General features: G+C 37.8%; 1 protein-coding gene, 2 non-coding genes and 5 pseudogenes across 5 annotated transcripts in view; 4 read left to right on the top strand and 4 right to left on the bottom strand.

Annotated features, from left to right (window-relative positions):
• The window catches only part of LOC147474459 (uncharacterized), a 2016-nt gene extending 1364 nt beyond the window's left edge, over positions 1 to 652 (bottom strand). Inside the window, exon 1 of the mRNA XM_086585088.1 lies at positions 452 to 652. Within this exon, the coding sequence (XP_086441214.1) occupies positions 452 to 652 (201 nt within the window). The remainder of the gene's footprint in view (positions 1 to 451) is intronic.
• Positions 653 to 27247: 26595 nt separating this feature from the next.
• On the bottom strand, positions 27248 to 29412 carry LOC147474458 (uncharacterized; annotated as a pseudogene).
• A 144-nt stretch (positions 29413 to 29556) lies between these two features.
• TRNAW-CCA (transfer RNA tryptophan (anticodon CCA)) lies at positions 29557 to 29628 on the top strand. The gene has a single exon. It is a non-coding gene; the product is annotated as a tRNA-Trp (tRNA).
• Positions 29560 to 31962, top strand: LOC147474456 (uncharacterized; annotated as a pseudogene). Its single transcript, XR_015207487.1, has 2 exons — positions 29560 to 30076; positions 30583 to 31962. The product of XR_015207487.1 is annotated as an uncharacterized LOC147474456 (transcript).
• A 928-nt stretch (positions 31963 to 32890) lies between these two features.
• LOC147474454 (nicotinamide/nicotinic acid mononucleotide adenylyltransferase-like) lies at positions 32891 to 43292 on the top strand (annotated as a pseudogene). The gene is made up of 12 exons (XR_015207486.1): positions 32891 to 34372; positions 34654 to 34763; positions 35358 to 35391; positions 36566 to 36650; positions 36756 to 36829; positions 38412 to 38497; positions 39130 to 39213; positions 41594 to 41678; positions 42293 to 42372; positions 42599 to 42700; positions 42917 to 42977; positions 43056 to 43292. The product of XR_015207486.1 is annotated as a nicotinamide/nicotinic acid mononucleotide adenylyltransferase-like (transcript).
• TRNAT-CGU (transfer RNA threonine (anticodon CGU)) lies at positions 36391 to 36462 on the top strand. The gene has a single exon. It is a non-coding gene; the product is annotated as a tRNA-Thr (tRNA).
• Positions 43293 to 48472: 5180 nt separating the features above from the next.
• On the bottom strand, positions 48473 to 50084 carry LOC147474453 (heat shock 70 kDa protein 14 pseudogene; annotated as a pseudogene).
• Positions 50085 to 70678: 20594 nt separating this feature from the next.
• The window catches only part of LOC147474452 (pentatricopeptide repeat-containing protein At1g08070, chloroplastic pseudogene), a 1764-nt pseudogene continuing 353 nt past the window's right edge, over positions 70679 to 72089 (bottom strand).

Here is a 72089-nt window from a genome sequence, read left to right as displayed (position 1 = left end):
AAGAATCATAATGATATGCATCATCTAGGTCACCTTTGTCATTCGAAACACCTATATTTATAAATGAATGTCTTTGCTATGAACTGTGCTGAGTGGCTTTCAGGGGCAATAATTAGGGATCATCTTCACCAAAATCAGCCTGAGTGGTCTATGACTTTGGTGAATTTCACGTCCAGCAGTTTCCTTTGTATGTGACATTAGAGTTGTATCATATGGCCTTGGCATTAAATAGATGGACATTAGGCCTATGATGACACTTCCAACTACTAAGCCTCCATAGAGGGGAGGCAGCTAAATGTCTTTCTAACATTTCCATGAGTTCAAAGCTACTATTGATTTTGATGATTAAACCAAAAATGGTACTTACACAAGTTCAATCAAAATGTCAAATCTAGTATAGTCTAATAAACAAACCCCATATCAATCAAAATGTGAAAAAAAAAAAACAAACCTCGAGGCATTGAAGCCACTTATCTCTCTTCCCAAGTTCTTCAAACAAATGAAAACAATGTTCGGTTCTAACCAACTTAACATACTTATCCAATACATTAACCAAAGGTTTCTTATCATTAAAATTCCTTAAAAGAGTCTTAACCAAAGAAATTGTCCTTGCAGTGAATATAAGTATCTGCCTAAGTATATCTTCACACATATTCCTAAGTCATTTTAATTGGATGGGTACTGTAATTCTGTATACGTTCTATGAAGTTTGTACTTTATATATATATATATATATATATATATATATATATATATATATATATATTTGTCTAGAGTGCCACTCTAATATTGCCACTCTTATCTCACACTTCTCCTCAGCCGTCCGATCTCGCCTCAAGATCTGATGATCTAACACTCCAAATTTCAAATAACAAAGTGGGGGTAAAAACGTCTTTTCCTAGCTCAAATTAGAAATCCACACTTTGGATCTCTCTCTCCCCCATCTCGACAGCAAGAGAAACTATGATTTCTCTGTGTTTTCTCCATGATCGTGGTTGGAACACACACACACACACACACACACACACACTCTCTCTCTCTCTCTCTCTCTCTCTCTCTCTCTCTCTCTCTCTGCTAAGAATCAAGTTGATATGAACCCAATCAGCACTGTCTATGGTAAGATCTAATGTTTTATTATTATTATTATTATTATTATTATTATTATTATTTATTTAGATCTGTTGTATTTTCTCCAAATGAGTTAACCCTTGTTAGTGCTCTTGGTGCATGCGCTAATCTGTTGACATTAGAACAAGGAAAGTGGATTCATGTTCCCTCTTTTTTCTGAATATTCCTATGTATCAGCTCATGAAATCGTTGTAAGTTTGCCATTTTTTGCGCCCTGTACTAATTCGACTTGTATATTATGGTTCACGGCATTTAAGACAAAAACTGTAATTGTTAATAGGAAGTAGAACCGAAACATGCACATTGGTATGTCTTTTTATTTTGGGTAAATCAGTATCTTATTGATTAGGAGAGAAAAAGGTGAGGGGGAGACTCATGCATACTGATAAGCACCCAAAAGTGTATTATGAAACCCCATTGAGACATATAAATTTGGTTAATTATGTGTTTAATAATCATGAAATAAATATATTTTCATACTTTTGCGGTATTTGCGATAAAACATGGAAATATTAGTTAAACCTCAAGATAAAGCACGAGGGCAGTATATATGAATTCTTCCAAATCCGCCTGAAGCATCAAACTTCCAAAGCTCCTACCTCTCGAACCCGGGACTCGAATCGACAAGAGAGTCACTCGGACAATCGGGGGCAATGAACTCTACGCGATAGGCGGGAAGTTGTAAAATGCCCAAAATACCGGACCGCCATGGGTACATGGACCCACTATGCGGGGCCACAAGATTGGATGAGTCATCGATCATGGAGCATGTCAAGACAAAAATAATAAATTATTGGTGCAAAGTTGACACCTTGCATGTAATAAATTAGATTAGGTGTTAATAGTGAAAAAAAGGCAAGGTGTCACTTTGTTTTAATGTGGTGGATAAAAATAAAGTAAATATAGTTTGATGTTTCACGTGGGAGGAAATGAGATTTCTCTCAAATGGAGAAGGAAATAGACAAGGGTGGGGGACACTCCATTTAATCCCTTGACTTATTTTCCTTACATGGTATTATTTTAGTTCCTTAGTCATGGGGATTATTTAGTTTTTAGTTTTGGTAAGAAGCTTGTAATAGTTTTAATGGAGGAAACATTTATTTTCTTCTAGAAAATAAAAAGCAAGTGAGTTTGATTGTTTATCTTCTTCCTCTTTATTTTTATTTTTTTTGTTTTTCTAGTTGTAATTTCCTTGTCCCAAGGATCATGAGCTAACTTCCCTTTTGGGGAGTTAATCCAACTCATATGAGGGAAAAACAATTGTTGTTGGTTTGGTAGGTTGTTAGGAAGAACAACTAGCTCTACATCCTATCCCAAAATGATAGTTGGTATAGTGTCTAGTTAGGAAACAAAGCAATGAGCTTAGAGATAAGCCATTGCTTTGTTCCACTTGCTAGCATGTATGAGCTCTTAAGTGAGCCATACATGCTAGGGATCAAGTTTTCTTCCATTAGGGGCTTGTCTATGAGTCTAGGAAGAATCAATAAACTTTTCAAATCAACAACTAAATGTTAGTTTCATATGAGGAGGATTAGCTCTCCATTTTTTTCTTTAGTAATTTGTCTTTTTTGTATTAAGTGCATGATTTCAAACTTTAATGTTTTTCTTAATGTTGTGTAGGAAAGAAACCTAACATTAGTAATATAACCTTACTCATTAGTTCCCTAAGAGTAACAAACAATTTGTAGTTGTCCTAGACTTTAGGTTGGTTCGAATCCTTACTTTAGCTCTACAAAAACGAAAATCGTGAGTAAGGAACTTTGAGTTGCTTTTGTATCAATTTAGAGAGTTCAAACTCTAAAGACGTAGAAAAGAGCAATATCAAAATGGCACCGCTGCCGGGGAAAAGCCATAGAACGTGTTCTACAGATCGGACGTTGCATCAAGGGGGAACCCCCATTCTCTTATTTTCTTTCTTTCTCGTTCGCTATTACGTTTTTGTTATTTTTTCGGATTTTTGCCTCGCAATAGACCTGTTCGCTCACAAATTTTTCGTTGCACTTCCAGGTACTAAAAGTTAGGACTGGGAGAGTACACTGCAGGAAATTATAAGAGTTCTGGAAAAATTTGAACTCATTCTGAATTACTTGACATGCGTGCGCGTGTGTGGAGTCGCGTCCGCAGTACTGACCCGCGTCCGCGGGTGAATTTCTTCCTTTGCCTCTCCTGTTCAACCGCCACCATCCACTGATCCACCCTGATCCATAGCCAGGCCTAATTCTCTGGACCTGTACCTGAAAATTCGATAATCCTTTGGGATTAATCGCGTCGACGGATTGAAACGTCTGTTTCAGTTCAAAGGCGAACTAGCGGGAAGCTACATGTTTCAAATTTTCAGTGTTATTTTTATTTTTCGTTTTGTCTGCATGAATGCCATGTACGTAGTTATTATAAATTAGTTTATGGATTATTATTTACGTCTTAGGCTCGAAATATGCATGAATCATATTAATACGCCAGTAAATATTTATATGCGATTAAGTGGGTATGAATTGCATATTAATGTATATGTACATACCAATGATACTGTTTTGCATGGTTATCTATATTTATATGTATAAGTGTCTATTATTGCATGTTTAGTATTCTCTACGTATACGTACATGATATTGTCTAATAAGTCGATTTTGTCAAGAAAGAGGAGAACATTCCAACGAGGGTTAAAATCTGAGTTGGGTAAGTTGTTTCTAAACCCTACGGGGTAAAGCTGCTCTCTATATGACATTCGCAATCTCAATGAGTATTGTCGAAATCGAATTATTATGCAATACAAGAGTCGTATGTTAGTTTATATATAATACCTTGCATGTTTAGTTTTGTCGTATTTATCTGTGTATGTATACTATCTCCGCATGCTAATGTATTTAGATACGTATGAGTGATTCAAATTTGCACATATCTCTTGTTGATATCGTTTTTAATATCGATTTACAAATTAGCGTACATATATGTATTACTGATGTATATTTGCCTGTACGTATGGAAGTATTTATCGATGACATAAGCTTGCCTATTCGTATAGCTATACGTATGAGTAGAGTATCTTCACATGCTACTGCACCTAGTATTGTATGAGTAGATCGTATTTGCATGTTTGTATTTTAACCCTTGCATAAATCTTTAAAAAATAAAAATAAATTAATTAATTAAATTAAAATTGATACCGCCTTTGCATAAATTTTAATTCTATAAATCTTAATCATATTCCAATGGTGTCTAGGAAACTTGAAAGATTGAGGTTACTTAATTAGAACCGTGCTTGCACGGAAATCCTCCCTCATATCTCTTTTGTGACCTGGCTGTTGGTTTATGCACACGTATTCCTAGCTTCACTGCTACGTTAGCAGCAGTTTAGGCATATGTTGTTCAACTCTAATGCTTAAGATAATAATAAAATTCAAGTCCTACTAAATTCCTTCTGTAAGTTAGATCTAATTTTATGCTTGCATGAGATTAAGGTCTGGTTCCACTAAAGAAATTGAACATACCTATCGTCGAAAAAAAAATATAAAGCAATTGCGTAAGTTCTCACCTAAAAATTGTTCTTCTTACGCTAATTACCTTCATCCGCGATCCTTCATCGCCATCAACTTCTGTCATTATGGCCGATGATCCTCCACCAACAGAGAGAAGCCCTCTCGGACTTCTATCTTTGCATTCACAGGGAAGGACCTTCTTCTGCATCAAACTTGAGGACATTGTCGGTGATTTTCGTATCCCACCAAACGTTTTCAGTTTGGAGCCGCGAAAAACCTTACAATCATCTTCGTAGGCTTCAACAAGTGGCAACAACATTTCACCATCCAGTGATCTCTAAGGAACAACTCTTTCCCATTTGTTTCCATTCACTTTAAGCGGAAAAAGCGTCAATTTGGCTAGCGGGACAACAGCCACGATCCATAGACACATGGAATAAACTAGTTCAAGATTTCATGCCTCAATTTTACACTCGAGAAAAACAACCGAAATGCTTGAGAAAATTCAGTTCTTCCGTCAAAAATCTCATGAATCCTTTTTACGGAAGCATGGAGTCGTTTCTTGATCTTCGTTAGAATGTCCTCACCACCAACTAGACAAAGCCGCCCTTGTTCGTTCATTGTTTAATGGTGCATTGCGATCATCAAAAGAAACTCTTGATATAATGAGCGGAGGTTGCTTCATGGACAAAGAGCTCTTGAAGCTTATACTTTTCTTGAAAAACAAAAGCGAAAAAGGTACACAGGGGTAACACCGAAGTCGTTTAGATCATCAAAGGATCTTGTTACAAAAACTACATCTATTTTTGAGGTTAAACCCGATCCCGAACTAAAAATTTAATAGAATCCCTAACTAAAAAGTAGATGCCCTTGCGGTTCAAGTAAATGATCAACTACCAAAACCCGGTTATGAGCGTGAACACATCCCCATGTGTCCTTTGTCTCGATCCACGACCATCCCGATGCCTATTGTCCCTTGTTATATGCTTCCCCTACTCAACAAGCGGAGGAGGCATGTGCATTCAACATTCCAAATGCACCGTGGAGACAACATCAAATTTAAACTTGGCCAAAATAACCAACGGATGGAGGCCCTCCGGGTTTTGCTAATCCACTGTTAAGCCCAAAACAACACCTTTATTCCATACCGCCAAGGAAATAATCAATAGTACCAACAAGGTCAATTTCAAAATAATTCCAATCACGAATTATCAAACCAACCGCAGACCTTGTTCGGCTAATCCGGATCCAACCTATAATCACCAACTTCTAAGCAATAATCGAGAACTACTACGCATTGCCTGACTGCGCTAACCATTCGGGGATAGGACAAATGAGACTTTCTTGGCTTACATGAACCAACAGTCTCAAATTTTAACGTCTATCCAACAATCACTTCAGCAATTGGGCAAGAAAAGAGTCGAGAAAAGTGTTTCCTGCCTGAAGTAGTTCCAAACCCTAAACCAGCAAACACAGCCTTTGAACTCACCAATGCCCCTGGTACAACCACCCCCAACCAAGGTGAGGTGCATGCAATCACTACTCTACGATCTGGAAAAACTGTAGACAATCGGATCACATTATGCGGATGATCACCCAAAGGAAAAAGAGGGTTCCAAGGAATCTATTTCTAATAATGAACCTACGGAAGATTCCCCAGATCCAACAAAGTCAACACCTCTGAATGTAGGAAACAAGCAAGTGTCCCTTTGCCAAATTCTGCCCTAAGGCACCGTTTCTGCGGCGGCAAAGAATAAATCGATGAGAATTTTTTGAAAATTCGAGGAGACTTTTCAAAATTTAACAATTAACTTACCTTTTCTCGATGCCTTAAAACTATTACCAAAACATGCAAAATTTCGAAGATATGTGCACCACAAAAGGAGAACTAATGTTCCTCGACAAAGCGTTCCTCATTTGAACGGTTTCCCTCCATCACCGAACACAATGGTATAGTAAAATACAAAGACCACTGGTAGACCAATCGGTTCCATGCACCTTAGGTGACAAATACACGGTTACTGCACTACTAGACCTAGGAGCTAGTGTGAACCTACTTCCATATTATTTATTTAAACAACTAGGTCTTCATGAGCTCAAACCTACCACCATGACTTTACAATTAGCGGATCGTTCCATAAAAGTATCCAAAAGGAATTGTGGAAAACGTCCTTGTAAAAGTCCAAGATTTCTTCTATCCCGTAGACTTTGTTATTTTGGATCTGAAGTTGCATGTGATTCCATTCCTATCATCTTAGGGCGTCCGTTCCTCGCCATGCTTTGCTAATGCTCTTATTAAGCTGTAGAGATGGTTCCATGACCATGTCCTTCGAAAATCTTTCGGTCGAGGTGAATGTGTTCAAGTTGATGAAACAACTTCGAGCGACATTGATGGTGAGGTCAATGGGGTTGACAACATTCCGCAAAGAGTATTTCACAAACTCTTTTCCTGAAGATGAAGTGTACCAATTTCTTTCCTTTAAGCGAATCTGAGTTTGAGGGCGATGATTATACACAAAGTAAATGAGTTATTAGAGTCGGTTACCATTATTTGACCCTACAAACGGTGATGTCAAGTAACTTGGATGATCATCAATCTGTTTTACTACATGGATGATGACCTTCCTCAAGAATCTTTAATACCCACTCCGCCCCCCCTGATTTAAAACCTCTTCCTTCGAATTAAAATCGTGACACGTCTGCGGCTTGATGCGATGGTCGTCACCCGGTTATTATTTCTTCATAATTGGTGACGATCGGGGAAGCTCGTTTAATTAATGTCATTCAACAACATCGTTATGCTATTGGATGGTCCCTCGATGACATTAAAGGCATTGAACCTAATGTGTGCACCCATCCATCATACACCTAGAAGAAAATGCTAAGGCGTCTGCGTGAACCCGCGTTGCCTTGCCTAAACAACCATGAAAGATGTGGTCCGAGAGAAAGTGTTAAAATTACTAGATCGCGGGTATTATTTACCCTATCTCGATAGTGTTTGGGTGAGTCCACATACCGTGGTTCCAAAGAAATCTGGCATTACGGTTGTGCGAAAATGATAAAGATGAATGCATTTCATTTCGTATCCCATAAAATGGCGAATATGCATTGACTATTGCAAACTTAATGCCGTCACTCGTAAGGATCACTTTCCACTTCCATTCATCGATCAGATGCTCGAACGTTTAGCCGGTCATGCCTATTACTGTTTTCTTGATGGTTATTCAAGTTATTTTCAGATAGTCATAGACCCTGCTGATCAAGAAAAGACAACATTCACCTGTCAATTTGGTACATTTGCATATAGACGAATGCCATTTGGCCTTTGCAATACACCGTACTTTCAATCTTTGCATGCTTCATATTTTCGATGATATGGTTGAACGGTTTATGGAAGTATTCATGGACGACTTCTCAATATATGGAGATTCTTTTCGATAGTTGTCTATCAAATCTTGAAAAGGTCTTTACGTTGTGAAGAGAAAACCTTGTTCTTAATTGGGAAAAATGTCATTTCATGGTTACTAAAGGAATAGTTTTAGGACACATCGTTTCAAAGGACGGAATCGAAGTCGACAAAGCTAAGATAGAAAAAAATTGCTTCACTTCCTATACCAAAAACAATTCGAAACATTCATGCATTCTTAGGACACGCAGGTTTCTATAGGAGATTTATTCAAGATTTCTCAAAGGTTGCTAGACCTTTAACCAATCTCCTGCTTAAAGATGCCATTTTTTATTTCAGTTTCAGTTGCAAACAAGCCTTTGAGATATTAAAAACCGCATTAACTACCACTCCCATAATTCAACCACCTGATTGGTCTAAACCTTTTGAATTAATGTGTGACGCGAGCGACTATGTTATAGGAGCTGTACTAGGGCAACGCCGAGAAGATAAGCCAGTTGTCATTTACTATCGCGAGTAAAACCCTTAATGAAGCTCAACGTAACTATACCACCACCGAGAAAGAGTTTCGCCAGCGTTGTATATCGTTGGATAAGTGTCGTCCTTACCTAGTGGGTTCTCCAACTATTGTCTACATCGACCATGCGGCGCCGTTATCTATTAGCGAAAAAAAAGATGCAAAACAAAGGTTGATCGATGGATTCTCCTTTTGCAAAAGTTTACTCTCGAAATTAGAGATAAAAAAAGGTAGCGAAAATGTGGTTGCAGACCAGTTATCAAGACTTGTCGGTGATGTTGATAATCGATATGCGAACCTATCGTGATTCCTTTCGGATGAACACTTGTACTCTATTTTTTCGTCCCCCTTGGTACGCCCATACATAGTAAATTACTTAGTTACCGAGGAAGTCCCTTTATCTTGGTCTCAGTAATGACCGGAAAAAGTTTTTATCCACGTGAAATTCTATTTCGGGATGATCCCTACCTCTTCAAGTATTGTTCGGACCAACTAATCCGCCCAGTTGCATTCCGGTAGGAACACAACGATGTGTTATCCTTCTACCATGAACAATCTTGTGGTGGTCATTTTAGTGGTAAGAAAACTGCGGCCAAGGTTCTACAATGTGGTTTTATTGGCCAACACTGTTTTAGAGATGCACATGAGCATTGCAAAGCATGCAATCGCGCCGCCAGATTAGGTCGCATTACTCAACGCAATATGATGCCCTTAAATCCCATTCTAATTATGGAAATCTTTGATGTATGGGGCATCGACTTCATGGGTCCATTTCCAAATTCTCATGGCTTCCTATACATACTTGTAGCGATTGACTATGTGTCAAAATGGATTGAGGCATTGGCATGTCGTGCTAACGATCATAAAGCGGTCGTTTTGTTCCTAAAAGAAAATATTTTCTCTCGATTTGGTGTTCCAAAAGCTATAATTAGTGAATGCGGGAAAACATTTACGCAATAAAATTTTTGAATCATTAGTAAAGAAATATGGAGTCACGCACAAAGTGGCAACTCCATTATCATCCTCGGACCGATGGTCAAGTAGAAGTCTCTAATCGAAAATCAAATCCATTTTGGAAAAAGCGTCAATCCATCTAGGAAAGACTGGTCTCTACGATTATCGATGCCTTGTGGGCATCTGAGCGACTTTTAAGACACCTATAGGGATGTCTCCGTGTCGCCTCGTTTTTGGAAAACCTTGTCATCTGCCGTTTGAACTTGAGCACCGTGCTCTATGGGCCATCAAAAGCCTCAATTATAACAACGTGGCGGTGAAAAGAAAAAATTGTAGTTAAATGAGCTTGAGGAAATTCGGAGTGATGCCTATGATATCTCGAAAATCTATAAAGCCAACATGAAAAAAGTGCATGACAAGCACATATTGAGAAAAAGAATTTAAAGTCGGTCAAAAAGTTTGATGTACAACTCAAGATTACACATTTTTCTAGGAAAATTAAAAACTTCGATGGTCCGTCCTTCCTTTCATCTCTGCTGTGTCACCCCTTATGGGGCTATCTTTGTGAAAAGCGTAAATGATGGTAGCGAATTTCAAGTAAATGGCCAGCGCGCTTTAAACATTATCATGAGTTAAGCTCTCCGGATGTCGAAGAGACTATTCTCAATGATCCGGTCTACGCAGACTAATAGATTCATTTGGTGTACTTCTTTCCATGTATTTAAACGGGGAAAAGTATGCCATTAGGGTGGCGGGCCCTCTTCTATTTTCTTTTCTACAAATCCCTAAAGTGTGTGGTTGCAAGCACGGAACCTTAGTCCACAAAACTCTACTTCAAGCCGAGTATAAATGTCTTCGATAATCGAACAAAACGTGCCTCTGGAAAACAATGGGTACCAAAATTTCAAATCCTTCTTTCTCTTCCCTTTTCTATTCTCTTCCTCGCGAACTCCAACTCATCATTTGGTGTAAATCTCACCCATCTCGAATTGGTAATGGTCGTAGTACTTTTGCTTTCAGCGGCGTCTTGCTGAAGGATGGGGTGGTGTATGAAATGTCAACAACGCTTCGTCGGGTCTTGATCTATTATCCGAGATGAGCGGTATAAGGTATATTATTGTCGACACTGCGGCAGCGGGATAAACCGTCGTCATGCGTTATTCCCCACGGGTTGGGAATCGTCTTGAAATCGGCGTTAAAAGACTCACATTAGTCTTGAGGATCGGCGTTAAAAGACTCACATTCGTCTTGAGGATCGGCGTAAAAGACTCAACATGTATATACTCGTTTTTTATTATTAGCACCCGGCGATGGTGCTCAAAGAGAGTCGTGATATGCACCATCGGACATTTCCTGGATTAGGTGGGGCAATGGATTCCACCGGCCAACCCCGATCGGTTTTCTATGTGGACTGTTTTGAGGCGTTTTGAGGCTATACCATATGTACTAAGGGTAATATTATTATTAGACCATTGCACATTGGTCGGGGATGGTGCCGATCACGAACCCTAGGCCCCAAAACATAAAGGTTAAGCCCGCGATCTGGCGGATTGGGTTAAGCCAGAGCCGACATGAAAGTTGCCTGAGTTAAGCTGTTGTGATGTGTTGTTTTATTTGGACTTCCGGTGTTGTTGACACGTTCCTCTCGACTTGTACATTTGTATATAAATGTGTACATAAATAAACACCACAAAAAAAAAATGTTTGAATGTGATTTTTTTCATATTCTAGTGGATGGCATTTTTAATGCCGATCGTTTTGATATCTCATCCGTTCAATTTGGAGTTGAAACGAATCGAATTTCCACATTTGAAATTTCAGAACATTTCGGGACATAAGGGGAATTTCTGATATTCATTTGGGCTTGGGCCAAAATTTTGACCCGACCCAAAAATAAAAAATTCGGGTACAAAGCCCACGCGCGAGGTACCCACGCGTCCACCCCTCTCATTTCTTCTCCCACAAAAATCGGATCTTGGTCCCCCCCACACATCACTCGCGCGCGTGACTAGGCAGAGGTGAATTCGACCCGCGCACGCAGCGAGCCAAAGTCCACCAAACTCAACCCCCTTCCTCCAGCACCATCTCCTCCACCTCCTCTTGCTATTTGCACCCTCAAAATATCCTCTACACCGCGCTATGGCAGCACGAAGGCGAATTACAGTTGAGAGGAATTTCGCAAATCTTTACAATTCCGGGATGTTTCACCCATTTTTCGATGAAGAAATTGCTAGTAGAGAGTGGGAATATCTATTGCATCGAATTCCAGCTCAGTACTCTGAAGATTTAGTGTTGAAATTTTACAACAATGGAGGTTTCGGTGGCAATTTTGGATTCTGGGGGGGATGGGTTGGAACGTGAACTCACTGGCTGGAGTTGATTTGAAATACGCCGGTCCGAGATAAACTCGATAGTTCGACCCTCTTATTGTCGAGTATCCGACCACGAGGGATTTGATGTTTGACATGCTTCTCGAGGGAGAGTACAACAACTCGAATCTCAAGTGTACCAAAGCATTAAACTTCGGGCGTAACCAATTAGCCATCACTATGGGCGGGCGCATAACAACGTCATTGGAACTTCAAAGGCGTCGGCGTGAACAAGACTTTCTTGCACCTCCGTGGATCCTACGGGGAGAGAATAACACTTTCGTATGGTCCATTTCCTGGGCCATATTCTTCGACCGCGTCAAATAGGTCACTCCTCTTCTTTGTACTTGTTACTCGGCTTATGCTTAACTTAAGGTTCGATCCGCTACTCCTTTCATTGAAACAAGGTCTTTTCGAGAATTTTGGAATTTTTGAGACTTGTGTTTTAGACCACCGGGACCCAATAGCTAGAGATGACATTGAGCATGATAACGTTACCTCCTCCTCCTCCTTCACCACCCGATTTGTTTTAATGAAGATACCATCGCGCGAATCAATACTCCTATGGAAGCCTTGAGGCACATGAATACTAGTATGTGCGGGATGTTTCTTCGCCAGAAGAGATGATTACTTCCCGAATGACTTCCAAAGAAAGAAATGAGAAATCGCCAAGGCGTTTCAGAGAATGATGATGGCAAATCAGCGGCAATTCCAAGATCGGTTGTTACGATCTCTATAGGCCACATTCGGACCGGTCGATTTCGGCTGAAGTTAAATCGTGGCGAAGGCGTAGAAACCCTAAGGTTCATCTTCTGCTAACCCGGAGGATTCACAGTAGCTGTTTATTTTCTTTGGCTTAGCAATGACTATGTCATTTATTTCCCTTATGCATTGCATTTTTTTTTTATTTTTCTAGTGATAAAAAAAAAAATTATATATCGGTTGATTTCTCATAATTTTGTATCTCCAGATGGTTTGAATGAGAAATTATTTATGTTATGCACGTAGTGTACTTCCTCATATATTCCTTGATGCATGGGCCTACTCTCAAAGCCCAACGGTCAGACACCAACGGCCTGATCTAAACGGTCAGATGCCCAACGGTCAGAAATCTACTTATAAATACAACTCTCCTTTTCCACTTTCCCTCAAACCCTTTCTCTCATTCTTCACAAATTCTTCTTCACAAATCCTAAATTTCTTGAACATAATGAATCTAATAGAGCGATGGGAAAAAGAGCAACGCGAATGGGCTATCACAATATTAAATTGAGTAGCGTGTTTATCATTATTCTGCTGTCACTCATGCATAACATGATCCAGAACATCTAGATCTATGTAACCATCTCTTTGTCTTTTGTTTTGTATATTAGTATGGTGTGTTAAATAATTCTCACACATTTGTACGGGTTACGTATTAAATGGAGAAGTTCCGTATTAAAAATTTGTGTATTTTAGTTGTCTTTTCCTCTTTAAAATAAAAAATAAAAATAAAAATAAATAAATAAATAAATAAAATAAAATAAAATAAAATAAAATAATAGTAAATAAGTAAATAAATAAACAAACCATAACAAAGAAAGGCCATCCAAAACTCACCAAAATAATTAATGGATACACATAGTGTTCAGAGAAAATCATCGCGACGCTTCTAAGGTACGCGTAACACTTGTCACACATGCATTTCGATTATTCTATCCATATTCTATTCTTGAGTTATGATCATCATTTCTGAAATTACGTGTAAGTCTAACTACCCTGTAAAACTTTCCTCCGTAATTTCTAACATTCAACCATCTCATTAATTGTATTTGGATATCGACATGACAAATACTTACTATGGATCCCCATTGATCTTTGCTCATAATCACATGGGTCATTAACTACACTTGGATTCAGTTGGTACAAACTCATAGATTGGCTATAAATCTCTTCTTTTTTTCAGCCATTCTTATTCAAACAATTTTCACTATCCTTCCCTCGGATAATGGCTCAACCAAGAAAAATAACGGCGAGAAAAGACTACGAAAACTTTCGAAGATGGCGGTTTTCTCCTTATTTTGACACGAAATCATATCGTCGCGGATGGGCGCCTCTTCTATATCATTCATTTTTGTTATTCGAGAATTGGTTTTGATGTTCTACCAATTTAGCGGATCGAAGATGGAAAATTCTACTTCAATGCCTATGGACAACGATTGAATTGACTAAGGAAATGATCTCCGACATACTTCAAATCCCAATAAATACCGGGGAGTCCCTTTTCAAGAGTCATCATTTGATTCCGCAAAAAACTTTACTCACGAAGCTACCGTATCTCATGGCGAAGTCGAAAATACACATCACATTGTTCTTCAACGCTCTTTGAAACGGAATCAACGTGTTGTGCTCCAATCGTTGGGACATAATGTGGTAGGTACATCACACCAATCGAAAGTCACAAAGCCTCAACTTCACCTACTTTGGATTTTGCAAACTCAAAGAGATGACTTTTGTCTAATCCAACACCTCTGGAACGTAATCACCAAGAAAACAAGAAGGTCAGCACCCCTACCCAGTTTAGTAACGCAGATTATGATGCGTTGTGGTTATTCAATAATTTCTCCAGAGACACCCCTTCAAAGAGCACATATAAAAGTACTCCAAACAGACTACTCCGTTGGTTTTTGGACCCCTGATACTCTGATAGATGAGTAGAACGACCCAAGCTCAAATTCTGACCATTTATTTGATGAAAATGCCATGCTGAACATTATTAATCCCATGGAAGGCATTAAACTTCTTCATCAGGGTTTGAGGGAACTACACGCTCGTCAGAATATCATCATCACAACTCTTTAGGATTTCCAAGATCGTCAAGCAACGCGTGATGTTGAAGCGAGGAGATCTTGGAAAATCATTCTCAATCCTTGCAAAATCACGCTATCCTAATGGAAAATCAAAGCTGTACTCTCTCACCAAAGAAGGGACATTCGGATGCAAACTTCGGCCAACAAATAGAAGACCTAAATGCAGTGCAAAATATGCATCTCCAAGATCAACATAAGAATCCATGATATTACTAAGTCAATAAGTATATCATCATATATGTTATTACGTTTTTCCGTCGTACTATGTATTTTGTCTTATCTTTTTGTCTTCTTTTGTATGCAATGCTTAGTAGGATTGTCATCATTTCCGTTGTGACTAATATAATTTTAACATGTGCTACAGGAGGGTCTATTTTCTTACATACTCATTTTTCCATCCAGTTGCCGGTATTGTTACCCATTTCTTTACTTCATCCACCATGGCATCTTCATCATCCATGGTACCTCCCAAACTCATTCCTGAGCAATCCTTTCAGTCTATGATGGATTCCAATGCCTATGGCCATCTCTTCCATGATTACATCACAAACATTGGGTGGTCTTCCCTAATTCTTCAACCTGACCAAACTTATTCTCCGAGTTTGGCTGCATACTTTTATGCTAATATGGAAGACACACCAAGATTCAACCATACGCATGGTTTCTACTTAGACGGGTTCACAATCCGAGTTGGTGACACACCTCATATCTTTTCTGAACAACAACTTGCCCTAACTTTGGACCTTCCATACCACAAACCTGCTGCATCTTGGCATTACATCTATCATAATTCTTACCGTTCCTTTCAGTGGCAAATGTTTCGCGACTCTTATGGTGATGGTCTTGAGATCAAATGAGAAGGAGATGGCCATGTGCCATGGCGCAACATCACCATTCCATTAGCAAGCATGACCATGAACATGGGGACTGCAATGTTATTTGTACTCCTAAACATTATGGGAGATTGGCATTTTTCTACTGCCAATGAGGCTGCTTGCGTCGTATTCAGTGCACTAGCTCAGGGTCATGCATTATTTAACATTTTAGGTTGTGTGGTCTCCAACCTGAAACGAGCTCGCACTTTTCAGGATCAGTATATACTTTTACCAGTCACCGCTTGCCGGATCATGAAGACACATTTCCCACAGTTTGCAGCTACTTTTCATGACTGGGTCAAGGTGGATTCCATGTGCCTAGCAAACAGAATCATTCGCTCATTGAGGTTTCGTCAATGGAAGCGTCCCGCTCGATACCTGAGGCATGTTCGATGTTACCCAAAGGACAAAAAGATGAAGACCAATTTGAGGGAATCCGGAGACAAAGAATGGGCAGAAATTTGGCAGACTATTATCTATTGGCGCGATGCTAAGAAAATGCATTTCCTTAAAGAGGACGCCAGACCTTCACATCCTGCTGGATGGTAAACTTGCACTTGCCATTGTACATATATCTAGATAAACCTCATGTTTGGTGTGCTATTTGGTTGTCATGTTTAGGTATGCTATTGTTTTCATTATTTTGTGTGCTATGTATGGGTGTGCTATGTTTAGTGTGCTATTGAACATTTTATTGTTCTTCTGAATAAATATATTATGATTTCCAACCTCTCTGTTCCAGCAATCTAGCCCTAATTTTGCTCATGGCTCTCAGGTACTTTCTCTCTTTAATTATTGATCCTTCGAGGACTAAGCATCATTCTGTTTGGGGGTGCTTTAAACCTGTAGCAAAAATTAGGCATCTTGTAGCCTGTATATAGTATTTATTTTCATATTAATAATTGTACTTAGTGACAAAGTCTTGTTTCCTTTTCAATGATGAAAATTGTCTAGAAATCTCACATTAGTATCCGAATTAGGATTTGTTTTTAAGAAACTTTAGATAATACGTATGCAATAGTTTATACATCTTTTCATGAATATTCATGTACTGAGTATCATCGATTGTACATAGCAGTAAGTTTCTGGAACCCACGGTTAGTTACTTAAACTATAAATCCTGTGAGAATATAACCAAAAACCTTGACATGAGTGATTTGTGTGTGATGACACAGAGGAGTAGTTTTTCCGATTAGAGAAATCACGCGTCTACTTACTTGATCACCACCCGAACCCTAGGCGAGAATTTAGGCCTTCTTTGGATCGACATAGCTAAAAATTCTTACATGTTACAAATTTTACCGCTAGTCACTCCACTGAACCGTTCATCAAACATTTCACTTTCACCAAAAATTCCTTACCCATTTATTAAACCAAATAAAAGAACCTACCTAAGTGATGAGTATGAGAAATAGGATGAAATGTGGAAAGAATAAAGAGAAAGACTTGTCCCAAATAAAAGTCAGTTACTTGCTTCAGGAAAGAAAAATAGAATCATGTTTTTAAGCCATCTAAATATATATATATATATATATATATATATATATATATATATATATATATATATATATATAATAAAAATCCATTAGAGGCTTAAGAACAAGGTTATAAAACTCAGTTAGAAGAAGGAAAGAAAACAAGGATTTCTCTAGTGTAAATATATGAAGACCCTATTCTCTCATACTAAAGTAAATTTTGATTATCCATTTCCATTTTCTTGTACACTATCCACCTAAGCCCCACAATACCTAATAAAGACCTCTAGCTCAATTAGGAGTAGAGTGGTGTGATAATATCGTAGTAGGCGTGATTGATCGACATCGGCTCCTCATTTGTCATTGAGATGTAAGGAAACGTGTGCCCACTGTACACTGGAGTTAACAAAACGTGAGTGGAAAAATTTTGAGTGAATTTGTATTTCAACACATACCTGTGAGAACCCATCTAGGTATGCTCTCCAAAGGATCCAGAAACAACCCTGCTAGTACATTTCAATGAAAAGTTCACTGCACGAATAATCATATGTATATGTTTTAATTATTGAATACATATTAACTTGAGTTTCAAAGAAATCAATCCTCGTTCCCTGCTAAGGAGATGTATGGATATCTGAGATTAATTTAGGAAACGAGTTTCTGTCACTGAGTCGTTGTAGTATAAATGAAGTTTGTGAGTATCTTTTCTGGAAAACTCTCACGAGGCTATAACTCGTCCACTAGGGAATTCCTAGTGGTTTAAGGCCTTGTTGCATATGGTCAATGCAACCGCACTCTGCGAAACGAGAATTAGCTTAGGACTACACATTTTTTGGCCACTTATCTATTTTAGTCTCTTCTTTGCTTGAGGACAAGCAAAGTGTTGTTTGGGGGTAGTGTGATAAGCACCCAAAAGTGTATTATGAAACCCCATTGAGACATATAAATTTGGTTAATTATGTGTTTAATAATCATGAAATAAATATGTTTTCATACTTTTGCGGTATTTGCGGTAAACATGGAAATATTGGTTAAACTGCGATAAAGCACGAGGAACGGCGATATATGAATTCTTCCAAATCCATTTAAAGCATCAAACTTCCAAAGCTCCTACCTCTCGAACCGGGACTCGAATCGACAAGAGAGTCTTTCGGACAATCAGGGCGATGAACTCTACACATAGGCGGAAGTTGTAAAATGCCCAAAATACCGGACCCGCCATCGATTGCACATGGACCCACTATCTTGGGGCCACAAGATTGGATGAGTCATCAATCATGGAGCATGTCAAGACAAAAATAACAAATTATTGGTGCAAAGTTGACACATTGCATGTAATAAATTAGATTAGGTGTTAATAGTGAAAAAAAGGCAAGGTGTCACTTTGTTTTAATGTGGTGGATAAAAATGAAGTAAATGTGGTTTGATGTTTCACGTGGGAGGAAATGAGATTTCTCTCAAATGGAGAAGAAAATAGACAAGGGTGGGGGACACTCCATTTACTCCCTTGACTTATTTTCCTTACATGATATTATTTTAGTTCCTTAGTCATGGGGATTATTTAGTTTTTAGTTTTGGTAAGAAGCTTGTAATAGTTTTAATGGAGGAAACATTTGTTTTCTTCTAGAAAATAAAAAGCAAGTGAGTTTGATTGTTTATCTTCTTCCTCTTTCTTTTTTTTTTTGTTTTTCTAGTTGTAATTTCCTTGTCCCAAGGATCATGAGCTAACTTCCCTTTTGGGGAGTTAATCCAACTCATGTGAGGGAAAAACAATTGTTGTTGGTTTGGTAGGTTGTTAGAAAGAACAACTAGCTCTACATCCTATCCCAAAATGATAGTTGGTGTAGTGTCTAGTTAGGAAACAAAGCAATGAGCTTAGAGATAAGTCATTGCTTGGTTCCACTTGCTAGCATGTATGAGCTCTTAAGTGAGCCATACATGCTAGGGATCAAGTTTTCTTCCATTAGGGGCTTGTCTATGAGTCTAGGAAGAATCAATAAACTTTTCAAATCAACAACTAAATGTTAGTTTCACATGAGGAGGATTAGCTCTCCATTTTGTTCTTTAGTAATTTGTCTTTTGTATTAAGTGCATGATTTCAAACTTTAATGTTTTTCTTAATGTTGTGTAGGAAAAAAACCTAGCATTAGTAATATAACCTTACTTATTAGTTCCCTAAGAGTAACAAACAATTTGTAGTTGTCCTAGACTTTAGGTTGGTTCGAATCCTTACTTTAGCTCTACGAAAACGAAAATCGTGAGTAAGGAACTTTGAGTTGCTTTTGTATCAATTTAGAGAGTTCAAACTCTAAAGACGTAGAAAAGAGCAATATCACATACAAGAAGAGGGGGCAGAAAATACGAAAAAAAAGAAAGAAAAAGGCACTCAGTATCGTAATTTCTCTGTTCAACTGAATCCTGTTAAAATATCATGTAGTCAGAACTTTCGTTGAATTGAGCGAGACATCCTCCTACTATGATAACCAAAATACAAGACTTACAATACCGGATATTGCTAGCTGCCTCGAAGAATTCCTTGTAGTGAATCCCTTTTCACCGGGGAATCTTTTAGGCGAAGGAGAAGGGTGTCGTGTCATGATGATGTTGTAGCCAATAGCCACAAATCTATATTGCGTAAAAAATTCCTATTTTCATTCCAAATGCTTCAAGAAGTTGATCTCTAAGGGTTCTCCATATTTTTCTTTTTTCAATGTATAAAACCATCGAGAAGTGGGACGCGAATCTTGAGGCAATCTACAATCGATAGAAAAAGTCGATCGAAGTGGATTCGACTTTCTTACATATATAAATACCCCGTAGAAGTTTGAATTTTGAAATCGGAAGGTTTCTTCTAGACATTTGCTTTTTTACTATACTATTAGTTCAAATTGCTTTGTTTGTCGGTTTGGTAACCGATAGAGATAGAGGTCTCTATTTGTCACGTGTGATTCTTTGTTTTAGATATAAATTTAGCATCATGTGAAATGTATGAAGGAAAAAATTGTCACCATATATGAAAAAAACTTCGCTTTAGCTTGTCAAGCATTACCGTCGGTGTCACCGAGGATTTGTTCATTGATTTTATATATCCTCTACCCATGTGATTTCTGCTTTGTTCTTGTGATTCACTCTTCCGATGAGATCTTTTACTCTTCCAATAGTAATTAAAGTTTTTCTTCTCGCCTAAAAGAAGAGAGTTGCGGTATTCATTGTGCGGCTTCAAAACTTACGTGATAAACTAAAAATCGCTTCGGGGGTTTTGTAGAAGCTTGGCCATATTGATCTTTGATGGTGTTGGGTTGTCCAGTTAAAGGGCCATGCCGCATGCTTGATAGACACAGAGACGTACTTCTTGTTATGGAACTGATGTTCAACGGTGAGCTTATGAGTTATGACTCAAATGGCTTCTTTTGTTGCTATTTCCTTCTTTCTTCAAGATTAACTATTCATCTGCCTTGCTAATTTGGGCAAGTGTTTCTTTAGGGCACGCGTTTAACGATCTTGATCCTCACCAAGTTGCAGAATGCATGTAGGGGTTCTTAGATGGAGAGCTATATCGCAATATTATTTTCCAAATGTTTGAACTACTGGATGTATGAAGCTTTTGAGAATCCGGGAAGGACGAATAAATTCTCAAGAGACTAAGACTTTAAGTAAACCTACTTGATGTCTGGGACGGACCAATGCAAGACTTCGATCACAAAGCCGTGGAATCGGAAGATGCAAATTTGGTGATCTATTTAATGAGAAGAAGTAATTTTACACCAATGAATCTGTTATGTAATTTGGCTTTGTAGTTTGACCATCTCTCACACTACTAAACAAAGTGATTTGGTATACGGAGTCCTGTAATTGCTTGTAGTTTGAGTGTTTGACCATCTGCTTGTAATTTAGCTTGGACTTATATAATATTTGCTGCAAGTATTGGAAAATTAGCATCAAAATTCAGAATACAATGACCATAAACAGAACATTGAGTTCTTCTTAACTGATCAACAAAGCATATGCTTGCCCTGCGGCTGCAGCAAGTTGCAGAAATGCTGGTGTACGTTCTACCTATTGCATTGTTATTTCTAAAACGCCTCATTAGAATAGTAAATCATGAAATGTTCCTTCCCTCAACAATAATAGTGAATCGTAAGATGATCCTCCCACTAAAAGAAAAATTCATTGATGTCCCTCATAGGCTATTTCCATCTACTGAACTTCCAAACCAGACCTATCAACTACTAATGACCTAAGTACCTCGTCGTAACAAAACACTGATTTTTGTAAGTATCCATTTTAATTAGGAAAAATGACATCTTCTTTAAAAAAAACCCAGTACACTTGTTTGATAAAAAAACGCAAATGAAGGAACACATGCAGAAGTCACAATTCTCTTGAGAAGATGACTCATGCAAGGTTACAGGCTTCTCTATACTTCAAATACTAAAATATTTCAGATCACAGACTCTCGAGGCCCTGATTATTGATGGATTATGGAAGTGATTAAAGAGGAAGATGAGCTTATTTACCCTTGAAACAAATTCAAACGCAAATCTTGTTCAGGAAAGACATACATAAGCCCCGACAGTGTTGATTGGGTTCATATCAACTTGATTCTTAGCAGGAGAGAGAGAGAGAGAGTTCCAACCACGATCATGGAGAAAACACAGAGAAATCATGGTTTCTCTTGCTGTCGAGATAGGGGAGAGAGAGATCCAAAGTGTGGATTTCTAATTTGAGCTAGGAAAAGACGTTTTTACCCCCACTTTGTTGTTTGAAATTTGGAGTGTTAGATCATCAGATCTTGAGGCGAGATCGGACGGCTGAGGAGAAGTGTGAGATAAGAGTGGCAATATTAGAGTGGCACTCTAGACAAACCGTATATATATATATATATATATATATATATATATATATATATATATATATATATATATATATATATATATATATATCGGTTTGTCTAGGGTGCCACTCTTAGAGTGCCACTCTTATCTCACTCTTCATTTGAGCCGTCGATCTCTCCTCTAGATCTGAAGATCTAATTCACCCAATTTACCGATATTTACCGATATTTCAAAATTTTGGTTTATTTCAAAATCAAAAAATACGAAAATACCAAAAACACGAAATTGGGTTGGGTTCTCTCTCTCTCTCGGCTTCTTCTTCTCCAATTTGAACCAAGCTTCTGGATTAAGGTATTTTCGAACATTTAATTCGTTTGATTTGTTGTTTAATTAGTAAACAACAAATTGGGTATATTGTTGGATGTTGTTTAAACGGTTGAACCTAGTAAACTTTATTCTTGGCAATTGTTTAAAACGCGAAATTGGGTGAATACTGTAACAAGTAAACAAGCTTAAAACGCTTGGTTCAACCGTTTATTGGGTATGAAATTGTTTATATTGTTGTTTGGAACAAGAAACTTGGAAGTAAACAAGTTTCTGTATTTGAAGAAAACATTAGACAACCGCGTGTATGAACTTTATTCAAATTGGGTAACCTTCTGTGTAGTGAATTTATTCGAATTGGGTAACCTTTATTCAAATTGGGTACATGTAATAATTTTGCAAATTTAATTAGCTTTGAATGGTATTTAATTTAATTAGCTTTAATGGTATTTTTTAGTTGCCGTATTCTTCATGCTTTAATGGTATTTTCGTTGAAGTTTGAATGTTATTTAATTAGCTTGAACTCGTCAGATTATTCTTCATGTCGTGATTCGGCAGAGTTTTGAACTCTGTCGAGTTCGGTGAACTCTGTCGAGTTTTAAATTCTGTCGAGTTTTGAACTTTGTCGAGTTTTAAATTACATGTCGAGTTCGTGAACTAGCATATTCGTGAGTTTTAAATTGCATGCCGAGTTCGGTGAATTTCGCCGAGTTTTGAACTCTGTCGAGTTTTAAATTCATCGAGGAGTTCGGTGAATTTCGTCGAGTTTTGAACTCTGTCGAGTTCTAAATTCTGTCGAGTTAATTGAACTCTGTCGAGTTTTAAATTCTGTCGAGTTTTGAATTCTGTCGAGTTCGGTGAATTTCGCCGAGTTTTGAACTTTGTCGAGTTCGGTGAATTCTGTCGAGTTTTTGAATTTGTCGAGTTTTGAACTCTGTCGAGTTCTAAATTCTGTAGATTTCGTGAATTATGTCGAGTTTTGAACTCTGTCGAGTTTTAAATTCGTCGAGTTCTAAATTATCGAGTTCGATGAATTATGTCGAGTTCGTGAAGTAGCATATTCGTGAACTCTGCCGAGTTTTGAACTCTATCGAGTTCGGTGAACTAGCATATTCGGTGAACTCTGTCAGAGTTTCGAATTCTGTCAGAGTTCGGTGAACTCTGTCAGAGTTCGGTGAAGTAGCATATTCGGTGAACTCTGTCAGAGTTTTAACTAGCATATTCGGTGAACTCTGTCAGAGTTTTGAACTCTGTCAGAATTCGGTGAACTAGCATATTCGGTGAACTCCGTCAGAGTTTTGAACTCTGTCAGAGTTCGGTGAAGTAGCATATTCGGTGAACTCTGTCAGAGTTTTAACTAGCATATTCGGTGAACTCTGTCAGAGTTTTGAATTCTGTCAGAGTTTTGATGTTTAAGTTATCTACACTGTTTATGTACATTGGGATTTTTGTCCGTTTAAGTTATTTATATTTTTAATTTTTTCGATTTATTGAAATGGAGACAGAGACATCAATCAATATCGAAGAAGACGTAGTTGGGTCTTCGCCTACTAAAGCCCCTTCGCTCAAGGCACGCAAACATTAGTCGCTCCTTATATAGAAAATGAGGTTTTGTTGAGTTACTTTTACGGGTAGAATAATTGTTGCATACTTGGAGATTTCACATTATTTCACATGCCCATTTGTTACTTTGTAGAAAAAAAAATTGTGTTTTGAAGAACGGTCATTTGTTGTAGGTACTTGAATTGGCTAGGAATGCGGCTAGAGATAATAAGAAGAATAGGATTATTCCAAGGCATGTGTTGTTGGCAGTTAGGAATGATGATGAATTGGGGAAATTGCTTGCTGATGCTGCTGATGGGGTGTTGCCTAATATTCATAATGTTTTACTTCATGCCGTATTCTTCATGCCGTATTCTGCCGTATTCTTCATGTCGTATTCTATCAGAGTTTTGAACTCTGTCAGAGTTTTAACTAGCATATTCGGTGAACTCTGTCAGAGTTTTGAATTCTGTCAGAGTTCGGCGAACTCTGTCAGAGTTCGTTGAACTAGCATATTCGGTGAACTCTGTTAAAGTTTTGAACTAGCATATTCTGTTTAACTTTTGTTTGTTCATTTGTTTTTTAATGTTATTGGTTTAGGGTTCCATAGTTATTACATATTCAGGTGATTTTACATTTGCATATTTTGATATTTTTAATTTTTAAATTTTTCCTTCTACAAATGAAATTCGATCTATAAATGAGGTGCCCTTATTGTGGAAGCTCAGTTCTTAATAGAGTCTCGAATACCCAAATGAATCCTGGACGATCTTTCTGTGTTTGCGAAAAAAATGACAAACGTTTGCCTAAGGATAAGAAATGTAGGTATTTTAAGTGGGTGGATGAAGAAAATAATTGTGGAAGCTCGTCGTCGTTGAATATAAATGAGAGTCGAGCTCCCACATTTTCCCCAACCGAGTCGAGCTTCTATTTGCACAAGGAGGATAACGACCGATTCGGAAATTCACTCAATCGAATGTTAATATTTAAGTTGTTGTTGGTCCGTCTTCTCTTAGCGGTTTTGTATTATCAAGTGGTCGGTTAAGGTGTTATTGGCTTAAGTTGCTTTGGATGTCGTGGTGGCGTTGTCGATGATGAGTTATCCTAAGTTGCTTTGGATGTAGCTTCACAATAATTGCTTTGGATTACATTATGTGCAAAATTCTGATTATGTTTCATTAGGAAGGTCTTCTTGCATTGGTACAATGGCGAAGGAATGAATGAGATGGAATTTCTTGAGGGTTGAAGTATCAACAATATCAAGATCGATTGTTGAAGAAGAAGTAGATTATGAAGACGATGTGCTAAAGTTTTTCATGAAAAATTGTGCTCAAATTCCAATTGTGCTTGATTATAAATAAGGTTGATGAGCTGAAGTTTTTCATGTATTTGTCTTGTGGTCTGTACTTATTTATACTCGGGGTGAAAATAGAAATTTCATATATTATGAATTTCATGTATCAACTGTGCCTTTCAAGATAAAACTATAAAAAGCACCGAACTATAAGTGGCTTATTTAGTTATTTTCACTCTTTTGGCTTGTCTTGGTGTATTTGTGAGGCAACTCAATTTTTAAGGGCAAAGTTGTGAGGCAAAAGGAATCAAAGAGTGTATAAATTGGTTCTAGCTATTGCTATCGCACCTTGAATCCTACCCTCGCTATTAATTACACTCCCTTCCACAAGACTTGGCATCCCCCGGAATAAATCGTTCAACATGATCGAAAAACAAAGTTCTCTTAACTATTTTAACTAACAAAATGCAAATAACAATCACAGCTAAGTCAAATATTTTGCAAAATGGAAAGAAACCGAAAAACTAATCGACCTTGGGGATAACTTATTTTCCCCTTGGAATGGATTCCAATAATTTGATTGCTCAATGTATGTTACAAAACTATCAAACACCTAACAATCAAATGTGTCTGTTTGGACTTTGTCCCAAACGGTGTGGCCATGCCGTTTGGCCTTAGTACCAAACGGTGTGGCCATGCAGAGTTTGGGACTAAGTCCAAACGCGGTGTGGCCATGCAGTTTGGGACTAAGTCCAAACGGTAATGGCCATGCCGCTTGGCCTTAGTACCAAACGGTGTGGCCATGCAGTTTGGGACTAAGTCCAAACGGTGTGGCCATGCCGTTTGGGACAAAGTCCAAACAGAACCGCCATTTTTTGCAAGTTCAAATCCAAGCGATATGGCCACACCGTTTGGACTTAGTCCTAAGCGGCATGGCCACACCGTTTGGCCTTAGTACCAAAGCGGTATGGCCATGCCGTTTGGGACTAAATCAAACGGTGTGGCCATGCCATGCCGTTGGGACAAAGTCAAACAGAACCGCCATATTTTTGCAAGTTCAAAGTCAAGCGGCATGGCCACACCGTTTGGACTTAGTTCAAACGGCATGGCCATACCGTTTGGTACTAAGGCCAAACGGTGTGGCCATGCCGTTAAGACTAAGTCCAAACGGTGTGGCCATGCCGTTTGGACTTTGAACTTGCAAAAAATATGGCGTCTGTTTGAACTTTGTCCCCAAACGGCATGCCACACCGTTTGGACTTAGTCCCAAACGGCATGGCCATACCGTTTTGGTACTAAACCAAACAATGGCCATGCCGTTTGGGACTAAGTCCAACGGTGGCCATGCCGCTTTGGCCTTAGTACCAAACAAGTATGGCCATGCCGTTTGGGACTAAGTCCAAATGGTGTGGAAAAGGACCAACGGGTAAAGAAAACTGAAGGGGAAGTGAAGAAATTGTACAATTTGTGAATATCCAAGATAAATAACATTGTCAACTAAGTTGGTCTCAAACGAAGTGTGCATATGGATTGTAAAAATATCGTGTTTTCAACGGTCGAACTTGGCAAAATGCAATTTTTGAGCATGGTTTCTCTCGTCTGTATCTCTCGAAGTTTCTGAATCAAACGAAACATATAAAATGGCGGTTCCCCACGGAACTATATTCCTACAAATCAAACACATCCTAAGATTATTCAATTCGGACTTGGCTCAATGGGCATTCATGTACATCCTTCAAATTTTATTACACGCACTATTTGGTAGTTCTTGAAGTGTACACTGGAATCACAATCCTCTCGGAGAACGTAAGTGGCCATCAATGACATTATATCGGCTATATCGTCGGCGGTCAAAGCAGTTCAATTTGTATTTGCTTGGCTTAATGCGAACCGAAGAGCTTTAAGTTGACTAAATTTAAGTTAAGAATTATGGTTAGCTACTATATCACAATAGACAAATGTCATGTTAAAATCACCATTACATCCCAAAATGCGTAGTCCGTTTCAATATGCTCGGAGACAGAATGCTCCAATAGAATACATAATATGCCCGGAGACAGAATCCTTCAATAGAATACATAATATGCCCGGGGACAGAATGCTTCAATAGAGTACATACACAACTGCGTCCTCGAATCCAAACCAATTTATTTTTCAAAGCTGAACAAAGGTAAGGTACAAATCTCCAACAAATGCACCCTAGTTACATTGATTTAGTCACCACGAAAAGCTCTTGCAAAGACCTCGGGGTTGGCATGCCATCGAGCTTGTTTTTCCATTGATCCGTCGGAAGAATCGTCTTAGTAAGGCAAAAAAAAAAAATCCATAATATCAACGTAGGGAAAATTTTCTTTTACTTCTTAGTGAGAATAATGATGAGATGGAGCACATACCACATAGTATGGAGCGCTGTTATGTGGTCGGAGTACTTCTCAAGTTCAACGTAAACCTTGGATAACCACCAAGAAGAATGTCGGTTTAAAAAGAAAATAATAAGTGTAAATGTAAGAAAAAACCTATTTGTTTATGGAGAATAGACCTCTTGGACTCCCTTATTAGGGTCATCAAGAAACTCCGGCCGCTCCTTCTATTCCAACCTTTTTAGTAGCTTCTACAAGAAACTCCCCGCATCGGTTACAAAGAGTCACACTTGTTAATATTTCTAAAATAAAACTGCGCAAACCATTGTCGGGCTATGATCACGGAATGAGCACTTGTCTCCTATATACTTCCCTCAGGTGAAATAGCCGAGGTGCAACTCCTCCACAAGAGCATTTTGCTTATCGTAACCCCTCGATGCCCTACAAATGTTATGAGTCCATTGGTTATCTAAAGTGTTTCCCCTACATATTTAAGCATATCGGTCAATGTTAATTTAGCAAATGTTTCTTGATTCATCTATTTGTAACGATTGGAATTAAAGTTTGATTCAAGCTTACGTGAGCCCATCCACATCGTAGTCAAGACCATGACCACGGAACACCTACATGATTCAAAACCTCATTAACACCAAATGCATTGGACCAAAGAAACACACAATATATATAGATAAAAGAACGGAAGAAAAACCTCCTATACATTCGAGCTTTTATTCTTTTCAGATTGAGGTCCAAATTTCTCCTGTAATGAACTTTCTTAACAACACCTTCTTTTTGGTTGGAAGGATTCGTGGAAATAAGGGTGCCACCGACACAATAAAAATAGTCTCAAGTTATCAGAGAAATGTAACTAACACATGTAAAATATAGTCTAGTTATCCATTGAAATGTAACTAAGTAAAATAGCGATTACAACAATAAGATCGGCGCGTTGAAGGGAAGGAAACCTCAAAATCAAACTGATCATTTGATGAGGCTATAGCCTTGTCTAGATTCTCCCGCTGCTAGTAAGCTAATGAACAAAGAGGACTTTATCAGCAAACATAAGGCACTACACAAGTGTGAAGGAGGTCATAAAGGACATGTACCAAGGGAGAAAGAATATATCGATTCTTGACTAAATAGTTAAGCTGGGCGCTTTGGCTAAAATCGGATTGAGTGTTCAAATTTATACATTAAAGGAAATTAAATGAATGAAATCTTGAAACTAAATTATGGTTCACAACTTTACATATTCATCATGATACAACATAAAAATAGAAGGAATTGAACCCTTAATGTGGACTTTGAACTTGCAAAAATATAAGGCGTGTCCCTCGTTCAACATATTGATAAGTAGAAAACTAGTAGCATTTGCGATGGATTGCGAACACCAAGCACTATGTGAAACTGAAATATTAGATCTAAACAACCCATAAACTACTAAGATTAGATCGGATCAAAGCATGATTATCATAAAAATGAAACAAACAATAATAATAAATCTTATGAAAATAAAAGAGTGAAAGAGATTCTGATTCTGTAAACGTTAGCATGCACCATGATTTTGGGTTATTTGATTTTGGGTTTTGATTTTTGAAGAGGCAAATTGTGAATCAAACTTCGAAATCAATTAATTGAATCAATTTGTGGGTTTTGAAATTTTGGGTTTGATTTTGGATTATGAATGATAGCTATTGTTGATTTTGGGTTTTAGATTTTTGAAGATTTTCTCAGTGAGTGAGAGGAGAGAGAGAGAGAGAGAGAGAGAAGGTTTTCTTTGGAGATTGAGAAACGAAATTTGGGAGAGAAACACTATAATTACCATTATACCCTTTATTTCGAATTAGATATGATGATCTCAGAAACAGATCTGACGAACCAGCAGAAGTGTGAGATAAGAGTGTCACTATAAGAGTGGCACTCTAGACAAACCGATATATATATATATATATATATATATTCCTAAAGTACAAACTTCATAGAACGTATACAGAATTATAGTACCCATCCAATTAAAATGACTTAGGAATATATATGAAGATATACTTAGGCAGATACTTATATTCACTGCAAGGACAATTTCTTACATCCAACGAAAATCATCAACAGTAGAATTGAGAATTAAAATAAAACGTCAATCAAAACAGTAATAGGATCCGTGGCGCAATGGTAGCGCGTCTGACTCCAGATCAGAAGGTTGCGTGTTCGATTCACGTCGGGTTCACAAATTTAATTTTTCCTCAAAAAACTTATCTGGAAAAATCTTCTTCTATTCATCTCTGAGTTTCCAACCTCATTTTTTACTTGAATTCTACATTCTCTACTTCAAATTCCATGACCCATTTCACCAATTTCAACACACCCAACAAAAAATGCTTCAACTCAACACTGTGACACCATTTTCTATCAACTTCAAACCAACTCAGTTCCATCTTCAAAACAGCCCCTTTACTAGAATCAGTTGCATTTCAACTAGGCCAAAGAGGAAAGCAGGTGTGAAAATCGACAAGTCAGAAACTGAAGAGTTAGTTAAGACTCTTTTAAGGAATTTTAATGATAAGAAACCTTTGGTTAATGTATTGGATAAGTATGTTAAGTTGATTAGAACCGAACATTGTTTTCATTTGTTTGAAGAACTTGGGAAGAGAGATAAGTGGCTTCAATGCCTCGAGGTTTGTTTTTTTTTTTTCACATTTTGATTGATATGGGGTTTGTTTATTAGACTATACTAGATTTGACATTTTGATTGAACTTGTGTAAGTACCATTTTTGGTTTAATCATCAAAATCAATAGTAGCTTTGAACTCATGGAAATGTTAGAAAGACATTTAGCTGCCTCCCCTCTATGGAGGCTTAGTAGTTGGAAGTGTCATCATAGGCCTAATGTCCATCTATTTAATGCCAAGGCCATATGATACAACTCTAATGTCACATACAAAGGAAACTGCTGGACGTGAAATTCACCAAAGTCATAGACCACTCAGGCTGATTTTGGTGAAGATGATCCCTAATTATTGCCCCTGAAAGCCACTCAGCACAGTTCATAGCAAAGACATTCATTTATAAATATAGGTGTTTGAATGACAAAGGTGACCTAGATGATGCATATCATTATGATTCTTTCTGTCAAAACATCTTTTTGAATGCATTGGTCGCTCTGATTCAAATGTTGAATCAGGTATTCAGGTGGATGCAAAACAGCTGGTACGTTCGCGGATAATGGTGTTTATTCTAAGTTGATATCGGTGATGGGAAAGAAAGGCCAAATACGGATGGCCATGTGGCTCTTCTCAGAGATGCGTAACAGTGGTTGCCGGCGGATACATCTGTCTACAATTCACTCATTTCCGCTCATCTGCATTCCAGAGATAAATCCAAGGCTTTAGCAAAAGCCCTTGGATACTTTGAGAAGATGAAAGGCATAGAGCGGTGCAAACCGAGCATTGTCACGCATAATATTCTCTTGAGAGCTTTTTTAGGCAGGCAAGGTGGATCAAGTCAATGCATTGTTCAAAGATCTTGAGGAGAGCATCGTTTCCCCTGATATCTATACTTATAATGGAGTAATGGATGCATATGGAAAAAATGGGATGATTAGAGAAATGGAATCTGTACTTTCGCAAAATGAAGAGTAATCAAATCAAGCCAGATTCCATCACCTTCAACCTGCTGATTGATTCATATGGGAGGCTGACAAGCTTTTGAGAAGATGGAACAAGTATACAAGAGTTTATTAGCTCCAGGGAAAAGCCAACTTTGCCCACATTCAATTCCATGATCACAAATTATGGGAAGGCTAGACTTAAAGATAAGGCTGAGGCTGTTTTTAAAAAGATATACTGAAATGGGTTACAAGCCAAGCTATGTTACTTATGAGAGTCTCATCTACAATTATGCTTTATGTGATTGTGTTTCAAAGGCCAGAGAAATATTTGATGAGATGATGGATTTGAAAAAGAAATGCATGTTTCGACTCTAAATGCTATGCTTGATGCTTACTGTATGAATGGATTGCCCGCTGAAGCAGATCAGCTTTTTGAATATGCTCATAAGAATGGGTTGCTTCCAGATGCCTCAACTTATAAACTTCTGTACAAGGCCTATACTAAAGCTAATATGAAGGAGCTTGTACAGAAATTGCTAAAATACATGGACAACAGTGGTATAGTTCCAAACAAGAAGTTCTTCCTGGAGGCTTTAGGAGCCTTTGGATCTTCACGGGCAGGATCAGAATCTAGTCGTGGTGCAACTACTCAACTAATCGATAAACAGAAGCACAGTGCAAAGGCAACCTGAATCATCTCTTGATTTGCATTTTCAATCTTATAGTCAAGTTAAAGGTTTACATACATCTAAACCTGTTTATGTTTTAGCGAAACCATTTTCTATGTTTTTAGTTTTCCGCGTGTTACCAAACACGTGACACATTTCAAATTCCTGGAAAATGTTTTATTTTCAACCATTTTCCGTGAACCAAACGTAGCCATTGTCTTTAGATGTTGAACTAGTGTATGTATTTTGTTGCTATATGATATCGATGCTTAAACTTTTTCTTCTATGTTCTTGCATTTACTGTCATTTTTCTTCTTGTTGTTCAGATAAAGCTTTGATTTTCTTGGTCTGTGTTACACTTTTTGAAAAATTTATTTTATAATGTGACATAAATATGAACTGTAATTTGCTGGTTGACATGATGCATGCACTTTTTTGAGAAAAATGAAACACCCCCCTTTCATTTTTTAACTCTTGCAATTGTCGAGACGGTTAAGTAGCTGGTTTTTCGAATTAGTATATCTTTTAGTAATTGGGTTTACGACTGAGGTTTAAGGTTTTATATATGGCTTGGATGTATATTTATTGGATTTTCAGGTTATGACAGGATGTGTGTATATGAAATATCGAAAATACAATACAAAGGAGACTCTGCCGAATGATTTTTAGAATGTGATGTTTTATAGTTGGTTTTAGTAAATAGAATATAGTTGGTTGGTCCGTATCATGTCTCAAGTTTGTTTGAATTAGAACTTGGTATATGTATGAATGTATGTGGCTTTTGGATATTATAACTTGGTAATTTATCCGTTCTATTAAGTGAAGTTATTTAATAGAATGTTGTTATACATGTGTTTTTGTTTTAATGTTTAAATTCAATTAGTATATGTTTATGTGTGTGTGCAGTCTGTGTGAGTGGTCTGTGTGCGAGTGCTGCTGGTGTGTGTGTGTGTGTGGCTTGCAACATATTGAAGTCCAGTATAGCAAGTTCAATCAAAACTGGATTCATTTTCTCTTCTCTCTGATATGCATCAATGTAATATCTAGCTTCTAACCTAGGCATTCTCCAATGCAGGGGAAGCTCCAAGGCATGTGTCACTTCTTTAGCTAGGCTAGGGTGTATATTTTCATTCAGAAGCTTCAAATGTTTCAGAGTGAAGTCTTTGGCTTCATGTAAAGTATTTTCATCTTGAAACAAAGGTGTGAAGCTTCATATAAACTTAACATTCCCTTCACATCCTAACACACGCTTTGTCTCAAACATAGTACTAATAACGCCTCCTTTTTCAACTCTCTCATTCATTTAACTCTCTCTCTCTATCTCTCTCGTCTCACACCACAGCAGGTTAGTGAACTTTGTATCAATTTGAATATCCATCTCCATTAGTTAATTGTTTAGCTTTAATTGTGATTAAAAAAATATGATTTATTTAGATCTATGTAATGTTTTATTGTTATTGAAATTAAGTGAAAGTTGTTAATTGACTATTGTTAATTGGGCTAATTCTTATGTTACTGATGATGAAATAGAGTCAAGCAGGATTGGTGATGTTCATGGGGAGTCTGGAAATGGGATTATGGTTGGGGTTGTTGATGACGACGATAGAAATGAAATCCAGCTTGATGAGGAGTCACCGGATGGTGTGGTATGTAATTTGAAGGAGAGGAGAATGAAGCTTCTGTTTTGATTGTCGATGGAGAAACATTTCCATTGGTTAGTGCTGAAATAGAGTCGAATGGGAGATGCGATGCTGTTGTTCATGAGAAGTCTGATAATGGGGGTTTGAAAAAGTTGGAATTGGTAGAGAAAGTTGCTATTATTGCTAAATCTTCTAATTTCAGCAAGACCTTTTCTGCTGAAGTTACTTCTCCGGAAGAAGATGAATCTGGTGGACAGATCCTTTCTGAAGATGCCCTCAATAGAAATGGTAGTTGTACTGCTGGTGTGCATGGAGAGACTGAAAATGGGGGTTCTAGGTTGGAATTAGAAGTGAAGCCAGCTATACTTGCGAATTCTTCAGATGCCGACAATTTTGGTTCTGATGATATTGTCTCTTCCGAAGGAATTGAGTCTATAGAGAAGATCTCGGAAAGTGACCAGAGTTGTGAACTGAGACAGACTGCTGCTCATATGGATACCTTTGTTAAGGAAGAGATTCAGACTCCAGAAACAGAAAATGTAACCAATGTTATCTCTTCTTATGCTAATTTCAGAAACAGAAAATGTAACCAACTGAGACAGACTGAAGGTAGTTCGAATGTGGTGGAAAAGGAGAGTGAATCTGAATCGGATGATGAGTTTGAAAAGGAGGAAGCTGAAGAAAGACTGAACTCTGATCCTGATGGATCTGATGATGAGGGGGCTGAGCACTCCGAAAGTGACGTAAAGGGAAGTGAATCTGGAGAAGATTCGGAAGAAGAAACAAGAAACCATAATTCTGGTTTGAAAGGATCATCAGCAAAGACCACATCCTCAGCGAAAGATAAATCCAAGAAAGTAACAACTGAAAAGAAAGAAACTCTAGTCAAGTCACCTAAAAAGGTCCCAATGACGAACAACTCTAAGGCCAATGATAGCATTGGTGAAAGTCCAGTTGTCTTCTCCAGGAGGAAGAAAAGTGAAGAAACAACTAACAAGAAATCCTTCGCTCCATCGAAGTGTTCTTCTAAGGAAAATGACAGTATGGAGAAATCTGGTAAAATAATTTTGAATCTTGATTTTGTGGTTCTTTGTTAAGTGAGTTAGGATAAACTTTAAAGGTTGGTCAAAATGGAATAGAAGCTTGGTTCAGGCTTCTTAATATGTCAATCCGCAGAATGAGTTTTCTTTGTCTCAAATTTTGAGAAAAAAATAAATTAAAATAGTAATAATAGAATGCGTAGTTTAGTTTGACTTGATTATTTACTTTTGGTAGTCCATGTAGGTGAGTAGAGCAAAATCTTTCGACTAAAACCTGATTGTCTATAATTCTTGAAGGTAAAAAGAGTGCGAAAGGGAAGGATAAAGTTAAAGAGGCATGTGCTCCAACTGACGAGGAACTCAGGAAGGTGATCTATAAGATTCTGAGTAGATCTGATTTGAAGACGGTACACTTATTTTTTTTTATTCACCCATTTATATGATAAACTGCTCGCCTGATATCATTTTGTGGTTATCGTGACTGTACTGTCCTTATTGCCTGTGAGAACTCGACTTAATTAAGTCTTGATTGTACGGATACAAGAGTTTCTGTTGAGAACTTCCGATTATTTCCTTTGTTGTTGCTAAGTATCCATGTTCTGTCTTTTGGTTTGCTTGTTGTGTCAAGTAGAGCACCTTGTCGTATGTTTTCTATTCATTTAAATTTATGATATTGCTAGTTTATGGAGAGTTGAATCCTGTCTGAAGTGAATTGATAGGATTGAACCGACTTTTAACTTGGCATTTTTAAGAGAATCTAGTTATGAATAAAATACTTATTTAAGCATAAACTACGTAAGACTTTTCAAAAGAGGTGAAGAAGGAACTAGGAAGAGGCACCAATTGAAGTTGATCTATGGATGGCTATTTAACCCGGCCTACTGAGCTTACTTTTAAGAACACATCCCATGTCTTCTTCATTTCTTCATTCTGACTCGTGTTAATTTTTTTTCTAACTGAGTTCTGAGATTCTATTCCATATAATTTTTCAAATATTTCAGGGCAATGGTACTGCACTTAAAGATATACCTAAAGGTATTGTTTTCTGAACTCTTGTGCTTTTGTTTTTTGTTCTAGACCGTTCTTTGCTAATCATTTACCAAACAAATTACCTATCATATAATATATCAAACATCTCCATTTCCATGAACATTGATAAACACACGACCTAGGTAAAGCAAAAGCACATTAATGTAGTACGATAAAATCTGTTTTCCCTGCCACCTTCTCATGCCAATGTAGTACGATAAATGTCCTTCTATCCTAGCAAGGACATGTAGACTCAGTTTCTGGAGAGATGGGTTTACGTGGTTGATAAGTGATGAGTATTGTAACTGAAGAATGAAGAAGACATGGATGGTTGTGTGTTTTGTTAGTTTTTATGTTGGTTTACTTTTCACTTTGTCTATTCTACTTATCGGTGGTTCTCAGTCTTCTAGTGTATCAGTGTATTCTTTTCAGCACGCAGTGGGCATGTGAGGAAACTATTCTCTGGTGAATGAAAGGAGTAAGCGTTTGTTTGCTTGTTTTATATACCATAGGAGCATGCTGATAAACATATATAATTAGCTAGCCTTCGCACCTTAGATGGTTTTGAAGAACACTTCAATACTACATACTAACTTTCGGCATCATCTGTTTATCGATGGAAGAATAAAATTGGTTATAACAGTCTTAACATATTAACTAAATTCCCACCTAGGAGGGAGTCCACGCCATCGATATTAGAATTCTGGACTCTCCGCAGTTATAGGCATCCAAAACACATTAGAATTCGAAATCTCACCAAATTTGGTTAGGGTGAGAATTCTCATAGTTTCCAAAACGCAGTCATTTCCATGAAAAAATAACAGATAAATTTTGGGCCACATACCCCCCTCGGCCCAGAATGTTCGCTCTGCTCACTTGATTCAAATATTCCCGAAGGAAAATATAAAGTAAATGAGCCATCATACAATCCTTCTCGTGTAAATTTCGTTATATAAAAAATAATAAACAATAGAAATCTAAAAAAGCAAAACCGCTAAACTGCGAGCTTCCATAGCATAGTGGTAGTGCGTTCGCTTCGTAAGCGAAAGTTCGCAAGTTCGATCCTCGCTGGGAGCTTCTCTCAATTTATTAATATCTGTTGTTTTTTATAATTTTGTTCCCCAGAATTATGAATGAAATCAATGGACTAATACTACCTGCAAAGTGATTATTGTTTCAGGAGCAATGGATATTCCACTGCCCTTGGACAGACTATCTTTCCCATCACCGAGTAGTGATGCCACCACACTCGATGCTGTTAATAGGTAAAGCTTATATTATATTAGTTTTTTTACACCCACTTTTATCATATTTATGAATTACAACAACTTGAATTACTTCTTAGAAGCATTTTTTTCTTGGTAAACTAGAGACCAGACATGCGTTGTTTTATTAGCAACTGCAAGCTTCAATCCTCCTACATATATGCACTTGCGATTGTTTGGTAAGTTCACTTATATATATTGTGTTTATTATTTTGCATATGCTAAAAAAATCTTGTTCTGACATTCATTCTGTTCGGATCCGTACAGTTCTTCCTTAATGTGTAAGTTTTCAAGTTGTATTCAAAATTTTAGATAATGTCACTAGATACTCCTGCGTACAAGTTACCTTTAACACTTATAATTTTCTGAACTAATAAAAAACATGAAATACTGTTGGACGGATTACCGCCATTTTTTAACAATATTTACAAGATCACTTGTTTGTTTGGTTTAGGTGGAAACTGCCAATTTTCATCTCTTAACGAGAAAAAAGTCCAATAATGTAGTTATGTACCTGTCCTCCTCTTTTCTGGTGTAGTGGTATGTATACATTTTATTTATGTTAGCTGAAACAATTCAAATGGCCAAACATAAAACTTGCTTGTGGTATGTTAGATCAAGTAAATTTTCATTCATGTATGAACAAATTGTCTGCAGAAATGCCCACTTGCAAAAGTGTTAAAATTGTGTGTGTGTGTGTGTGTGTTTTCTTTTCCACGTTTTTGTGGATATATTTTCTAAGCCATAGGTTACATTACTCGTCTACCTCACTACACTTCTGGATTTCATTGGTTTTTCAAATTGTGGCGTAAGTTATCAATTCCATTTAGAGATGACACATATGGCCTAAACAAATTATCAAATTTGCCTTGGGACACCAGTCTTTAACTCTCACTGTTGTCATATCAAACTCCGCTCTTCCATATTTGTCTATTGCAAACTTGTCACCGAAGCAAGAGCACAGAGATGCATGCAGATAACTTTAGGGTTATACTACGGGTTAAAACCACAGTTCTCTTACTAAAAATATAGATTCATTGAACAAACTTAGTTTCTCCAAATTTTGTTAAAATAGAAATTCTCAAAATTAAATATTTAAGCCTTATTTGTTAGATGGAAGGATTTCGGTCAAAGTAAGTAGACTCAGTCAGTTTACCAAAAACAAAAAGTAGACTCAGTCACTCGAGAAAGGAAACAACTTTATTTCTTTGATAATTGAGTACACAATTGGTCAGCTTGCATAGAGGTTCCATGGTTTTATTGGCATTAATGTGGCTGGTTGTGACGTCCAGCATGTTGGCTAGCCCACGTCCACACTCTCACTGCTGCTTGGCGTGTTCTAAAGGACGTATGCGGCACGACAAGCAGAAAGCAGCAAGAGATGACCTTCCAACTTTTATATAATCCATAAATTTGTGTTTCATATTAGTTTTAGAATGCATAAAGAAGCAAATGTTGAAACATGTCGATTGAGTTTTCACCGAATCAATTACTTAGTGACCTTTTGCTGCAAAAAACTTGTTCACTCATTGTTGCTAATCCTGAAAAAGTATGCATCAACCAATTTTCTTTATACAAGAATTGTCGTGGCTAACATATGTGAACCATTACAACTTGTTTGAGTGCACTTTAACCCATATTTCTTAGATAATAATACTTTTATAGTTTGTGGATATATGACCTGTCAGAGTAAAATATGATATTTTTTGTTTACTTTTCTGAAACTTCTAGTATGCATTTAATTAATTCACTCATGTACAGAACTGGCAAGAGATGCACTGAGTTTGGACGGTTGTTATGTTCTTGGAGGCTATATGTCACCTGTAAATGACGCATACATGAAAAGAGTATGTAGCCATCTGTTGCCTGTTATCAAAGCAATGGATTAAAATTTCATTATGATAACATACAAATCTTCGTCTGTTTGTTTTTTTTTTTCTTTTGAGAAGTGTTATTTAGGTTTTATGCATTTCAAAGGCGCCAAGTGCAGTAGTGGTTGCACATTGTGCCTCTTATCTCTAGTACCTTTGTCAAAAGGATGTGGAAAAGGAATTAGGTATTTTGGTCTTTTGAATAAGCGTCGCTCACTGATAGGATCTCCTTCTAAGCAATGATTGTGATTAAAGGAAAAAATAATGAGGACAAATATTGATGGATTTGGGGTACAAATTTTTATGAAGTTTGATGAATTTATAGGAATCTTATTTGAGTAAATATGTCACAAATGCCTTTTGGCATTGAAATGAGGAATGATCTCGTTTAAAAACAGGCTTACCAATCAAAAAAAAAAAAAAGGAATGAGGCCTCTTGAGGTCATAACCTACATTATTTTTTTGTATTAAACGTAATCGTTTATTTTATCGTACATTTTTCTTATCTCAGGTTTTGCAAATTTTTTATTTACTGTACATTTTATTTATTTAATTTTCGTTCTGCGTGTCGCAATATTGAAGCCACTATTAATTTCAAGATTTTATAGGGCCTGGTATCTGCTGAACATCGACTTCAATTGTGTGAACTAGCATGTAGAAGCTCGTCTTTTGTAATGGTGGATTCATGGGAGGTAGTTAATATGCAAAGTATACTTTGATTTCCGTTTTCTATGACAGTTATAGTCTTTTCTAGGTTTATGAATAACCATCTTTTTTTTCCTGGTTGTGTCTTGAAATTATATTAGCAGTATGTATCTGTTTGTCGAGTTGTCAACCTTCACAATGTCCTACTTTCATATTCTTTTTTTTCTTTGAACAAATCTTGGAGTTAGACAGACCCCTACATTAATATCTTGGATAAAGCTTGCCACTCTATCATCTACGGTATTTCAAATCCAGAGGAGTGAAATAACAGTTACTATCTAGTTCATTGCCAATACTAGCTAAGTGATATGTTGCCTATTGGTTTCCATATAGTGATGGATACAGGCATTAACGGAGCCACATTAGAGTGACCTGGGGCACGTGCTCCAGGTGAAATTTTGAACACTAACTAATACTATTGCCTTGCTACTGATAATTTAACATTAATAATTCTATTGCATTGCCACTGCCTTGTTTCTTTTCATGTAGTGGACTGTTACGAGCCGTTGTCTTTTTAACTTGTAAAACACATGTCAGGGTTAGCTCATATTAGGTTATAAACTTCTACAGAAACATGTTAAATCCAACTACACATGATTCCTTTTAAATCATTTTGTTCACTATAATATTCAACTTGATAAATTTACAGTTTAATGCTCGATTGATCACATGGGGCCTGATTTTAGTGCGCAAGTTAAATCCTGCATGACGACTCCGCGTCCCGCTTGACTCTTTTTAAATCATTTTGTTCTTTTGTAGTATTCAACTTGATAAATTTACAGTTTAACGCTCAATAGTTCACATGGGGTCTGATTTTAGTGCCCAAGTTAAATCCTGCATGATGACTCCGCGTCTCCACTTGACTCGTCCGAAATTCTCATTTGAGTGGTCACCCGTGAAAGCAAGTAGTAGGAACTACTCCACTTCAAATTTTGGTAGTTTTAGTTAGATTCATACTAGATGATAACTTTATAAACCTCGCAAAAGACGATATTTGAAGAGGGAGAAAAAAGCAGTTACTCCGCAGGGCTACTCCGACTCTCTAAGTACCCCATGTGTAAAAGTTTCCTGGCTCCACCCATGGATACAGGCTTACAGTTAAGGCATGTAACCAATGTGACAGTTCATGCGTAGCTGCTACTACTTAGCACAATAGCAAGGTAGATTTTCTATCTTTCTGACTATGTTCATTGCCCTCATACAGTCAGTTTCAACTATGATTCTCTTCTGGTTTTGCTTGTCGCATCCTCTGCGTCCCAACAATATGGCATATAGTTCTTGGTAAATGTCTGGTTTGATATCCTTCAAAGTTGTGTGTGTGGGTCAGGAGAGTATTGCCCTCTTCATATCTTATAATTCACCAGCATCACATCTGCATCTGTAATTGCATCATAACTTTTACTTCCCCAATGTTACACTTGAATGCTTGATCCATGACTACTGGATTAAAGTTCACATGCTTGAACTCCACCATAATACCAAGTCTATTAAGAATGATCTTGCTTGACATGATCCCTGATACTACTTAGTAGTCCTGGTAGCTAGGTTTTCATTTCTTTCATTATGTTGTCACAACATGCCAAGGTTGGCTCGAGCTCCTGAACCTTCTGGATTTGCGGTCTTTCCAAATAAAACATAGTAACACAGATGAAAGCATTGCCTATTTCAGGCTTTTCAGAAAATATATCATTCCTTATACAGATTTGCATCAGCTTCAACAAATCCATGTTAACATTGTTGTCACATACCCGAATTCCTAGGACCTGTTTGATGCTAGACCAAACTGCATTGCTGTAGAGACAACTGAGAAATAGGTTTTTCTAGTGCTCCATTTATTGATTGCATAGACAACTTGAGGTCTGAATAAGCATGTATTGGGTGGATATGTTGCCTGCAAAGTGTTCCCGTGACGTAAGCAAGTGTCTTGGCATAAGTTACTTACCCCGTACAGTGGTATACCAGCTGACTTAATTCTTGGAATCCTTAAAGTATAGTAACAGATTTTGAGCTTCTTCAAATAAAGTGTTAGGTACCATATCCGTGTCCTGGATGTCATAAGTTCTTTGATGTATCCCATATCAGTGTCATGGTGTCTTCTATGTTAATGACTTTCTAGAACTAGATTTGCTTCCAAAACCAATTGAATTCTTCTATGGGTAGAAAAAAAAATAGATTCTTCAACTGGAGGGATACATTAATCTTTGTATTCAATGGAGAATAACACGTGTTTTTTGTGTACTAATGTCATGTTATTTTTCTAGAAGATAGGGTATATTTCTTACTGTGATTTTAATCTGAAGTGATAATAATTTCACATTACATTGAAAATTAATTAATTATCGAGAAAGCTTTATAATTTATTTGCAGGCTAAACAAAGTAATTACCAGCGCACCTTAACTGTTTTGGCTAGAATTTCAAGTTCCGTTTGTGAGAGCAAATCAATTCCTAGAGGTAACTTATACCAATTTTGTGCATTGAGGTCCATAATCTTTCTTTCGATGTATACTCTTACATTGCATGTACTTTTAATCTTAAGTAAGAAAAATGCAAAATGCAAAATGCAAATTTTCGGTCTTCATAATTCCTTGTGCATGCTAAGAAATAGTGGTGGCGATGGTTAGGTTCTAGACAATTGGACTTGACATTCATGATTTTCTCACTAAATGGACCCTGTAACCGGATTGATTTTCTACTTGGCACAAGTTAGTTTATTGACATCCATAATCCAAATCCAACGATTCTAAGAAGTTAGATATTATAGGTGAAGGGGAGTTTGTGGTAATGAATACTTGAGACACTGTTGTATCTTTTCATTGACTAGCGTGGTTTTCTTAGAACAAGTTTGGTAGATCTCGTGCAATTTATATTTATGACATTGTTGTCTTATTAGTTGTTTTTTCTAGGAACAAGTATTGTACCTCCAATATTGACAACACCTAATTGTAAATACGATTAAATTTGAGGTGTCATTTATCGTGGGATATGCTTGGTACATAATGGGAATAGTCTGTTGCTTTCATTGTGTGCCTGGTGAAATTTTAAGACTACAATTTGTTTTGTGATAGAGTCCCTCAGGGTAATGCTGGTCTGTGGTTCTGATCTGCTTGAATCGTTCAGTATTCCTGGAATATGGATCCGTGAACAGGTACTTGAACGTTTATGAAGGAAAGAGTGGAACTGGTCTCAAATAAGTAGATCTTTCTTAGATTTTTTTTCCCTTGGAATTGTTGCGCGCCTGCTTGATTAAAAATTTCTTATTTATTGAGGGAAAAGAGGTGAGGGCTAATGCTAATTTTTACTTTACATATTGAACAAATTGTTATTTTTTTCATGTATGCTAAAAACTTGATTAAGTTGTTCTTATTCTTTAGGTCAGGGCTATTTGTAGAGATTATGGTGTTGTTTGCATAAGAAGAGAAGGAAAAGACATTGAAAGGGTAATTTCTGCTGATGACATTTTGAATGAATATAAGGTAAGAGGAATATTTGGTTATACTGCGCATTGTTGTTTCGTTCTAGCGTAATGTATGATGATTCATCAATAAATCACAATTATTTAATTAATAAAAATAATATCATCCATCTATGTACTTATTAATACACTTCCAGTCCATGGGTGAATATTACCAGTGTGAAGTCTATAGAGGAATGCAGTCTAAAAATTTGTTCCTATGATTTTTTTCCCTCAGAATAACATCAAAGTTGTCGAATTTAACTGGTGCCAAATCAGATAAGTTCAACAAGAGTAAGGTAAATAATATTTACTTTATTCACTGAAAACCAGCCAATAAACTGTATAAGGAGTCTTATATTTGTCTCTCATTGTAGGGAATGCATTTCGAGAAGGCTGTCAATTAAATATCTAACCCCAGATGAAGTAATTGAGTATGTCAAACAACAATCTTTGTATTTGGATTCAGCGAACAAATGAGTTATGTGGGCTATCAATCATGGTTCAGACCTTTATGATTAACCCATGAATTGAATTTACAGACTTTTCTTACTAGGACGGTGTTATTAATGTGGGCGTAGGCATTTCACGTGAAACAAACAAGTTACTAGGTGTGCTGGTACTATGATTTTGTACAGTCTCTTTCATGTAAAATACGGATCTAAATCTACTGCATGCAAAATGTTTTTATATTAATTATTTTATTTGGCATTGATCTGGACATAGTGTAGGGGAAGTACAGGACCAGGATGGTAGGTTCCATCTATAAATTTCTTATACTAGGGCAGGCTCCGGGGCTCCAGGCCTGATCACTGAAGGGTTTTTTTTTTTGAGAGAGAGGAGAGGGGCAGTTTAGAAGACGAGTTTTCCTTGATTGTTCCTCCTCTGTTTCTAGTGTTCTAAAAAATCGGTCTGAGGCTGGGGCGGTGCCCAACTGACTTGCCTAGGCCCAAGTCGCTTAAAAAATAGGCGTACCAATTAGGCGGGCCAAGTAGGCGGGTTAGGCGGACTAATCGGCCTCTAGGCGGTCCAGTCAAAGTTTTTTTTTTTTTTGAATAATTAAATGTCGAAAATTAAAGACCCGTGTAGTCTTGAGATTTGAATGAGTTTAAAAGACTAAAGTCTAATATAAATTATATGCCACTATAAAAAAGAGTATGTTTTTATATGAAGTCGATATTCTTCAACTATTACACATTTTTGTAATAAGTATTTTTGTTTGTGTTTATTTTTTGAGTTGTGGTAAATGATTTTGTTCATTTTTTGTAGTATAGGTGTGTATTACTATATATATTATAAGATATGTTAAGAAAAAAAACCGCCTAGCCCGTCTAGGCACTGCCTAGAAAGCCTAGGCGTTAGGGACTCTCCCACCACCCGACTACTGCCTAGTGTTTTTTTAGAACACTGCTGTTTTCTATCCTCACTTTAGAACCTGGGCTCACCTCACCCTCATTGCTATGCAATTAAATGTCTAGGGAAGGGACATTGTTGCTCGTTGATGGAGCCCATAACTACCAAACCTCGCTGCTGCAAGTGAATGCCCCTGGGATCTTAGAAGCATTATGAAATCCCCCAAAGTGAGCAACTCTTAAATTGCATTGAGCAGGGGAGAGTAATACTCTCGCTTGAACTAACTTTTTTTTATCATTAGAGCTCCCTATTCATAACAATTTTCCTTCTGTATTATAAGAGCTAAAAATGCGCAAAATTCAGTTATTAATTTGTTCACAACCATGGAATGTTATGTCATTCAAGGATGCGTTTAGAACTGACTTTCAAGAGTTTAGACTTACTTGGAAATTTATCTATTATTATTTTTTCATGGAAATGACTGCGTTTTGGAAACTATGAGAATTCTCACCCTAACCAAATTTGGTGAGATTTCGAATTCTAATGTGTTTTGGATGCCTATAACTGCGGAGTCCAGAATTCTAATATCGATAATCTCTCTCTCATGCCTCTCCTTCTCTTCTCTACCATTGTTAAAACCTGTTTCAAATGAATGAAATTAGTAAAATAAACCTGCAAATGAAGAGACTTTCTACCCTGTATGCAGTACTCAATTTCTTCGTTTAAGAGTCGTTTTAGCCAAACAATAAGAATCAGTGAAATACAGTTATCCAACATTTTCACCCTTCGAAATCATGACTCTGGATGACTGATAGTAGGAAAATGAGTATGATTTAATGAGCATAAGAAACTCAAGAATCTTGTTGTACCCTATTACTGCGAATCTCGCGACTCTCTAAATTTACTCAAATTCACTCTCTATTTTGGATCGGCTGCACCAATTTGGTTGCCTACGTACCCATTTCGGGATCAAGCCGCCATAGTTCACCTCTCTCCTCACCCCTCTCTGCCTCTCTTCTTAGCCTCCTCCTTCTACTCTCCTCTCTCTTCCTTTTTATATCCCTCTCTTAGGTTTACCTCATGGGGCCTAGTCTAGTCTTGGGCTTTTCTCTTGGCTCAACACATACTCGTAGTGCGGGCCTTATCTCTTAGCCCCCTTACCTATGTGATACATCCCCTGAATATGGCTACTACATTTGCCCCTCTGGGTTCGGTTGGCGATAACGACGATGGACCCGAGAAGTCCTCAAACTTTTTGTCTCTCTTTTGAACTCTAGATATCCACGGATATCTTGTGATCATGCGTAGTCTTCTCCTCCTTAGGACATTTCATATCCATGTACTCAAGCTTCTTGACCGTATGTCTGTGAAGTACTCAATCCATCGGTTCTTGTTCATATACCCCATTAACGTATCCCCAAAGGATCTCATCCCCTCGCTCTCTCCGCTTCAACTCGATACATTGCCCACAATGTATCTCAACCAACCATAAGCTCTCCTTCATAAAACTCACTACTATGTCCACGAAAGTGTCTCACCTCGGCCGACCTCTCTCTTTCCTAAAACTTGCCACTATGTCCGCGAAGTGTCTCAAATTTGTCATAATCTCTCCTTCACATAACTTCACTTCTATATCCGCAGAGTGTCTCACCGCTTTCATTTCCCCTTTCGTAGGACTCGGCTATCTCATCCCCCCGCTCTCTTTCAACTCAATACCATGCCCACAATGTGTCTCAACCCAAACCAACACCTCTCACATAGAACTTCGCTACCATATCACGGTGATGCCCCTCCCCACCGCTTCTCTCCTTCCGGAACTCACCGCCTGCCTACACGGGTGTATCACCTCGGCCACCATCTCTCCTTCAGAGAACTCACCACTATGTCCGCGGAGTTGTCTCCCTGTCATTTCTCCTTCTCATAACTCACTACAATGTCCTCATGGAGTGTCTCCGCTTCATATCTAAGCTCTCCTTCATAGAAATCTCTATCATGTCCGGAGGGCTCATCCCCCCGTTGTCTCTCTCGCCTGGAGTGGAGAGTCGGATGAGAGGGCAACTCCACTTGCTCCCGTGTTTGACGGATCTCATGTCCGAGGGCTCATCCCCCGCTATCTCTCGCCTGCGGGTGGAGTCGATGAGGGTAACTCTGCTACCCCCCTTTGACTTCGGATCTCATGTCCGCGGATGGCTCATCCCCGTTGTTTCCGATCTCATGTCCGCGATATCTCTTGCATCTCTCCGACCTGCGGCTCGGCCAGCTCTGGGGCTACTCTTTGACTGCTGTCTCTCTTTGCCTTTTCGTCCGCTGAAGGCTCATCCCACACTGCTGGGCTTTCGCTTCGAGCTCTCTCGCCTGTTGGGGGCTCTCTCATTTGCCTCATGTATCTCTAGCATCTTTGGTCCATGAGGGCTCATCCCACTCCGCGGGCTTGACCGGGTTGTCGCCGGTTGGGGCTCTCTCATTGCCCCATGTATCTCTAGCATCTCTGATCCGCGGAGGGCTCATCACACTCCGCGGGGTCGCTCGGGCTCTCGCCTGTTGGGACTCTCCCATTGCCCCATGTATCTCTAGCATCTCTGATCTGCGGAGGACTCATCCCACTCCGCGGGCTCGCTCGGGCTCTCACCGGTTGGGGCTCTCTCATTGCCCCATGTATCTCTAGTATCTCTGATCCGCGGAGGGCTCATCCCACTCCGCGGGCTTGCTCGGGTTCTCGCCAGTTGGGGCTCTCTCATTGCCCCGATATCTCTAGCATCTCCGATCCGTGGAGGGCTCATCCCACTCAGCGGGCTGCTCGGAACTCTCGGGCTGTTGGGGCTCTCTCGGACTCTGCTTTGTTGGGGCTCTCTCATTGCCCCATGTATCTCTAGCATCTCGATCCGTGGAGGGCTCATCCCACTCAGCTGGCTCGACCGGTTATCGCCCGGTTCGGGACGGCTCTCCCACCCCACACGCCACTGTTTGGACACAAGGGTCTCATGGGAGGGCTCATCCCCCGCGACTCCGCCGGATAGTCCCACGACATATCCACGAATGGTCTTCTCGAACCCTCCGCTCGCCCGGGATGCACATCCGAAACAAATTCCCCTACGTTTGATTCGGACAAGAGGGTCCGCGGAAAGCTCATCCCCTCTCTCCGGCAAAGGCAGCCATCTCTCTCTCTTCCCACATAAGAATAGACCAAACATCATCTAGTAAATATCAGCTCAATCTCCACTCGCTCCACCCGCATCGCCAAATCTTTCTCTTTCTTTCTCAGAACTCCGCCACCAGATGTCTCTCAGATCTCTTCAGAATCATCTTACCATTTGGATTCGGAGCTCCAATCTGCTGATCTCAAATCCCAAACTCTAGATCTCTTTGTTCCTCTGGATTTCCGAAGTTATTCGTTGCATGCAACTCGCGCTTCATATCACTATGCAACCTTCATGAAGGATTCCCTTTTCACATGTACACAAAACAAACATCTTTACGCCAAGCATTTAAGCCAAACATTCCTCATGCACTTACTTTGGCTGTGAAACACAACTATGATTTCTCCAGACTTTATGTGGAAGCCAAGGTTCAATCTCCAATACATACAAATACCTACACCGTCGTCCTACAGTTGATCGAGAGCAGTTACGAGAATATAGACACAATGATTGGCCATGTTACCCATCCGGGCCCGCGGACACCTAGATAACTTAGCGCTAATACCAACACCCACCACTACAGCGACAACAAACAAAACGAACATCACCGAAATCACAACCAACAGCACAGATATCACAATCAACAACACAGACTAGTCAACACGCCCAGGCATCCATCAAACCAACACTACCAAGACCAACAATTAAAACCAACAGCCACTAGTTCCAGGCACCCATCTCTAATCACCGCTAGCACCTTCCCTCACTCAATCAATTGTCTGCACCACCATCACCTTCCATCGATCAGCACAACTGTCACCACTTTCTCAAACCAGAACCACCGATCAGTACCACCAAAACAACACCATCATTTCATTATTTACCCATCGTCACCACCCACCATTGTCATCATCGTCACAATCGAGTTGCAACAGCAACACCTTTTTACCCCACTGAGGATTGTACTAATGTCAGAGTTGGCAAGGCCTTTGTCAATGAACTGCGAAAACAAAGGATAAAATGACCTATAAATGCAACTAACATGCTCGTCCACACATCCACGGAATTTGGGCATGAAGAACAATCAGAGGAATCATCCTCATCAAAACCCCATTCGATCTTGTTATTCTCCATTCCTTTTGCTCCCACTGCCTTCCCCGACAACCCTCCGAGCCTACTATTATTTGTTATTAAAATTCCTCAACATAACTAAACAATTGGACTTATAAACTTTCATCCATATCCGCGGTAGCCGATGAATTCACTTAGGCACCGCAAAGAGCCATATACTTCTTCCCGAACAATCAATCACCTTTGTCTTTTGCTTCTTCCATGACCCTCGCCTTGTAGGGCCATCTCAAACTCCTTCTCTACAGCTTTCTGCGGATCAACTGCTGCCATTCCTCCATACACCAACTCAAAATTGGAACACTAGTTTTTTTTCACCTTCCGTTTTGGAGCCTCAACCTTAGCATCTGTTTCCATCTGCACGGGCTTGTCTCCGGTTCAATGACACCATTTTCAACTCCGGAAGCATCTCCAAAGACTCTTAGAGTCTTCCATGCTTACATCACGTTAAGCGGTTTCAACAACAGAGCCACTTCACTTGAGTCTCATCATTACCCATCTTCATTGGCTCCTTCATGATCGTGCCTCGACTTCCTCTTCCATAAATGTGGCGCACTCAATAGCTACAATCCCGTAGGTTTCAATTTTAACTTTCACTTTTAGTTTAGCTCGTTCATCTTTTGTTGATTGGAATGGACCAATCGTGTAAGTCTTGATCTTTGGAGGAACTTGCAAACCCCCCGTCGGCATATATCACATCAACTGTAAAGTTGATGATCCGTAAAATGTTAGACTTTGTGCTAGGAATGATATTTCCCTTGGGAAGAGAAACAAAGTGCTTTGTGGTTGATCTGCCGCTCCATTCTCGAATCGATCGATCCCTTTCCAGACAAGGCAATCGAGAAGGGGAAGCTCTCATTGACTGAAACTCTCTAACTTTAAGTGTGGGGATTGAGTATAGCGCATTGAAGAGCACAACCCCGGCAACACACTTCATCGGCATTCATAGTCCGCCTCGGTTCCTTCCCAAAACTTCGGTCAAAATCCTAATGATAGCGGAACCACGGAACTGAACCAACCACCTCAACTCAATGTATATTCTCCATCACAAATTATCGAAAGATCTGCGATAGCCTTCTCCAAAGGAACCTTCACACGCTCGAATAGGAATGCTTATATTCTCAAACTCATCCCTCTTGATGAAACCCTCACATCTTTCTCATCCATCAAGCACTTTCGATATTCAAAGGAGCCTCTGGATTTGCACTCAACATTTTCTTCAACTTCTCACAAGCATTTCAAGTCTAAGACAAGCTCGAGCATTCTCGTTGACATCCATCTTATACTCACCCTTAACTTTCCCACAAAATCTTTGAACAACACTTCATCAAAATCCCTACCACCAAGATTTGAATCAAAAGAATGAGCCAAAACCTTCAACCGCCCTTTCTTAAACCCAAAGAATACAAACCTCGCATACTAGCATGCCCAACATCAACAAATGCAACATTCACCGATCATTCTCCGTAAATCGATCTTATAAATCCCATATGCCAAAGCAAGAGCCGTAGTCTCATGAAACAACCTCAAAGGATGCAAACCCGGCAATAGTAGCCGCATCCATAACCACCCTCCTCTCAGAAATCAGAAAATAAACAGAATCCCAATAACACAATCCACAACAATGAGATTCAAATTCTTCTCGGCAATCCCTTCAAATCGGATAACACCATTTCCCCATCTTCTCTACCCATCTCTCCACTCACCACCGGATCGACCCATTCACCACCACCGACAACAACAAATGAAATTACGAATCCTCATCCCAAATGACATACCATACTCCATCACTATCGGATCTCCGATGGGCACGTGGTGGAAGTTGATTTCCCACATTGATCATATGCTCATGAGATATTGAAGAAGGAATATCGAGTTGACACTATTGCGGTTCTCATCTCAAGTGCAACGATAATTCCGAATACACTCATCACTCTAGGTAGTCTCTTCCCCAACTCGACCGAAATTCAAAGCATCACCGGTAATAAAGATCCAACAAGACCTTGAAACCATTGTAGAGTACAAACCGACGCTCAAAGATTTGCTTCAATAATACCCACATCATCTTTCATACCATTTTCGCAATCCAACTCATTATTATTCACTTTAAACTGTTTAGAAAGCAACCCGTAATCCTTAGGTGATTATTTTCACAACTCAAGTCTTGTTTCTCTTCAAAGTCGATAACTTAAGGTGAAACCACCTCCTCGGCTTTATTCCGACACCATGAGTGGAGAATTCAATCCACAATGAAGTAGTCCCGACCTTATTATTAAGCTTTGAAACCCCCAAATAACTAAACTAGTTTTACGGGCTTTAGAGCACCTCCCGCCTTCCAACTCTCCCCGGGCGGCCAGGTGTTCATTAATTCATTTACAACAGAGTGACTTGGGAGAGAATGTTTATCCCTGCGTTCCCACACTGCATTTCATTTGTTGCACCCTATTATCTGCGAATCTCGCGACTCTCTAAATTTACTCAAATTCACTCTCTATTTTGGATCGGCTGCACCAATTTGGTTGCCTACGCATCTATTTCCGGGATCAAAGCAGTTCACCTCTCTCCTCACCCCTCTCTGCCTCTCTTCTTAGCCGCCTCCTTCTACTCTCCTCTCTCTTCCTTTTTATATCCCTCTCTTAGGTTTACCTCATGGGGCCTAGTCTAGTCTTGGGCCTTTTTCTTGGCTCAACACATACTGTGGTCTGGGCCTTATCTCTTGGCCAGTACCTATGTGATAATCCCTGAATATGGCTACTACAAATCTCTTGGTAAGCTGATTAATCGATACAACTGGCGACAAAAGTCACAGCCACCCAAACAAGTGAAAACCGTGAGGGAACAACTTTAAGAGACATAGGAAACAACGTGGAATTTTTTTCTGTACTGAACAAGCTATAACATATATATATCTTCCTCTGTTGACACAGATATTGTGTCCTATCCCTTACATTATTTCCTTGTACTTCTTCACGTTATTCTTCCATGCTCATGTAATACTAAACAATTGAAAACCGTAAGGGAACAACTTGAAGAGACATAGGAACCAATGTGGAATATTCTTCTGTACTGAACGAGCTATAAAATAGATATCTTCCTCTGTTGGCACTTGGCACCGATATTGTCTCCTATCCCTTACATTATTTCATTGTAGCTCTTCACGTTATTTTTCCATGTTCATGAAATGCTACTGATTAGATGTGTAAAACATATAGGTGCCTATGTCTCTTCAAGTTGGAGGTCGGAAACTTGTTGAACTTGCAGAATTTGGATCTCGAAAATAGCCGTTTGAGTGGGCAAATACCACCTTCACTTGGCGGTCTTCGGAGCCTTCAATTCTTGTAAGAAGATACACATGGTTTTACTGTTTAGGCTATATAACTTCTTTTACAGTTGTGACTTTCACGTGTATTTTTGTTGGTTTGTTTTATCATTTCTGCAGGAGTTTGAGTCACAACTAGGGCTGTCAATGGGTTTCGATAACCCGATAACCGATCCGAACCAAACCGATAAAAAACGGTTTGGGTTGGAATAATTTGATTTATTTTCTACCGAAACCGAACTGATAAGATATTGGTTTGGTTTTGGGTTTGCCCTCCACCGAACCGATATGAACCCGAACCGATAAAATGGCATTTTAGTAATATTTATGATTAATTTTGTATATGTTTATCAATTATGTGATTGAAATTAATTGATTTAATTTAAGATTTAATTGATTTTGTAGTTTTCGGTTCGGATCAGTTTGGGTTCGGTTTGCAATATTTCTTATCGGTTTGGTTCGGTTTCGGATTCTCAATTTTCTTATTGGTTCGGTTTGGGTTTGGATTCCTAATTTTTTTATCGGTTCGGATTCGGATTTTCCATAACCCGACCCAAACGATCCATTGACAGCTCTAGTCACAACAATCTTAGTGGACCCATCCCTGAGTCATTTGCACACCTTCCCAGTTTGATCAGAGTGTATGTGATCCCACTCTTAATAATACTCGTGTCGTGGATGTAGGATATTGTTACTGAAACTGAAGTGGCATTTAAAATCTAAATTGCATGATTAGGTTGATCCTGTAGCTGGTATTATCATTATTACTTTAGACGGTTCACTTTGTTAGATAATATGTTATTTGACAGATGTTGAAACCATTCTTGCAGTCAGCTAGATTCCAACCGTCTTAGCGGTCAAGTGCCTGCTCAATTGTTTCAAGTTCCAACATACAAGTATGAACACTGACACGTTATTGATATTACTCATTGTTCGATTAAGTTCTTGCCCTACTACACTACGAATTAATTTATCTGGTAAACTTATGAATAAATTGTTTTCATATTATATTTTGTCTTAGAAAGAATTTCCATTTTCAAATGATAAACCAATAGGAGCACGACATGTGTCCAACTAACTAATGAATTCGAACTATAGGTTTGGACTCAACTAAGGCGCTCACACCCATAACATGTAGAGGGAACATAGACGCATGCCTATGACACTGACAGACTCGACTAATGTTCTACGTCACTCTCCCCAATTGAAAAAAATTCGTCATCGAATTTCTAATCAACAAAAACTTCAGGTAAAGAGAACCACGTCTACAAGCTTTAGGAAATTGGCCAATGCCCCAGCTGAAAGAAATCTGATCATGAATTTTTCCTTTGTAGGAGCTTCCCTGGCTTAAAATCAGTAACCCACAACATGTTCTTGCACACAAATTATGAAAACAATAACCAGAAGATGCACCAAATTTTTTTGGTACCAATGGCTCGTCTTGAAAGCTTGTAACTTCACCAGCATATGTGACATTCTTTAAGGAAATCTAAATCTGCAATCGTGCTTTTTTGAAAAACAAATCACTTCGTTTGTCAAAGCGAGTCACAAAATTTTCCCAAATCGGATCTTCGTACTTATCAAAAAGAGACTCATCTTCATACTTATCAAAGATTGGTGGAGCGCCCAATAGGGGGGCTTCAACACCTGCCGACAGCCGAGTGGCACCATCATTGAGGGGTACACCCTTACGTTCCTCATTGAGAGGAGGTTCCCTGTTGGTGTTATCTTTCATGCCAACTCTGTTCTCTCCGTTGTTTTCTGGATCTGTAGGCACAAAAGGGTTCAGAAGAGGGATTGAACCATCAACCTTAGATGCATCATCAGTACTAGCGGCCACTGAACCATTATTCTGTGGTGGTGGAGGTGGTTGTTGCACCTCTCCTTGGACTGGAAATTTTGCTTCCATCAGGTTCTGGAACATCTGTGTCATGTTCTTCATGCTTTCTTCTAAACGAGACATGCGAGTATCCATGGATGGAGTACGATCTCGAGTTGCTTTGTTATTCACCATAATAACACAAAAAAAATTGACTTTTCGAAAAAACAAAAATTCACCGTGAACAGTAACTTGGATGAACAGTGATGTGATGAATAGTACCCGATAAACACTATTTCGCGAACAATGTTTTCGGTGAACAGTACCATGAGTAGTAACCCCTGGAATTAATCTGCTCCGATACCAAATAATATAGATCTTACTGGCAGAAGCTTCAGTTTAATTGAATCTACACTTTAATTAAAACATAATTAAAAGACGACCTAAAAATCACTCTTTTATTGAATCTCTCAATCACAAATCACACACATAAACACAACTACTGAAACCCTAACTACAAGCCCGTTATTTAAAGTAAACCTAGAAAGCATAAACCAATAGCAACACGACATGTGTCCAACTAACTAATTGACTCGAACTATGGGCTTGGACTCAACTACGGCGCCCATAACATGTAGAGGGAACATAGGCGTACGTCTATGACACTGACAGACTCGGTTTATTTTATGGCATCCTTAATACAACACTTTTAACAAGTTATGCTTTACTTGATACTCAGTTATGATTTTTGAACGAAAAGCCCAATGTTCTTCCTTAGCCTAATTGAGCACACCTTGAGGCTGCCTCCTCATCTCCTTAATCTTCCTCTTGATCAAGCTATTAAAGGAGAGCTCGAGACTCTGTTTTTGGATAAGGTAATTTTAATGATCAATTCATGTTACCTTCATGTTCTTGGAGTTTGCTACTGGTTGACTAAATCGTGTGTGATTGTTTTGGTGAAGGTAATCGCAAATTTGGGACTTTGCGTGTTCCTTTTCTGATATTAGGAATATTGATGGTGGGTTCATATTTCCGGAGATGGTGCTTCAACATTTACGGTGTGTATCTACGCTATTTCTCTGCTTTGTTAGGTTTATTTGTGTTTCCTGTTTTTCGATTACGTATAGTTGTTGATGCAAATCAGCTTAGTGAGATTCTGTATAGTTGTTGATACCATAGCAGCAAGTAAGGAAAGAAGAAGAAGAACGAACCGCGGAATAGTAGTATCGGGTGTTTTTAGGTTGAGAGAGACGCCTTTGGTATCGTTTACGGTTGTAAGAAGCCCGGACTTTGAACCCGGTGATAACTTTGTTCCCAAGTTTGTTTTGGTGCTAGAGTGACTTGTATGCCCTTTTAAATAAAAAAACAAGAAATTGGGACGAAGGCCCAATTTTGGAGAAAATGAAGTCTAGAGGACACAGCTTTTGGTGAGTCTCACAAGGACAAATTCTAGCAATTAGTAACCCACGAACCCACGATTTCAAATTTAGTAACCCTCAAGGACAAAATAAGTTTGTCCGGCCCATTTGCTTTTTTTAAATACCAGTTATACCCTTCCGTGAAATTGACCATTTTTTTATAATACCAGTTTAACCCCTCCGTGTTATATTTAAAGCAGAGAAATTTTCAAACTCAGAAACTACTTTACACTGTGTGCTGCATTTTTAGTGGAGAGCGAAGATCGCGACACCAGGTTTCAATCTAAAAAGGTTTGTTCTATATGATTTCAATAATCTATAAACTTAAACTTGAAATCGTATACTTAAAATTGAAATCATATGTTGAGGGTATACTTAAACTTGAAATCGTATTTTGAAATCATAAAATGTTATGATTTGTATACCCATTGAGATTGTTTATGATTGATGGTATTTATGCTATCAGCTTTGTTTTGATTGAGGTTGTTTTATGATTTAGTTTTTTTTTTTTTTTTTTTTTTTTTTAGATCAGATCTGTTTTAGGTATGTTTATGTTCTCTTTGTTTATAGTTTAATTTGGTATGAAGATGTATTGTTCATAGTCTAGTTGAGTATGAACCATGTATGTTCATACCTCTCTAAAGCATTGCGAATGATCATAGTAGTACGTGTACTATGGACATTTAATGTTCATGGTGAACACTTATTGTTCATAGTATAGTGGAGTATGAACAATGTATGTTCATACCTCTCTGAAGCATTGCGAATGATCATAAGTATTTTGTTTTAATTGTGTACATCTCCTGAATTACATTTTTATTGTGTTTTTGTGGGTTGAATTTTGCAGTTATACATGGAATTTAGTGTGATTGGAGTTTTTTGCTGTAATGGCGGTACTTTGTCCTTTCGTTTTGGGTTGGATTCTTCGATTGATGTTGTTACGTGCAAGGTGTGTGACAAGTGGCCTAATTTGGGATTAAGGAGTTTTTCTATGTGTTTCTCTCGTGATGCAAAAGAGAATCTGATTGAAACGGATGGGGATTTGCGATCCTTGGCTTGCTATTGTTATGGCATGAAGATTGCAATTGTGGAGATTAAAGTAAATGTGTATATGAGTTCAATGAGTAGCTGTAATGGTGCAAGTACGTCAAGTTCATCAGGTTCATCGAGTTATTTAATTGGTGGTGAGGTTGTTGGTCATAAACCTTACAAGTCTGATTTTTGGTGGCGTAACTTTGATGGTGGTGTTGGGCAAAGATTTGCTTTAGGTGCTCCTGAGTTTAGATGTAAATTGATAGAGTACTCTATTGTGAGTGGTTACAAGTATGAGTTGATCAAGAATGATGATTTTAGAGTGATCATGGGTTTGTCGGAAGAAGAAGAATGAGCTAAATTGTCAATGGTGTATTCACTCTTGGGAGAGTTGTGGTTATTTTGAAATTAAGAAGATTAATCTCACACACTCTTGTGGTTTTGCAGTTAAAGACTACAACCATCCACCTCTCACTTCTTATCTTCTGAAGACTCATATTCTTGATTTTGCGAGAGATAAACCAGATTTGACATTTGGAGATATTACCGTTTTATATACTCGTAAGTACGGGCTTAGTATTTCAAGGCACATAGCTTATCTTGGGTAAGAAGTTGGTAATCTTGAAGAGTTGTATGGTGATGTTCATACTGTCTTTACAATGACCTGTTGTGGTATACGGAAGAGTTGAAAAGAAGAGATCCTGGGAATATTGTTGAACTTGAAGTTAACAATGAGAGTGGGAAGTTTGAGAAGGTGTTTGTTGCTTTTGAATCAAGTATCTATGGTTTTAAGTTTTGTCAACCAATGGTGTATTTAGATGGAACATTCTTGAAATCTGATTACAAAGGGTGCTTGTTGGCTACTACTGCAAAAAATGGAGGAGAATTGCTAGCGTCCTGACCCCATAAAGGGGTAGGACCGTTCTAGCCCACTCAAAGACAAGAAAAACTACCTGATTACTTAATTATCCAGTTTCTCTTTTATTAAATAAGTAAATGAAGAAAGACCAACTTCTCTCATCTTCTCACACCAATTTTCGACCATCACACAATTATTGTAATCGACCGCCGACGACATTCTTCTTCCTCATTGACAAGAAAAAGTAAACATTTCTCTCTTTCTACTCTCGTGTCTCTTCTCCTCATCTCAAACACTATATTGGTTTATATTTGATAATCAAGAAGGACCAGTGTTCTCAATTCTCAATTCAAGTAGTTATTTTTTCTTTGTTCTATATCTTCTTCTTTGCTATGGTTGATAATCAAACATCTTAATTGATGTAAAGCTGCCAAATAAGATCCAAAGAAAATTAACCCATTGCCAAAATCAAAAGTTTCATCCTTTTCGTAGCAAGTTTGGTTCAAAGTTTCAAAAGGAAGAAAAAAACACCCCATGTACAATGTTCAAATCTTTATGTGTGGAATCAAAATTTCAAAAAAAAGGAAGGAAAGCAAGAAAAACCATGTTACTGCCATTTCTCTATAAACATCAGTAAGTTTTATAAATGGCATGGTCATGGTCTTCAAATCAGTGTTCATATTTCATTGGTTTGATCCCAAGACTCTGCCTTCCGAGAGAAACTCGATGGTTGAGTGGTTTTGTTTCCTCCTGTTTACTTCTTTATTTTTGGGTTTCAATGATTTTTGTTGACTTTTTGAATCATCTTAATTTTCAACCGGCTTAATAATTGTGCAGTTACTATTTTTTGTATTTGAGCGGGCTAAAACGGTCTTACCCCCTTATGGGGTCAGGTCGCTAGCAATTGGAGATCAAGGTATTCTCCTAATTTTACTACTTGCATTTTCATTAGTTTTAATTTTGTGTTTGGTCATGAACAATCATTGTTCATAACTGTTTTGGAGTATGAACAATACGTGTTCATATGAACAATCATTGTTCATAACTGTTTTGGAGTATGAACAATACGTGTTCATATGAACAATCATTGTGCATACACGTTTTTGTGTATGAACAATCAATGTTCATACACTCTATATGAACACATAACACTGATGCTTCAAGTTATCTCATATTTTTTTTTTTATGTTTTTTTAAGGATTGTTCCCTCTTGCTGTTGGTGTTGTTGGCATTGAAAACGATTCCAATTGGTATTGGTTTCTTGATATGTTTAAGAAGGCTTTTGGGTATGAGCGGAGGTATATGTTTTTGAGTGATAGGCATCATGGTTTGCTTGTCAACATTCCTATTGTATTTCCTAATTCCTATCACTCTTTTTGCTTGTGGCATATGGAGAACAACCTTAGAACATGTTTGTCGAAGTCATGTGGTATGACAAAAGCGTTGGTTACATTATTTAAGAAATGTGCTTATGCTGCCACACATGAGAAATTTGAGGAGCACATGGCTAAATTCAAGAAAATTGGTGGAGATGCGCTTTCTAACTTTCTTAATAGGCTTTTATGAGTACTTGGGCTAATCGCGCCTATACGTGGGGCCCAATATGGTGAGATGTGCTCTTCCTTGGCGGAGTGCTTCAACAGCTGGATAGATAAAGAGCGGCATCTTCCCATCACAGCCATGTTAGATGGAATTTGGATGAAGATGATGAAGATGGCGTCTGCCCGGAGGATGGAATGCAAGAATTGGAAAAGTTTTCTTTGTCCTAAAATTGAAGCAAAGTTGCTTGTGAGGACCGAGAGGGATCGTTCTGTGACTGTGACAAAGTCAGATGATCATGTATTTGAAGTTGATACGGAGAAGCATAAGCATTGGGTTGATTTGCTTAGGAGAGATTGTACTTGCAACAAATGGGGCATAGACGGTTTTCCTTGCCGTCATGCGATTGCGAGTATTCATTGCAAACAGGAATCGGTGTATTCGTACATTGAAGATGCATTTCGCTCCACTTATTTCAGTAGCACCTACTCTCATGGCATAACTGCAATTAGTCGTAACGAGATCTGTTCGGATGGTTCTGATGAAGTGTGAATTCTCCCACCAGATGTGAAGAAGCCTCCGGGTAGACCACGAGTTAAGAGGATTGAGCGCGGGCTATATATGTGTTATATTGTGCACAAGTGTAGAAAATGAGACAGCACCAACCAACATGACCGAAAGAATTGCCAAGGGAAAACTGTTGATGTGTTAACAACTGATAGGGAATCTAGAGGAAGGGTTAAGTAGCCTAGTGGCGATTAAGCTAGGTGGGAAGCACTAATCAGGCTGTTTAATGTTTTGTATGAACAATATATTGATTGAGTGATTGATATTAATACAGTTTTCATATGATTTTTATATTAGGCTGTTTAATGTTCTAGGTGGAATATATTTTAAAGTCTCATATGATTTATATTATTCATTTCATTAATGTTATTGAGGTATGATTTTTATATTTGTTTATACCTACTGGAGTATGAACAAATATTGTTCATACCTAGTGTACTATGAACATTCAATGTGTTGGAACCGTTATGGTTGCATCAAATGATTTATAAAACCGCGAAACACCATGCGCATCGGAATAAAGGTGTTCACGGTTTGGATAGAAATTCATACCTTTATATCGGCTAAGATAACTCTGAGAATCCAAGATCTATGAAATCAGCAACCTCAAGATCTTCTGTTGTATTCCTATCTTTAGAATTGGACGTTGTGTGGGCAACGATCTTCCAACCTCTTCTTTCTCTCTTGGCCTCTCTCACTCACAAGATCAAAACCGATTTTTACCATTTTTCTTTCTTGAGAAAACTTTGAGTAATTTCGGCCAGAGAAAAGAGGATTCTATTTATAGGCTACAACAAGGACCATGAGGAGAAATTAGGGTTGGGCCTCCTGACGGGCTTGGGCTTCCCATGTTCGCCCAGAACACACGACCCAAGTCCGTCAACAAATGGCTTATTCCACTAAAGGCCATTGTTGCACTACCGCCCTAATCCCAAATTAAGTGTCAGCGTTTATGGGCTCCATATTATATGCTTGTTGATCTCCCCGTGTTTAAGATATCGAATGCCCGTTGATTAAGTCAAATTACTGACAACTACATTAATCAATTTCTTGCGTCCTTGAGTAGTACCACTCAACCTCATTGTTATGTCGGATTAAATCCACTTGCAAGGTTTACATGACAATCCTTATGAGCTCCTAAAGGGCACATCATCAACCCGACTTCCTGCGGGTTATGGATTCCTTCTATAATCAACAGCACACCTTACATACAATGTCATTACCCAATCCATCGAGTTTGTTGATTCACAAATGAATCTCACTCTTTGATGATTTAAAGCAATGTACAATGCACGTAAGTGCCCGTTATTATATCCGGATTAAGAGGACAAGCATCCATAATAACATAGGTGTTTGTTCTCTTAAATAGTCAGTATAAAGAGAAACAACCTCACTTGGTCCTGTTCAATACACATAAAGTGTACTAGTGTAATCCTATAGTTAAGATAGATTAATACCAGATTATACTACAACCGTTCCAATGGTTTATCCAAATCCATCTCGGTTGTAAACGTTTGCTTATACTTTATAAGGTACTGATGATATGATCTTCTGTGTGTCATCACACACCATATCATCTACAACATAAAGTATTAGACGCATGAATATAACTAATAACATATATAATATGCATAACATTTGCCCATATGATTCTCATTCAAAATATGAAGAATTAGAGTTAATACAAAAGTAATGCTTTTAGTATATAACCCTATCACAATGTTTATGGTGAACAATCAATGTTCATACCTAGTACGTATACTATGAACATTCAATGTTCATGGTGAACAATCATTGTTCATATATGGTGTACTATGAACATGATTTGTTCATACTTAACAATCACTGTTCATACACTAACTATCATTATTGGACTATAAACATTCAATGTTCATACACTAACAGGTATGAACAATGAATGTTCATACCTACTGGAGTATGAACAAATATTGTTCATACATGATAATTAATAAAAAAGAATAACAATAAGAGAACACATGATAAACATCAATAATAGTTCATACAATTTGTCATTGTGTACCAAAATCATGACCACTCAGAGAATACATTTCACTATGAATCACCACTGATGCACATTTATACTCGACAAAAAATATTGTTTTGTCATTATGTACCAAAAAGACCACTCAAAAAGAACACATTTCACTTTGAATCCCCACGTCAAAATATATTGTTCATAGAGTGAACTCTCCTTTTCTTAACGCCTCCTGGAACTCATGATCTTCCTTTGTCTAGCTTCTTGGTTTATCAGAAAGCAATCCACATGCAAGTTCTGGGCGCATATTGTGTACTTTGGTTTCAGTAGTTACATCACAAAAATCCCAACGACCTTGTTCATAAAGAATTTGCATCATTTTACAAACATGAACGCCGTAATCAACACTGCAATTTAGAGAATACAGATCTCAGGTCAATTATTGTTTTCTATATGTCTAGAAGTCTCTAAGAATGTCGTTGAATAATTACGTGCTTACCCTATTGTGTTGATGTGGACATTTTGAGGCATTATTCTTCCTTTTTATTATCGAGGTGTGTATTTTCTTCTTCTCCATTTTGATCCGACTGTTGATGGGATCAACTAGTCTTTTCTTCTGCAAAATAAAAAGAAGTTATTTCATTATGTTTCAAGAAAAAAAATTTCATGTCAGTTAAGTGTTTTATGTTGAACTCACCAAATCTTTCGCAACTTGGAGCGATTTTTTTTTGGTGATTAGGGAGTTGAAATGAAACCATTGCTCTTGTTATCCCTCTCTCAACTCTATTACAAGAAGTGTCCAATGTGTATCTGAATGAACAAGAATAGCTATGAATTTTGCAGAAAAGTCGATGCTCTGCACTATTTTTTCCAAGCTTCCTTCTACATCTAACATTTTCTGTGTTAATGATTGCGTGAAATAGTAAGAATGTGACAACATCTACAATATAGAAATGAAACAGAATTTTGTAATAAATAATTTACCTTTATGTTGGAAGTGATTAGACAAGTTTCGTATTTTCCATGGTTCTTTTCTTGAAGGTGTTTAGACCACCAGTCGATAACCTGTTGAATTGAGCATTTTTTAAATTGGCATTACATATTTCATGAATAATGATTGTTCATAGTACAGTATGGACTATGAACAATGAGTGTTCATACTCCAATTTTAGTATGAACGAAGAATGTTCATAGCTCATGACTATGAACAATGATTGTTCATAGTACAGTATGGACTATGAAAAATTAGTGTTCATAGCTCATGACTATGAACAATGAGTGTTCATAGTCCAATTTTAGTATGAACAAATAATGTTCATAGCTCATGACTATGAATAATGATTGTTCATAGTACAATTTTAGTATAAACAAAATTTACCTGAAAATCAATTTCCCTATCAAACAGAAGGTCTTCAACTAGAACACCCTGTACTTGTAAATTTCCATCTCACCATGCAATTGTGCTTCAAAAACCATAAGGAATTACCATAAGAAATTACCATTAGTAAAAATGTTATAGTAAACTTGTAAAACTTACAGTCTTGTTAGACTTACCCTTTGTCTGCTATTGTGAAGAAAGTGTCGACAACTTGTCTGTGGCTTTCTTCTAATCCTTCATAGTAAGGACTCGTCTTAAGGTCTTCGAGTGGTCCACTCTCAATATCATCGCCAAGAATTTGCTTGCCAGTATAAACTTTCTTTCTTTTGCCCTTCCCTTCAGCAGTGTATTCCTTGCCAATAGGCTTAGTTTTCCTTGCTTTCTTTTCCTTGACTCGCTTTACTAGGGAACAAGGTTCCTCTGCTCCCTTACCCGCCTCAATATCCTTCTCTTCACCTTTATCTGTATCTCCCTCCTTGTTTGGAGGAGACAATGTAAGACGTAAGTCAAATGATGGAGCTTCAATCTCTCACTAGAGCTTCACTTGTTGCACTTCAGTCAGGGGGACTTGATCAGGTTGAGGTTGCAATTCAGCCAGGGGGACTTGATAAGGTTGAGGTTGAGGTTGATCAAGTTGAGGTTGAGGTTGCACTACATCCAGGGGGACTTGGTCAGGTTGAGGTTGTAATTCAGCTTGGGGGACTTGATCAGGTTGAGGTTGAGGTTGCGGTGGAGGTTGAGGTTCAGCTGTATCCCCCTCTTGCCTTTCCTTTAACATCTTTTTTAATTTTTTTATTTCTTCTTCGCAATCAAGAAGTTGTTTCTCAAGTGTGGCAATTTTGGCCAACAGTTCTTTGTTCTCCACTCGAAGTGCTTCATCCGTTCCTGAAGTAGGCTAGACTTCATTATCTGTACTTTTGACTAAATTAATGTACAAGTCACGAACTAACTCCCTTTCGACCTCGTTCTTTGCTTCAAAGATTGACAACGATCCGAGATGCAACATCTTGTAGTAATCGGAGTCTTCGAAACGCATGAAACAAGGTCTTTAAATTCCACCTCGCACCGGGAATTTACTTTCTTGGTTCAGTACCTTGTTGATGACTAGAGAGTGTTCACAAAACCAAAACTGCAACGCATACGTGATGAAAGCCATATTAGTTCACACACCAATAAACAAAACATTAAAACAATCAATGTTCATACCTAATAATAGATATGAACAATGAGTGTTCATACCTATCCATATATTAACATTGATTGTTCATTAGGGTATGAACATTGAATGTTCATATCTAGTGTACTATGAACATTCAATGTTCATACCCAATTAATGTTCATACCAAGGGACTATGAACATTGAATGTTCATACCTAAGGACTATGAACATTCAATGCTCATACCTACCAATTGAAAAAAATTTAAGGAAACAATACCATAAACATTATCGTGCGACCATTGATTGTCGGTTTCTTCTTGACTTTGTGCTCTCTAGCGATGCATCAATTAGGCCATTGTGGATAGTCGAAAGACAACTTTCTCAATGTATCTAAGTTGTCAACAGCAATTACCAATGGCCACATGATTTTATAGTTGGTATTTGTGAAGAAGCAAGTTGTCAGCATGAAGAGAGACACCAGCCTTGCAAAATCTTTGGCTGCGTGTTGCTCTTCTGGGTCGTCCAAGGTCCTCTGTATGCCATCTTCTACATGAGCTTGGTATATCAGATGGTCTCATCACCGAAGTACTTCAGAATGAACCTTGTTTTTCGTTCATCATCTCCGACAATCTTGTTTAGCTGCACCATTGTCTCGGTCACAGGAATTCCAAACATTAGGCTGACCTCTTCTACAGTGAACTTGACAAGCTTTTTTCCAATCTGAAATGCCTCCTCAGGTACAGTGAAATTGTTCAGAATATAAAATATTTCCTTGTTGGGTTTGTTTCCTTCTACAATAATGTTGTTGGACAATGCATCAAACATGTACCAAAACGGCATATTCTTCATTTCATGAAGATGTTTTTTTGGAATGCCTCTCTGCTTAAGTTTTCTTACAAGACTTATCATAAAAGACAAGGTACTTCGTAGCTGAGTTACCTTCTCCTCTTTCTTCTTTTCCACTTCTTTCTTTTTCACTTCCACTTCCTTCTTGCCCTTTCCTTTTTTAGCAACGGATTAACCGGCATCAGTAGTCAGCACTGCCTTCCTTTTCTTCCGTCTATGGGGTAAGTTCTGCAAATTAATAAAAGCCATATATCAAGATTAGAAAATTAGGAAAGTATAAACATAATTTTTGCTGATATGATACATAAAATTAATAAACAGGTATGAACATTCAATGTTCCTACCGATTATTAGAGTATGAACATTGAATGTTCACATCTAGTGTACTATGAGATAAGGTTATATACTAAAAGAATTACTTTTGTATTAGCTCTAATTCTTTATATTTTGAATGAGAATCGTATGGGCAAATGTTATGCATATTATATATGTTATTAGTTATATGCACGTGTCTAAATACTTTATGTTGTAGATGATATGGTGTGAACACACAGAAGATCATAGCATCAGTACCTTATAAAGTATAAGTAATCGTTCACAACCTAGATGGATTTGGACAAACCATTAGTACGGTTGTAGTATAATCTGGTATTAATCTATCTTGACTATAGGATTACACTAGTACACTTTGTGTGTATTGAACATGACCAAGTGAGGTTGTTTCTCTTTATACTGACTATGTAAGAGAACAAACGCCTTTGTTATTGTGGATGATTGTCCTCCTAATCCGGATATAATAACGGGCACTTACGTGCATTATACATTACTTTAAATCATCAATGAGGGAGACTCATTTGTGAATCAACAAACTCGATAGATTGGGTAATGACATTGTATATATGTAAGGTGTGATGTTGATTATAGAAGGAATTCATGTCTCGGAAGAAGTCGGGTTGATGATGTCCCCTTGAGGAGCTCAAAAAGATTGTCATATAAACCCTGCAGGTGGATTTATTCCGACATGACAATGAGGTTGAGTGGTACTACTCACACATAAGAAGTTGATTAATGTAGTTGTCGATAAATTTGACTTAATCAACGAACATTCGATATCTTAAACACGGGGAGATCAACGAGCATATAATATGGAGCCCATAAACGCTGACACATAATTTGGGATTAGGGCGGTAGTGCAACAATGACCTTTAGTGGAATAAGCCAATTGTTCACGGACTTGGGCCGTGTGTTCGGGGCGAACATGGGAAGCCCAAGCTCGTCAGGAGGCCCAACCGTAATTTCTCCTCAAGGTCCCTGTTATAGCCTATAAATAGAATACTTTCTCTCTGGCCGAAATTGACTATTCATTGTTCTAAAAAAGAGGCAAGAAAAGTAGATCTGAATTCGTTTCTGATCTTGAGAGAAAGAAGGGGATTGGTAGATCGTTGCCCACACAACGTCCAATTTGTTCTAAAGGAATACAATAGAAAATCAAGAGGTTGATTGTTGATTCGGATTAATAAAGCTTGGATTCTCAGAGTTATCAGAACCGGATCTATAAGGTATGTTCTCTATCTAAATCGTGAGAACCCATTAATTCTGCTGCGCGTGGTTCTCGCGGTTTGTAGAAATATTTGCATTCTGAATAACGGTTCCTATACTATGAACATTCAATGTTCATACACTAAACATTGAATGTTCCTACCATTTCAACCATGCAACATGCATGCAGAAACTAACATTCACTAACATAGGAAACAGAGTTATGAACTATTATTGCAAAAAAAATCATTGTTTATACTAAAAATGTACCTTTATTAGAACATCCTCTTCTTGTTCTTCTCCCGGTTCTTGTTGTAGTTGTTCTTTTTCATCTTTATTTTCTCCAACATCATCTGATTTCTCATCAACTTCTTTTCTACTCTTAAGGACAAAATTATCTGCTTTCTCATCATCATTCTCATTAGTTTCTCCTCCTCCTTGTTCCTCCATCAAATCATTCAACATAATATTGTCAATAACAGATGATATTTGTTGGATGTGTTCTTCACAATAAACTTGGTTTTCAAATCTAGGATTCGTGCAATTTTCCGTTGCGCACAAGTTCTCGTCGGTTTCCAATGGTGAGTTTGACATTTTTACTGGGTTTGATTTTGATTTTGTTGTATTGTTTGAAGTAAGAAAAGATCTAGGTTTGCTTTGCGGTTTGGGTTTCTTTGCGCTTCTTTTTTTGAAATGTGTGAAACTGAAAGCAAACAAGACAAGAAATGATGGACACGTAACACTCAAAAGCGAAACTGCTTTTGAGGGTAATTATGTCTTTTCACATGTATGCGTAAGTATGAACAATCAATGTTCATAGCTCAATGTCTTTTCACATGTTGAGGTATGAACAATAATTGTTCATACTATATTTGAAATCAAAGTAGTCATGAACAATGATTGTTCATGTTTGATGTATGAACATTGTTGATGTATGAACAGTGATTTTTCATACTCCTAAATAGGTATGAACAATCCATGTTCATGACGTATTTGGACTATGAACAATGAGTGTTCATACCTTCTGCTGGTGTATGAACAATGATTGTTCATATCCAAATAGGTGAATGCACCTTATACAATATATTGATGTATGAACATTGAATGTTCATACCCAATCAATGTTCATACCCAAAGGACTATGAACATTGAATGTTCATGCCCAAAGACTATGAACATCGAATGTTCATACCCAAAAGACTATGAACATTGAATGCTCATACCTACCAATTGAAAAATTTAAAAGTAGTCATGAACAATGATTGGTCATGTTTGATGTATGAACACTGTTGATGTATGGATAGTGATTTTTCGTACTCCCAAATAGGTATGAATAATCCATGTTCATAATTGGATCAAAGTTCATACCTATTGGATCATTGTTCATAGCTTATTGTTCATAATTGAGGGTATGAACAATGAGTGTTCATACCATTGATTGTTCATAAAAACATATATGAACAAGGATATATAAATAATATGAACATTAGTTATAAATAATAATAAGAGAACACATTAAAAACACCAATATTTAACTTTCATAAATCAAATATCATTGTGCACAAAACACACCACAAAATAGATTGTTTTTTGCCTTTTTAAAATCTCACATTCATTCAACAAACTTTCCCTTTCTAAAATTTTCCTGAAAATCATGATCATCTTTACTCCAGCTTCTCGGCAAGTCTAAAAGCATTCTGCATGCAATGTGAGGGCGCAAGTTTTGTATTTCCTCTTCATTTATCAATTGAGAGAAATCCATATGACCTTGTTCATACAAAATTTCCATCATTTTGCAGACATGAATGCCACAATCAACGCTGCAATTTAGAGAATACACAATCAGTGCTAAAATATGAGGAATCATTGTATTCATACGTATTGGTGTATAAACAAATATTGTTCATAGTTCCTATGGGTATGAACTATGATTGTTCATAGCTATCTGATGCATGAAAAGTCATTCTATTCATAATTTTTCATACCTATCTGAGGCATAAACAACCAATGTTCATAGCTATATGAGGTATGAACACTCATTGTTCATACCCAATAGGTATGAACAATCAAAGTTCACACATGTAACACAGGAGTGTAAATAAATAATTACCTATTGCTTTGCTGAGGACATTTTGGTGAAAGAATTCTTCATTTATTATTGACAGGCTGGATTTTCAAATCTCCCTTTGTGATAAGATTGTTTATTGACTCAACTAGTACCTTCTTCTGCAAAATTACAATAAGTTATATCTTTATATTTCAACATAAAAAAATTTATGTAATTTAAGTGTTTATTGTCGAACTCACCAATTCTTTTGCAACTTCCAACCCTTTTTTTGTGTGGCTTAGGGAGTTGAAGTAATACCATCTTGCTTGTTGTCCCTCCACCAACTCCAACACAAGAAGAGTCTAATGATTGTCCGAATGAATTGGAATGGCAATGAATTTCAAAGAGAAGTCGATGCTCTTCAATATGGTTTCCAATCCTACTTCTTCCAACAATCTTTGTTTCAACAATTATGTGAAATAATAAGAATGTGACAATAATAATAAATGAAACAATATTTTTTTGTAATAAAAAATTCACCTTAGAGTTTGCAGATACTAGACAAGTCTCTGTTTTTCAAGTCTTCCTCTGTTGAAGTTCAATCACCCACCAGTCGATGACCTGTTGAATGGATAAGTTTATTTTAAATTGGCATCACATAAATAGCTTATGACTATGATCAAAGAATGTTTATAGTCTAATTATGGTATGAACAAAGAATTTTCATAGCTACAAGATTCTTGGCAAGTTGATGGAGTATGAACAATCAGTGTTCATAGCTAAAGACTATGAACAATGATTGTTCATAGTCCAATTGTGGGTATGAACAATGAGTGTTCATAGCGAAAGACTATGGACAATCATTGTTCATAGTCCAATTGTGGTATGAATAAAAAATACTTGGTGATCAATTTCTCTATCAAAGAGAATATCTTCAACTAGAACACCTTGAATTTGTAATGTTCCATTTGACCAAGCAATAGCTCTTCAAAAACCATAAGAAATAACCATTAGTCAAACAAGATATTTACTCAAAATGTTATTTTTTGGTATCTTAAACTTACCCACTGTCTGCAATTTTAAAGAACGTGTCAATGACTTCTCGATGGGTTTCTTCCAAACCCATATAGTATCGACATGTCTTCAGGTCAAGCATAGGATGAACGGTACTGTCATCAACAAGAGTTTCCTTCCCAGTGTCACTTTTCTTCTTTTTTTTCCACCCATCACCAGTGAAATCCTCACCAATCACTTTACTTCTCCTTTCTTTATTGTCCTTGACTGGCTTTACTAGTGAGCAAGGTTTCTTGGCTCCCTCGACATCCTTATCCTCATCTTTATCTGGAGGTGACAAGGTTACTCGAAGATCAAATGATAGACCATCAAAGGGTTCTCCGACATACTTACTCTGCTGAACTTCATCAGTTGTGACTTCGTCAGAAGGCCCCTGATGCACTTTAGCCGGGTGGACTGCATTTGTGACTTCATTAGGATGTCCCTGCTGCACTTCAACCATTACTTCATTAGGTTGCAATTCTACCTCATCAGACATATCCCTCTCTTGCTGCTATTTTAACTTTGCCTTTAACTTCTCAATTTCATCTCTGGAAGACATAATTTGCTTTTCAAGCTCGATGACCCTCTCCTTCAGTTCTTTGTTCTCCATTTTCAATGCATCAATGTTTTCTACAGTAGACTGGACTGGTACTTCATTGTTTGTGACTAAATCACTATACATGTCATGAAGTAAAGTCTTTTCATCCTCCGTTGCTACTTCAGCATCAACAACAATCTGACTTACAACTATTTCTGTTATTGGTGTCTTTCTGAACGCATCAAGTAAGGTCTTCAAATTCCACCTTGCACACCTCGGGAATTTGGTTTCATGATTCTCTACCTTCTTGATGACTACAGAGTGCTCACAAAACCAAAACTGCAATGCACATGATGAAAGCCATATTAGTTCACACACCAATAAACCAGAACATTAAACCAATAAATGTTCATAACCTAATAATAGATATGAACATTGAGTGTTCATACCCACCAATATGGACTATGAACATTGTATGTTCATACCCAAGGAACATTGTAGTTCTATTGAAGTTGATAAAATAGAACTACTCCCAGGAATCTTATGAATGTTTTTATCTCTCATCCTCCTCCTAACATTCACAACATCATCCCATTTCTTGTCTTGAGCATACATATTTGACAATAGCACATAATTTCCATCCATATGAGGTTCTAATTTAAGAAGATTAACAGTAGCTTCTTCTACTAATTCCATGTTCTTGTGAATTTTACATGCACTAAGGAAGGTCCGTAAACAATGGCATCGGGGAGCAAAGGGCATATTTCTAATAAGCTCTCTTGCCTCTCTGAGGTGCGCCATTCGACCCAACAGATCAACCATGCATCCACTTGTATAAACTTCTATGATGTTTCGGAGAAGTTTTGAGACTTCTCTTTCTGCTTGTTTTTCTACTTTTGAGTCGCTGCCAATTTTTCTCTCTTTATATATTCATGAGATATTTCAAAATCCCATGAAAAATGTCTACATATATAAATTTCAGAATTTGTTCCTAAATATACTAGTATACTGCTGTGAAGTGGGGCACTGGGGCATGATTGGACATGTAGTTTCTACATATATGTGTTATGATGAATTGGTGCCTAAGTATTGCCTTTCAGAGTTTATTTTACTGTAAACAAAGCTAAGTAATGGAAATTGAGCTTAAATATTATCATTTCCTATAAAGGTTAAGAAATATATTGCACACCCCATCCTTGATGGTATAAAGCATGCTCAACTCGGACATTGGATGTAGGTCCAAAGAAAGCCAGACACACACCAATAGCTACATTCTAGGCTGCAACTAGATGTAGAGAATTATGGGGGAATGCAAATGCAATTAACATGCAAGTGGGTATTACCAAAAGTCCCTACAAGTGCAAGACCCTCCAACGAAATGATGAAAGCGGTTACGATCCCTAACAATTATCTACCGTTCATAGATGACAGATAAAAAGTTTGAAGGCCAAATGGCAATCTTCACAGACTCGGAGAATCTTTACAATCAGTATTGTAGACCCAGGAGCTCAAAAGTCCAAAAGCAAATGCCAGTTTCTCATTGTGATAAGCCAATGCATGTTCTTTTGCTTTGTCATTCATATCTTGCAGTACTGAAGATATCAATTGTTCAATCATTTCAGCCAACATTTCATATATCTCCTTTGACTTGGGGTGTGACCTATAACCTGCAATGAACTCATAAACCACATTATCAACTTCAATAGAACTACTCCCAGGAATCTTATGAATGTTTTTATCTCTCATCCTCCTCCGAACATTCACAACATCATCCCATTTCTTGCCTTGAGCATACATATTTGACAATAGCACATAGTTTCCATCCATATGAGGTTCTAGTTCAAGAAGATTAACAGTAGCTTCTTCTACTAATTCCATGTTCTTGTGAATTTTACATGCACTAATGAAGGTCCTCCAAACAATGGCATCAGGAGCAAAGGGCATATTTCTAATAAGCTCTCTTGCCTCTCTGAGGTGCGCCATTCGACCCAACAGATCAACCATGCATCCATAGTGCTCAATCTTAGGAGTGACACCATATTTATCGTTCATCGATGTGAAGTATGTCCAACCCCTATCAACAACACCAACATGGCTGCATGCGCTTAACACACCAATAAAGGTGATATCATTAGCTTTAATTCCTCCAGAAATTATCTTGGCGAGGTAATCAAGTGCATGCTCCCCAAATCCATGATTAGCACGTCTTATAATCACAGCACTCCAAGTTAAGACATCTTTCACACCCATACCATTAAAGACTTTGAGTGAGTTCTCTATATCCCCATACTTTGCATACATGTCCACAAGAGAAGTCCCAAGTTTCACGGCAATCTCAACTTTATTTCTATCTATGTATTCATGGACAATCTTTCCCATTCCTAATGCACCCAATTAAGCCACAGGCGGACAACACACTAACCATGGTCACTCATGATCTTCATTAGATTGCCTACTCACATTGGCTGATTGCATATCATGAAATAGTATTAATGCTTCATTAGATTGCCAAGAAACTTTTGGCATCTTATCAAATAACCCTAAATCAACTTTCAATCATCGAGCTCCAAGAAACCAAGTCTCTCTCGGAACTCATGTCCCCTTTTTTCCGAACAATTGCCTAGCGGTATACCCACATCAGGTTGACTTTTTGACCAATTTTTATGTTTAATAAATCCATG

This window comes from Coptis chinensis, chromosome 9 (assembly GCF_015680905.1).
Source record: "Coptis chinensis isolate HL-2020 chromosome 9, ASM1568090v1, whole genome shotgun sequence".
In the NCBI taxonomy this organism is placed as follows: domain Eukaryota; kingdom Viridiplantae; phylum Streptophyta; class Magnoliopsida; order Ranunculales; family Ranunculaceae; genus Coptis; species Coptis chinensis.
This window is presented reverse-complemented; position numbering and strand designations above follow the sequence as displayed.